The sequence below is a fragment of the Neoarius graeffei genome, chromosome 3 (genome assembly GCF_027579695.1).
Source record: "Neoarius graeffei isolate fNeoGra1 chromosome 3, fNeoGra1.pri, whole genome shotgun sequence".
NCBI classification, from domain to species: domain Eukaryota; kingdom Metazoa; phylum Chordata; class Actinopteri; order Siluriformes; family Ariidae; genus Neoarius; species Neoarius graeffei.
Genome location: NC_083571.1, coordinates 102,919,894 through 102,976,178, shown reverse-complemented (window position 1 = coordinate 102,976,178; position 56,285 = coordinate 102,919,894). Strand labels below are relative to the sequence as shown.

The 56,285-nt window shown below is 45.6% G+C and overlaps 1 protein-coding gene across 1 annotated transcript; it reads left to right on the top strand.

The window, feature by feature from the left end:
• The first annotated feature begins 15,902 nt into the window (after positions 1 to 15,902).
• LOC132883791 (leukocyte elastase inhibitor-like) lies at positions 15,903 to 34,223 on the top strand. The gene is made up of 7 exons (XM_060917804.1): positions 15,903 to 15,991; positions 17,416 to 17,602; positions 18,340 to 18,477; positions 19,743 to 19,860; positions 19,981 to 20,123; positions 20,234 to 20,401; positions 33,719 to 34,223. The coding sequence occupies exons 2-7, from the start codon at positions 17,435 to 17,437 to the stop codon at positions 34,124 to 34,126; spliced, it is 1,143 nt and encodes a 380-aa protein (XP_060773787.1). The 5' UTR covers positions 15,903 to 15,991; positions 17,416 to 17,434; the 3' UTR covers positions 34,127 to 34,223.
• Positions 34,224 to 56,285: the final 22,062 nt, after the last annotated feature.

Here is a 56,285-nt window from a genome sequence, read left to right as displayed (position 1 = left end):
GTTCAGATGCGGCTTCTTCTTTGAACTATAGAGTTTTAGCTGGCAACGGCGGATGGCACGGTGAATTGTGTTCACAGATAATGTTCTCTGGAAATATTCCTGAGCCCATTTTGTGATTTCCAATACAGAAGCATGCCTGTATGTGATGCAGTGCCGTCTAAGGGCCCGAAGATCACGGGCACCCAGTATGGTTTTCCCGCCTTGACCCTTACGCACAGAGATTCTTCCAGATTCTCTGAATCTTTTGATGATATTATGCATTGTAGATGATGATATGTTCAAACTCTGCAATTTTACACTGTCGAACTCCTTTCTGATATTGCTCCACTATTTGTCGGCGCAGAATTAGGGGGATTGGTGATCCTCTTCCCATCTTTACTTCTGAGAGCAGCTGCCACTCCAAGATGCTCTTTTTATACCCAGTCATGTTAATGACCTATTGCCAATTGACCTAATGAGTTGCAATTTGGTCCTCCAGCTGTTCCTTTTTTGTACCTTTAACTTTTCCAGCCTCTTATTGCCCCTGTCCCAACTTTTTTGAGATGTGTTGCTGTCATGAAATTTCAAATGAGCCAATATTTGGCATGAAATTTCAAAATGTCTCACTTTCGACATTTGATATGTTGTCTATGTTCTATTGTGAATACAATATCAGTTTTTGAGATTTGTAAGTTATTGCATTCTGTTCTCGTCTCGTCTTCTTCCGCTTATCCGGGACCGGGTCGCGGAGGCAGCAGTCTAAGCATGGAAGCCCAAACTTCCCTTTCCCCAGACACCTCGGCCAGCTCCTCGGGAAGAACACCGAGGCGTTCCCAGGCCAGCCGAGAGACATAGTCCCTCCAGCGTGTCCTGGGTCTTCCCCAGGGCCTCCTCCTGGGGGGACATGCCTGGAACACCTCCCCAGGGAGGTGTCCAGGTATAGGCATCCGAAAAAGATGCCCGAGCCACCTCAGCTGATTCCTCTCGATGTGGAGGAGCAGCGGCTCTACTCCGAGCTCCTCCCGAGTGTCTGTGCTCCTCACCCTATCTCTAAGGGAGCGCCCAGCCACCCTGCGAAGGAAACTCATTTCGGCCGCTTGTATCCGCGATCTTGTTCTTTCAGTCATTACCCAAAGCTCATGACCATAGGTGAGAGTCGGAATGTAGATCGACCGGTAAATTGAGAGCTTCGCCTTTTGGCTCAGCTCCTTCTTCACCACAACGGACCGGTAAAGCGACCGCATCACTGCGGAGGCTGCACCGATCCACCTGTCGATCTCACACTTCATCCTTCCCTCACTTGTGAACAAGATCCCGAGATACTTAAACTCCTCCACTTGAGGCAGGACTTCTCCACCAACCTGGAGAGGGCAAGCCACCCTTTTCCGGTCGAGAACCATGGCCTCGGACTTGGAGGTGCTGATTCTCATCCCAGCCGCTTCACACTCGACTGCAAACCGCCCCAGTGCATGCTGAAGGTCCTGGTTTGAAGAAGCCAACAGGACAACATCATCCTCAAAAAGCAGAGATGAAATCCTGTGGTTCCCAAACAGGATTCCTTCCGGCCCCTGGCTGCGCCTAGAAATTCTGTCCATAAAAATTATGAACAGAACTGGTGACAAAGGGCAGCCCTGCCAGAGTCCAACATGCACTGGGAACAGGTCTGACTTACTGCCGGCAATGCGAACCAGACTCCTGCTCCATTCGTACAGGGACTGGACAGCCCTTAGCAAAGATCCCTGAACCCCATACTCCCGAAGCACCCCCCACAGAATACCATGGGGGACACGGTCGAATGCCTTCTCCAGATCCACAAAGGACATGTGGACTGGTTGGGCAAACTCCCATGAACCCTCGAGCACCCTATGAAGGGTATAGAGCTGGTCCAGTGTTCCACGACCAGGACGAAAACCGCATTGTTCCTCCTGGATCCGAGGTTTGACTATTGGTCGAATTCTCCTCTCCAGTACCCTGGAGTAAACCTTCCCTGGGAGGCTGAGAAGTATGATTCCCCTATAATTGGAGCACACTCTCCAGTCCCCTTTCTTAAAAAGAGGGACCACCACCCCAGTCTGCCACTCCAGAGGCACTGTCCCCGACCGCCACGCGATGTTGCAGAGGCGTGTCAACCAAGACAGCCCCACAACGTCCAGAGACTTGAGATACTCAGGGCGGATCTCATCCACCCCTGGTGCCTTGCCACCGAGGAGCTTGCAAACCACCTCAGTGACTTTGGCTTGGGTAATGGACGAGTCCACCTCTGAGTCATCAGCCTCAGTCTCCTCAGTGGAAGACATGACGGTGGGATTGAGGAGATCCTCAAAGTATTCCTTCCACCGCCCGACAATGTCCCCAGTCGAGGTCAACAGCTCCCCACCCGCACTGTAAACAGTGTTGGCAGAGTACTGCTTCCCCCTCCTGAGGCGCAGGACAGTTTGCCAGAATTTCTTCGAGGCCGACCGATAGTCCTTCTCCATGGCCTCCCCGAACTCCTCCCAGTTCCGAGTTTTTGCCTCCGCAACTGCCCGAGCTGCAGCACGCCTGGCCTGCCGATACCCGTCAGCTGCCTCAGGAGTCCTGGAGGTCAACATGGCCCGATAGGACTCCTTCTTCAGCTTGATGGCATCCCTTACTTCCGGTGTCCACCACCGGGTTCGGGGATTGCCGCCATGACAGGCACCGGAGACCTTGCGGCCACAGCTCTGAACAGCTGCGTCCACAATGGAGGTAGAGAACATGGTCCACTCAGACTCAATGTCCCCCGCCTCCCTCGGAAGCTGGGAAAAGCTCTCCCAGAGGTGGGAGTTAAAGACCTCCCCAACAGAGTGCTCGGCCAGACGTTCCCAGCAGACCCTCACCATACGTTTGGGCCTGCCAGGTCTGTCCAGCTTCCTCCTCCGCCAGCGGATCCAACTCACCACCAGGTGGTGATCAGTTGAAAGCTCAGCCCCTCTCTTCACCTGAGTGTCCAAGACATAGGGCCAGAGATCAGATGAAATGACTACAAAGTCGATCATCGACCTCCGACCTAAGGTGTCCTGGTGCCACGTGCACTTATGGACACCCCTATGCTCGAACATGGTGTTCGTTATGGACAAACCGTGACTAGCACAGAAGTCCAATAACAAAACACCACTCGGGTTCAGATCGGGGAGGCCGTTCCTCCCAACCACGCCCCTCCAGGTGTCACTGTCATCGCCCACATGAGCATTGAAGTCCCCCAGTAGTACAATGGAGTCCCCAGTCTGAGCACCCCTCAGTACCTCTCCCAGGGACTCCAAGAAGGCCGGATACTCTATACTGCTATTTGGCCCGTAGGCACAAACAACAGCAAGAGCCCTCTCCCCAATCCGAAGGCGCAGAGAGGCGACCCTCTCATTCACTGGGGTAAACTCCAACACATGGCGGCTGAGCTGGGGAGCTATAAGCAAGCCCACACCAGCCCGCCGCCGCTCACCACGGGCAACTCCAGAGAAGTGGAGAGTCCAGCCCCTCTCGAGGAGCTGGGTTCCAGAGCCCAAGCTGTGTTCTGTTTTTATTTATAATTTGTCCCAACTTTTTTGGAATCGGGGTTGTAGTAAACATAAGAATAAATAAGATGTAAATAAAACATCTGATTTCTTTGTTAATCATTTGACTCGTCATGCTAACTTTATGATCAGTATTTAAAAAAATAATTTGAATGATAAAACAATTATTGAACTCTGTTTTCACAAAATATCATGATTTGTTAGTGTCTGCCTTTGGCATCGGCAAATAATTGCTTGCTCACCACTAACAAATCAAAATATTTTGTTCAACCACGTCCAATAATTGCTTAATCATTATCACCATGATCATTTACGGGTTACATACCCTTAGAATGGCATGAAGTGCATGCATCAGCAAGTCATCCAAATCCATGTGTAATCCTTAGTGTAAGGGCATGTAAGGGGCGACATGGTGGTGTGCTGTTGTCTCACAGCAAGAAGTTTCTGGGTTTGAGCCCAGCAGCTGACGGGGGCCTTTCTGTGTGGAGTTTGCTTGTTCTCCTCGTATCTGTGTGGGTTTCCTCCAGGTGCTCCGGTTTCCCCCACAGTCCAAAGGTTAACATGAGGTGGCCTTGGGCTGAAGTGCCCTTGAGCAAGGCACCTAACCCACAACTACTCCCTGCGTGCTGTAGCATAGCTGCCCACTGCTCTGGGTATGTGTGTGTACTCATTGCTCATGTGTCTTCACTGCTTCAGATGGGTTAAATCCAGAGAGGCATTTCACTGTGCTCAAGTGTACATGTAATAAACTCCTTCTTCTTCTTCATATTTCTTGTGTGGTTTGTACATACAGTATTGTGCTCATATTATCTGTGAGGTACAATTTGTTGCTGAGCCGCACTGAAGGATCTTTTTTTTTAAGGCCTTTATTCGTCACATGTACAGTCATGGCCAAAAGTTTTGAGACTGACATAAATTTTGGTTTTCACAAAGTTTGCTGCTTCATTGGTTTTAGATCTTTTTGTCAGATGTTTCTATGGTATGCTGAAGTACAATTATAAGCATTTCATAAGTTTCAAAGGCTTTTATTGACAAATACATCAAGTTTATTCAGAGTCAATATTTACAGTGTTGACCCTTCTTTTTCAAGACTCCTGCAATTCACCCTGTCATTCTGGATATCAGTTTCTAGGCCAAATCCTGACTGATGGCAACCCATTTTTGCATAATCAGTGTTTGGAGTTTATAACAATTTTTGGGTTTTTGTTTGTCCACCTGCTTTTTGAGGATTGACCACAGGTTCTCAATGGGATTAAGATCTGGGGAGTTTCCTGGCCATGGACCCAAAATTTCAATGTTTTGTTCCCTAAGCCACTTAGTTATCACTTTTGCCTTGTGACATGGTGCTCCATCATGCTGGAAAAAAAGCACTGTTCATCACCAAATTGCTCCTGGATTGTTGGGAGAAGTTGCTCTTGGAGGATGTTTTGATACCATTCTTTATTCATGGCAGTGTTCTTGGGCAAAATTGTGAAGGAGCTCACTCCCTTGGATGAGAAGCAACCCCATGCATGAATAGTCTCAGGATGCTTTACTGTTGGCATGGCACAGGACTCATGGTAGCGCTCACCTTTTCAAGTCTTTGCCTCACTGTGCCTGCTGCCATTCCTGAGCAAGCTCTGCACTGGTGGTGATCCGATCCCGTAGCTGAATCCTCTTTAGGAGATGGTCCTGGCACTTGCTGGACTTTCTTGGGCACCCTCAAGCCTTCTTCACTGCAATTGAACCTCTCTCTCCTTGAAGTTCCTGATCATCTGATAAATGGTTGATTTACATATGCAAGATTGGGTTGCCATCAGTCAGGATTTGGCCTAGAAGCTGAAGCATGCCAGGGCAAAATGCAGGAGTCTTGAAAAAGAAGGATCAACAATGTAAATATTGAGTCTTTGCATAAACTTGATGTATTTGTCAATAAAAGCCTTTGAAACTTATGACATGCTTATAATTGTACTTCAGTATACCATAGAAACATCTGACAAAACACTGAAGCAGCAAACTTTGTAAAAACCAAAATTTGTGTCAGTCTCAAAACTTTTGATCACGACTGTACATTAGAGCATAGTGACATACTTCCTCTGCATTTAACCCACACCAGTGGTGGCTGGTAGTCTTTCAAACAGGGGAGGCTGGTCGGTTACGATATTTCCAGATTTTAAAAGAAAAAAGAAAAAACACATCAATTTTGCCCATACTCTTGCCTCTGATCTGGCTGATTGTTGGCAGGGTCACAAACTGTGAAATAACAGGTTCTTTTGGCCCATTAGCCTACTGTCCAATATACATGATGGTGGTGTTGGGGGGAGTATATTTTAACACTTTATATTTTTAAATTGTGGCATGTTGTTTAAAAATTGATCATTATTGAAAGCAGCTCTTTGTCAGGAACCTCAGCAGTAACAGCAGAGTGTTCTGGAATAGGCACAAGCACTGACCTTGGGGAGCCAAACATAGAGCTGGGTGCCACACATTTCATTCAATGACACTTTCCCTATATTTTACTTATTTTGACTGAGAAATGTTTTATTGACAATTTTGATAACCCTTCACTTTTAATCCAGGTCTGTAGTGTGAAATGTTCTCGGCTGTGTTTTTGTTTAAAAATGTTTTCCAAATTGTAGCTGTGTTTAATTCATATCCAGAGAAATATATATTCCAATATAATATACTCAGCATAAACATTTTAAATAGATTCTATATTTTTGGTCCATCCATGACATATTACTAAAGTAGCCTATTTACTGTTGTTGATGTGGGTCACTTGCTGTTAGCCAATTCACTTTCTCGTACCAGGAGAGCTGAAAGGAACGAGTATTATTCCCTACCTTTGTCACCAAGTCAATTTGAGGCATTGGTCTACCCTGCTCTTTAATTTTAATTTTTTCCTCGAAAGGAAGACTGGCAAATGGCTTCGCCAAAATTAAATCAGCAATGCTTGGCATCCGTGCGCAGCTTTCTTGCTAGCTGACTAGCCCCCTCAAGTTCAAGTTCAGTCACTCAAATAAACGAAATTCCTGGAACTAAGATAGCAAACTTGACAACACTATATTTACACTTTATTTACAATGAAAATATATACAAACTAAAAAAGCTGGTAGAAACTGTATGTAATGAATGAAATCGAAATGTAAGCTGATCTCTTACAATACACCACAGCACTTGCGAATCCGCATGGGACTGAACTGAAATTCACCGCTGCCTGTCTATATTTGAAACGAGCTGTCAATCAAAGAAAATATCTGGCTGCTTTCACCAATCACCAGTCTCCTCGCGGAAACTGCCATGTCCCTCCCACTGTGAGGCTCGGAGTCCGTGGGCGGGCATTTTTGCAGTATTTGTCCAATAACCGTCTTGCATTTTGATATTGACAAGCGCATAGCTCCCAAATGCCATTGAAGTCCACTGAGGCTGGGAGTCCGTGGGGCGGGCATTTTCGCAGTATTTGTTCAATAACCGTCTTGCATTTTGAGATTGACAAGCGCAGAGCTCCCAAATGCCATTGAAGTCCAGTGAGGCTGGGAGTCTGTGGGCGGGCATTTTCACAGTATTTGTCCAATAACCGTCTTGCATTTTGAGATTGACAAGCGCATAGCTCCCAAATGCCATTGAAGTCCAGTGAGGCTGGGAGTCCGTGGGGCGGGCATTTTCACAGTATTTGTCCAATAACCGTCTTGCATTTTGAGATTGACAAGCGCAAAGCTCCCAAATGCCATTGAAGTCCAGTGAGGCTGGGAGTCCGTGTGGTGGGCATTTTTGCAGTATTTGTCCAATAACCGTCTTGCATTTTGAGATTGACAAGCGCATAGCTCCCAAATGCCATTGAAGTCCACTGAGGCTGGGAGTCCGTGGGGCAGGCATTTTCACAGTATTTGTCCAATAACCGTCTTGCATTTTGATATTGAAAAGCGCATAGCTCCCAAATGCCATTGAAGTCCAGTGAGGCTGGGCTGCATCGCACTGTCACGAGGGGGAAAAACTCATGCACACATTAGGCGAACTGGGGAAAGTTATAACGGAATGATTTTGCACTGTAGTTGGGTTGAGCACATATATTTATATGATTCTGGATCTGAAATAGTAATGTTATAAGGTCAGCTATAACATAAGCCTAGTGCAATTCATCCTACACAATGTTCGTCATTTTTAGAGGAGGCTGAGTCTCCCTCGTTGTCTTAGAGCAATCGCCCATGACCCACACGTACCCAAAGCAGCGCTCGGGGAGCAGTTGGGGGATTAGGTGTTTACTCAAAGGTACTTCAGCCATGGATATAGTGGGATGGGAAAGTGTTGTCCCCTAATTATTAGTTTATTATACTAAAGAGAGAAAAAAAACCCTTTCATTTAAAATACTTATGTAACACAATGCACAACTGCTTGTACACAATGTGTTTCCATGAAAACTGACTAAAAGCTTGCTCATCAAGTTCATGCTGACGCTGTAATGCTTCTGTTGAATTTTGCTCACCATGTAGGTTCAGATGATCCCATTGAAAGAGATTAAACCAGTACCGATGGTTTAAACACCTCTTTCAATAAGTTGACAACTGCACAATGTAACAAAATTAATTGATCAAGAATCATTGATTTTATTTACTCAGGCTGCAATGAACATTTTAACAGCTATTTGGTTTTCAAAGCGTCCCTGCTGGTGAGTCAACATGAAACCATGCTTTTATCTCCAGTAAGCACTTTAACCTGGTCAGGGCCGGTGGATCTGGAACCTATTCTGGGAACACTGCCTGCAAGCCAGGAATGCACTCTGAATGGGATTCCAGTCCTTTACAGGCCTTTCAACACTGGATCAACATGCCTAAATAAATAAACATTCATTCAATGTCATTTTACTATGCTGTGCGTTATTGTTCTCTGAAGGGTGTACAAGGAAGCAAGAAAAAAGAAAAATGCCAATCCTCAGGTTATGCAGGTCCACTAATCAATCATTCTTCATGAAGTGTGAACAGACTTGGAATGACTACCCATTGACCAGCCCTATCAATAGAAACTGTTTATGCTGATATTTCTTAAAATGTTTACATGAGAAATGATTCTTGCACAAACATACTGATATAAAATATTATTTGTAATATTTTCTAATATTTTTAAGAATATTTCAGGAAACTCAACCACTACCTGTTACTCTGGATATAATGGCAGAAATAATATATGATTTATTTTACTTCATTAATCATGATTAGTCATGATGAAAAGTGTACTATGCACCAAGAATGCACTATTGTGCATTATTATACATACAGGACACTGTTTCCATGGAATAAAAACATGTATTCGATTCCCTTCTAGTGAGTTTATTGATAGCATGCAATATTATCATATCGCTTATCCTCCAGTATTACGCCACTCTACCCAATGGAGAATGAACATGCAATATTGTTACAATATTGCACGTTGTCAAGCCAACACAACGTCGCATATTGTAGATGTAAAACTTCCTCACTAGTGAGCGACAGTGACAATTTGTAAACAAACATGGCCGCCAGGTTTGCTTTGTTAAAAACAGAAGATTTTGAGAGAATTTTGGCTGCCAGGTCGCTCTGTTGTGTGTAGCTGTCGATGTTGATTTTAAAAGTAACTAAGTAAATTACACAGGGAAAAAAAAAAAATAATAATAATAAATCAGTTTAATTTATAGAGCACCTTTCTCACACCCAAGGTTGCTTTACAATTAGGAAAAAAAATCCACCAAAAGAAGGTCAGGATGTCATTCCAATGCTGTAGCTGCCACAGTCCTCCAAAAGGCTAACGAAGATAAGTCCCACACCTCCTGCACAGCCGCTGCAACGCCACCAGGCAACATCACTTGGAACACCACGCCATGGATCCACAAAGCAAGCACAGAAGCACCGCCACACAGAGTGCTGGTATGTCCCAAACCACCTGCACAGCCACCGCAATGCCACCGAGCAGCATCGCTCAGAACACCACACCAAGCACAAAAGCACTGTTGCACAGAGTGCTGGACAACCCCAATGTTAAAAGAGCAACAAGCTCACTGCAGTCCATAGCGAGGAGCACAGGCATCACCCAAGGTGCACCAAGGCCTGAAGGGAACTGACACCCAAAACTGGATCCGGAGCCACACCACAACTGGCGGACAAAATGCTCAAACAAAAAACAAACAAACAAACACTGAACTACACAAACACAAAAAAAGAAAAATAAAAGATAAAATAAAATAAAAAGTTCCGGTGAGAAGCAGCAGTCATAATAATCGGCTTGACTGTACTAGCATTGGTCTTTGCTAAAGCTACACCAGCTGGAAGGTAACCGGACCGCCACGCTAACCGAACCAAGTTGAGGGTAAGCTTGCATTGGCCTTCAATAACACTACTGCTATGCCAGCTAGAAGGTAACCAGATTGCCGCGTTAACAGCACCGAGTCACAGACAAGCTAGCATTGGACTTTGAGAATGCTGATATGAAGAGTGTACATATAATAATAATAATAGGGCGGCACGGTGGTGTAGTGGTTAGCGCTGTCGCCTCACAGCAAGAAGGTCCTGGGTTCGAGCCCCGGGGCCGGCGAGGGCCTTTCTGTGCGGAGTTTGCATGTTCTCCCCGTGTCCGCGTGGGTTTCCTCCGGGTGCTCCGGTTTCCCCCACAGTCCAAAGACATGCAGGTTAGGTTAACTGGTGACTCTAAATTGACCGTAGGTGTGAATGTGAGTGTGAATGGTTGTCTGTGTCTATGTGTCAGCCCTGTGATGACCTGGCGACTTGTCCAGGGTGTACCCCGCCTTTCGCCCATAGTCAGCTGGGATAGGCTCCAGCTTGCCTGCGACCCTGTAGAAGGATAAAGCGGCTAGAGATAATGAGATGAGATAATAATAATAATATTGGCTAGCTTTTTTGTGGTCTATCACATATATTCCATTCAGCTACTCATCTTCGACTCATTCAATATCATGCTAGATGAATGGAACATATCTGATATACTATGAAAAAAGCCAGCCAATATTATTTAAATATTGTGATGGTTAAGCCATACTAGTCAAGTCAAGTTTATTTGTATAGCACTTTGAACAATATACTTTGTCGCAAAGCAGCTTTACAGAAAATTAAAGACTTTAAAAAAGAGCTAATTTTATCCTGAATAAATTTCTTTATCCCTGATGAGCAAGTCTGTGGCGACGGTTACGACATAATCATACGAGTCAAGAGAAGGGTGAAATTGGAACAGAGTACAACACGTAATCATGAGCAATGCAGGTAATCAGTCACACTGTCAGAAAAAAAGAGAACACACCCAGATACACACACACACAAGCAAAGTCCAATGGGTGTTTCTTGAGTGAAACCAGGATTTCTCACACAAGCCTTTTAGATAGAAATCACGATCCAGTTCTACACTGATCAGATTAAACAACTTTAATCATTTGAAACACTGGTCATTGAATAGCAGAAAATCACTGAGAGTCTGATCAATAGGCAAAGAATTGTAAACAATTTTTGAAATCACCACAAAAGATCACTCTTTTTTTCTGTACACAATAATACTTTAACAGTATGAGTTTTGGTTTATTTGGGTATCTGAACATTACATTACAGGCATAACGAAACTGTCTTCATGTTAAAACTGTTAATGTTATAGTCATGCTGTCTGTTGTTGCCCAAATGAGGATGGGTTCCCTTTTGAGTCTGGTTTCTCTCGAGGTTTCTTCCTCATGTCGTCTGAGGGAGTTTTTCCTTGCCACTGTCGCCACAGGCTTGCTCACTGGGGATAGATTAGGGATAAAATTAGCTCATGTTTTAAGTTGTTCAAATTCTGTAAAGCTGCTTTGTGACAATGTTTATTGTTAAAAGCGCTATACAAATAAACTTGACATTTATCCAGAGCAACATACAACACACCCAGTGCAGTTGGGGGTTAGGTGCCTCGCTCAAGGGCACTTCAGCCATTCCTGCTGGTCCAGGAAATTGAACCAGTGACCTTTTGGTCCCAAAACTGCTTCTCTAACCTTTAGGCCATGGCTTCCCCAACATAAAGAAAATATGTGTTTTCACCCATCCCAAACAATAACCAAACCCATAAGGTACATATGAGCCAGGCCACACCTGCTCTTCTGCATTTCTTCACATAATATTTTACATGTCTCTATGGAAATATTTCACCGGCTATATTTATATTCAAGATTTTCATCAACCTGAATGAATTCATTCTGTATATCCTAAACTGGACACTCTGTGGACAAACTTCATTTATAAAAGTAACCTTAGCCAAAGTTATGTGCATGCAAGGAGTGTTTCACATAGCATTCAGGCCTCACACCTCCAGGGTCCCAAGTTCAATCTTAAGCTTGGGTTACAGTCTGCCTGGAGTTTCTGTGCATATTAAGTGGTGTATTGTCAAAAATAAATTGCCCGTGTGTGTGTGTGTGTGTTGCTTGGTGCCATGCAGTAGACTGGTGTCCCATCCAAAATGTATTCCAGCCTGGCGTAGGTTCCCTGGATTGGCTCCAGATTGACCGCGACCTTGGCCAGGCTATGTGGAAAGTGTATGAGTTTCCTCAAGCAGTTTATTCAATTCCTGTATAAAATATTCTATTCAAAAGGGTTACAAGATAAAGGATGATTTTTCTCTTAATACTGAGGTATTAGCTGGATTATTAACAGATTATTAGGATGAATGTAATTGGCTAAAATTTCATTTCAAACTTTGCAAAAGAAAATGCCAATCGTGGGAGCAGCACAATGCATAAAATCAGATACAGCTCAAGAGCTTCATTTAATGTTCACATCAAAAATTAAAACGAGGGAAAAAAATGTGATCTCAGTGACTTTGATCATAGCATGGTTGTTTTTGCGAGACAGACTGGTTCAAGTATTTCAAAAGCTGCTGATCTCCAGGCATCACAACAGCCTCTTGAGGTCACAGATAATGGTGCAAAAACAAAGCAAAACAAAAATGACACAAACAAACAAACAAACCATAGTTCTTCAACCAGAAATGCCTTGTTGATGACAGAGATTGGAGGAGAATGGCCAGACTAGTCCCAACTGGATACAATCATCCAATTATGTGGGAACCAGTGGGAGCTGAACTCCCACAGAGTGAGGACTGCCTCTCATGAAAGCAGTAAAATCATATACTGTCTCTGTGGGGGTCTCTAAAAACGCAGCATCATTATATTATAACACAAATAAAGCTCATTTTCCTTCAACATACTAAGTAATATTTACGTTAAAGATAGACAAATAGCCTTAAATAATAAGAATAAATATGCTTTCCAAAAGGGCAGTATGATGGTGTAGTGGTTAGCACTGCCACCTCACAGCAAGAAGGTTCTGGGTTTGAGGCCAGTGGCTGATAGGGGCCTTTCTGTGCAGAGTTTGCATGCTGTGCATGTTTCCTCTGGGTGCTCTGGTTTCCCCCAAAGACATGCAGGTTAGGCTAACTGGTGGCTCTAAATTGACCATACAGTGGTGCTTGAAAGTTTGTGAACCCTTTAGAATTTTCTATATTTCTGCATAAATATGACCTAAAACAACATCAGATTTTCACACAAGTCCTAAACGTAGATAAAGAGAACCCAGTTAAACAAATGAGACAAAAATATGATACTTGGTCATTTATTTATTGAGGAAAATGATCCAATATTACATATCTGTGAGTGGCAAAAGTATGTGAACCTTTGCTTTCAGTATCTGGTGTGACCCCCTTGTGCAGCAATAACTGCAACTAAATGTTTCCGGTAACTGTTGAGTCCTGCACACCGGCTTGGAGGAATTTTAGCCCATTCCTCCGTACAGAACCGCTTCAATTCTGGGATGTTGGTGGGTTTCCTCACATGAACTGTCGTTGTCTTGCTGCATGACCCACCTTCTCTTAAGATTCAGTTCATGGACAGATGTCCTGACATTTTCCTTTAGAATTCGCTGGTATAATTCAGAATTCATTGTTCCATCAATGATGGGAAGCCGTCCTGGCCCAGATGCAGCAAGACAGACCCAAACCATGATACTACCACCACCATGTTTCACAGATGGGATAAGGTTCTTATGCTGGAATGCAGTGTTTTCCTTTCTCCAAACATAACGCTTCTCATTTAAACCAAAAAGTTCTATTTTGGTCTCATCCATCCACAAAATGTTTTTCCAATAGCCTTCTGGCTTGTCCACATGATCATTAGCAAACTGCAGACGAGCAGAAATGTTCTTTTTGGAGAGCAGTGGCTTTCTCCTTGCAACCCTGCCATGCACACCATTGTTGTTCAGTGTTCTCCTGATGGTGGACTCATGAACATTGCTGCCAATGTGAGAGAGGCCTTCAGTTGCTTAGAAGTTACCCTGGGGTCCTTTGTGACCTTGCTGACTATTACATGCCTTGCTCTTGGAGTGATCTTTGTTGGTCGACAACTCCTGGGGAGGGTAACAATGGTCTTGAATTTTCTCCATTTCTCCAATCTGTCTGACTGTGGATTGGTGGAGTCCAAACTCTTTAGAGATGGTTTTGTGACCTTTACCAGCCTGATGAGCATCAACAACGCTTTTTCTGAGGTCCTCAGAAATCTCCTTTGTTCGTGCCATGATACACTTCCACAAACATGTGTTGTGAAGATCAGACCTTGATAGATCCCTGTTCTTTAAATAAAACAGGGTGCCCACTCACACCTGATTTCAATCAGTGGGATGACAAACACCTGACTCTAATTTCACCTTCAAATTAACTGCTAATCTTAGAGGTTCACATACTTTTGCCACTCACAGATATGCAATATTGGATCATTTTCCTCAATAAATAAATGACCAAGTATAATATTTTTATCTCATTTGTTTAACTGGGTTCTCTTTATCTACTTTCAGGACTTGTGTGAAAATCTGATGATGTTTTAGGTCATATTTATGCAGAAATGTAGAAAATTCTAAAGGGTTCACAAACTTTCAAGCACCACTGTATCGGCGGTCAGCAAGCACCTCGGTGTGATCAGCTTTTCGTTTAGTGACAGAATGATGTAACTGTCAGTGCATGGCCAAGGTAAACCTGTAGATGGTAGTAATGCAACACTGTGGATGCCAGCTGCTGTAAAACCCAAAAGAAGAAAAAGAAGAAGCTGAAAGGTAAACCTGCACATGCGGACACCGGATTTCCTCTGTCTGCTTCCCTGCATGAAGCGAGCGATTTCATGCACATTATTTGCTCGGGAATCCCTTCAAATTAAATAACTTCCCAGCCACAGAATGGCCTGTCTTTTTTTTCAAGATATTACAGAAATAAACATATAACACAATGACCAAATTTCACCGGTTTTATGAACTCAATAGGCTGTCTACTTTTAAACTATCCACCATGGGTTCCAGGGCATTTAGGGTGGTTGACTGATTTAATCTAATAAAATAAAGAACAAAATACATAAATATAGTGTACATTAAGATACACTGATAACACAAGAAAGTGTATAACACTTATTTCCATTGTGGTCCGAAGGGTCGCAGCCCCCAAGCTGGGGAATTCTCTCCTTCAGTGTCTTTGTTATAGTACATCTCTTCCCAAATCCATCTTTTCTCTCTCTGCTATTGCTCCTCTCCTGATCACTGATTATTCTGTGTTTTCCATGATTTGAGCTAATTTGTTATCTTTATACTCATGTAAATTGTCATTTTGCTTTCCTTTACTGTGTCTCCTATCTGTTATATTTTCTTTTGGTTGATTTGTTTCTCTTTCTTTCGTGCTATTACTCTGTAAAGCATGCTTGGGTTGGTGAAAGGCACTGTGTTTAAACTTGTTTTTGTTGTTGTTGTTGTTGAGGAGAACATCCATCCATCCATCCATCCATTCCTTTGTAGCCGCTTATCCTGTTCTACAGGGTCGCAGGCAAGCTGGAGACTATCCCAGCTGACTACGGGCAAAAGGCGGGGTACACCCTGGACAAGTCGCCAGGTCATCACAGGTCTGACACAGAGACAAACAACCATTCACACTCACATTCACACCTACGGTCAATTTAGAGTCACCAGTTAACCTAACCTGCATGTCTTTGGACTGTGGGGGAAACCGGAGCACCCGGAGGAAACCCACACAGACACAGGGAGAACATGCAAACTCCACACAGAAAGGCCCTCATCGGCTGCTGGGCTCGAACCCAGGACCTTCTTGTTGTGAGGCGACAGTGCTAACCGCTACACCACTGTGCCGCCCCATTGAGGAGAACAAAATAGGAAAAAAACCCATGGCCTAGTCTTATTTCCTTCTCTGCTCCAAGTTTAAATTTGATAATAACCTATTGTGTAAGCTATGAAAAGCATTTCCCTATGACTGTTTTCTTTGTGTGAGGAACATAAACATGCTCCACTTCAGCAATTCATTTTTCTTCTTTCCTGCTTTTCCCCTCCACTATTGCTCCTCCCTTATAGCATCTGGAGCCTCCTCTCTTTCACTTCCATATCACTGTATGGCTTTCGGGTGTACTGCATTACAACAGCTGCTTGTGTGTCTGCTGCATTCTGACTATTCATCCCGAGTTTCCATATGTGAGTACTACAAAATTCAGATCTCTCCAGATTTCTAGGTTGCATTTGATTAGAGCAGATCCGACATTTCTAGCAGTTGCATGTGACAGGATTTGCATAGTGTAAACTTCCATTGTTCTGCATTCAGCTTACATAAGCTATGACTTAGTGTGTGCTTTCTGTAAATACATTTAATATCTAAAAACTGTTTTATAAGTGGTGAGACTTGGGACAGTTTATATTCCCATCAATTAATTTCAACCAGTCAGGTTTGAGATTACATCAGAAGTTAGATGTTGCCCCTTCCAGTAACTGACTGCTGAAGCTGGACACTGCAGTAAGATTTGTGCAGTTCAATATTTTTGTCAACCAAAACTTGCATTTTCTACTTCAGTCCACCTCTATTCTGTGGTATAATGTATGCTGTGAATTCAGGATTTATTAGGAATTAAAATATGTAGCATAGAGTTGCCATATTATTTATTAAACCTAAATTCTGGAGGAAAAACATTTAAGGATTTTTTTTGTTCTAAATTGCCAGATGGGGAGAGTTGTTTAAAAATGCTTGTTAAAAATGTGGGCGTGTCCCTGCATGAGGCTTGAGCTTATTTCATTCTGTCTTGAGAATGGAATTGTTTTGTCTCATCCGGTTTTGTGTAAACTGACATTTGTCTATTGCTGCACCAGCAGTGTGTGTTTATACAGTTCATATATTACAAGTTTTGAAAATAAATAAAAATCAAACATGTCGGCATAGGTAAGTTATTTTTGCTCCATATCTCCCTTCAATGTCCCCCCCCCCCAAAAAAAAAAAAAAAAAGACAGAAAACAAAGCCAGTAGGTCAGTATTTGTGGCAAGCTGAGAAACTAATGTTGTGGTCATTGGGTATAGTTAATCCTCTCTAATGCAATATGAATGTGACACAACCTGCAAAGAATTTCACACAATCTACAAAAGCTGAAAACCTGTCCCAAGTCTCCCTGCTCTCTCATCATCATAATAAAAGCACAGTGGTGCAGTGGTTAGCACTGTCACCTCACAGCAAGAAGGTTCTGGGTTCGAGCCCAATGGCCTTTCTGTGTGGAGTTTGCATGTTCTCCCTGTGTCTGCGTGGGTTTCCCCCACAGTCCAGAGACATGCAGGTTTGGCTAATTGGTGGCTCTAAATTGAGTGTGAATGATTGTTTGTCTCGATGTGTCAGCCCTGTGATGATTTGACAACTTGCCCAGGGTGTACCCCGCCTCTTGCCCATAGTCAGCTGGGATAGGCTCCAGCTTCCCCGCGACCCTGCACAGGATAAACAGTAACGGATAATGGATGGATGGATAATAATAATAATAATAATAATAATAATGTTTCGTGAGTTTTCAGCCATAACATGCACGGATTTTGGTGTTGTGCACCACATTGCACAATTCACATAACTGTGTGTGTTATGCATTAGATTCATCAAGACATCAAAGATGGAGAATTTGAGCCACGCTAATAGTGCCTTTGCCCTGGACCTGTATCGGGCCATAAGCGGCAATAATCCGGATGGAAACTTGTTCTTTTCCCCACTGAGTATCAGTGCTGCACTCAGTATGGTCTACTTAGGAGCCCGAGGAGCTACTGCTGAGGAAATGGCTAAGGTATGAGAGCTTATCTTAAAAACAGAGGCAACATAAAACCAGGACTGGAACGTGTGAACAAAACGTCCAAATTGTAATGATATTGTGACATAATGTGGTTTCTAAATACCTTGTATTAAGTCACAATGCTGAAAAGTTTATGTGATGGTGAAAGCTTGTTATTCTTGGTCAAATCACAAAATGATGTTTGTTTGCTGGATCATATGAATGATGTGATACTTCAAACCCCCATTAAATCCCTAGCCAGCCTATCTGAGATTGGTCAGTATAATAAAGTGTACATAAGATTTCTGTAACACCACAGTTACTATATACTCAATATTGTGATAAGAACTGATGAATTATAGAATATACAGCCCGAGATAAAACTTGGTGTATGTGCAAACCCCCATAAAGTTTATAGCTTGACAATGAACTTTATACTCAAGCAAATTTGCGTTCCCGTATCCAGGGAGTTTCACAGTGAAATGAAACCACACCTTTTCAGACATGCAATAAACCACGTGTTGTTACTCAATCTGTTTTTCATTTAATATTAAATTTTCTTGAGGGATGTTAAACATTTCAAATGTAATCTTTAAGCACCTTTGATTATCATAGCATTGTAATTTCTTCACTTTTTTTTTTTAGATTAATGCCTGAGGTGTATTTAAGGACTGTTAAGAAATTTTCACACATACACATAATGGAACTCTGTCCTGTTTCTGGAGATTTCCTGATTCTGTTACTCATTGCAGGTTTTGTCCTTCAGTTCAATCCCTGATGTTCACACCCACTTCAAGACCCTCACCTCTGCAATTAACAGCCCCAAAGCCTCCTACATCCTCCGACTGGCCAACAGGCTTTATGGAGAGAAGACTTTCCATTTCTTGTCTGTAAGATTTCCAAAACTGTTTGTTTATTTTGGTTTGGTTTTGTTACAAAAATATGGTTTGGATCACTGATCTGTCAGTAAAGGATAAAATAGGTTCTAGAGGTTCACCGATTGGTAACACCAATTCTTAACATACTGTGAGGTGACAAAAAATAAAAATGCAGTGCTACATTGTTCAGCAACCCAAAACTATTTAAGCAGTTTTCAAAGCCATAACTCTAGCTACTACTAGAGGTTCTGAGAGTAGTTTTGTTTTGTTTTATCCCCACTTTGCAAATCCAGAAAACACCTAGTGCCATTTAACTGGCATTGCAAGCAACTATCCACACCTGAAGTTGGTGAAAATACAGTATGTGTAGCTTCTTTTGCGACACCAAATTCTGAATTTCAACTCCTGAACACTGCTTTTGGGGCCATATGTAAATGCACCCCTGGCCAGACTGCCTTGACCTGTGGGATTTGCCCCTGGGGTGGTGGGCAACTTAATGACTGTCACAGGAGTCCAGGAAATGAGTTCTAGAGCCCATAGTATGGGGGCCTTGTTCACTCACACACACAGTGCTGGCCTTTTTGCAGGGGCTACTGAATAGTATCTGACCCCATCTACCTCCTCAGATTATACAAGGGCGGCGGCTGTCCATTGCTAGCACATCAATAGGAGGCATAGAAATGCAGATGGGCTGCAATTTCCTAATGAAGCACCTTGCACAGTAAGGTAAGACAAACGATGACGTGTCCCCATCGTGTTGTCTCTCTGGACCTCCAGACCTGATGCCAAGTGGTGCGCAAAAGTGCCACAGACCTGATGGGCATGGGAGTTACCCTGCAGTTACAACTGACTTGCCAAGTGATGCCATCCATTAGCCATTTGAGTGGCTCTTCTGCATGCCATCTGGTGGTGTGCCATTGACCCTGTTGGGTTCATCTGCCACACTGCACCAAAAAGCGCCCTGCTGCCAGAGCCTTAGTGGTGATGTACTGTTTAACCCATAGCTGGAACCCAGGCAGGTCCAGGTCAGAGCGGATCTGGGAGCAATGGTGATTAAGGGGTAACTCCAATTTCCCCAATACTCAAGACTTCCTGGACCTGAGAATCACCACCGGTTGCAATTTAAAGTCATACCCAAGACTATCAAGGTCAATACCTAAACTAAAATGCAATTTTTTGTATCGTGGTATCTGGAGCAAATCTGAAACAAGACAGATTTTACTCAGGTGTTTGTGCGGGGGAAATGTGTCCTGAGTATGTTGTACTTTTTGTTGCAGGAATTTTTGGACTCTACTCAGAAGTTGTATCAAGCTGATATGCAGGCAGTAGACTTCATTGGATCATCAGAAGAGTCACGGAAGCTCATCAACCACTGGGTGGAAGAGAAGACTGAGGGTAAGAGCCAAATCCATTTAGAGATATAAATATTCTCTCAAAATCTACACCATAATGCACATCATGCAACAGCTGTGTTTAAGACCATGTTCAGGTCTTCAATGTTGTCTTTGATTTTAGGTAAAATCAAAGATGTTCTGCAGCCAGGGATGGTCACAGCAATGACTCGACTTGCCTTGGTGAACGCTATTTATTTCAAAGGAAAATGGAAAGATGTGTTTAATACTGAAGACACTAAAGAGATGCCCTTTAAGATAAATAAGGTGGAAGTCACATAATTCACGTTTGCTTTATAATACTTCAGTCTTCATAATCCAGTTTCTCTGTATAGTTAAATGTTGCTCATGACTGTTTGTGTTTGTATGTTTGTTAGAATGAGACAAAACCAGTGCAAATGATGTACAAGAAGAAGAAATTCCTCTTCAACTACATTGATGAGTACAAGCTGCAGGTGCTGGATTTACCCTATGTAGAGGAAGAACTTAGCATGGTGGTGCTTTTGCCTGAGGAGTCTCAGGATGGCTCAGACTCCCTTCAGAAGGTCCGCACAAACATCCTCAAGATTTTGTCTTTTTTTCCTTCTAATTATTAACGACCTGCAGATAAACAAAATCGACTTATAAAAGGCCATTTTACATCTAATTGAAATTCAAACTGCCTATAGATAGTTTTCACTGATGTCACGGCATTCCGGGGAACGCCCCCCAGCCGCCATCCTGGGGGGCAAACAAAACGGACCATTGCCACTACTGGCTATTTTATTTCGGACGAATTTATGAAGTTATATAGTCAGTTTTCTAAAATAAAGATCAATGTCGGCAAAATCAAGCAAACAGAAGTATATACCGGTAGATACATTAGACGACATCTCACAACAATGGTATGCAGCCAAACTGGCCTTGATTGGGGGAACTGACCCTACGAAGTGGACAAAGATGCATTTTCAAGTGACTATGCAGGGCTGCCAAAGCCTGAAACTGCCAAAGCCTGCTCCAAAGCCTGAAACTGATTTCATCAAACTTTAAAGGCTGTCTGATATATACAACTTTATATATTCACAGCGCACCTTTTGGCGGATGCCACCTGAATCGCGCAGAACAACAACAAAAAAAAAACAGTTTAAATCGGGAAGCTGCGCACATTTGCGCAGTCCTGCACACCGCTCAGGTTGCACAAATGTGCGCAGCTTCCCGATTTAAACTGTTTTTTTCTCATCCTTATACTTCCTGTTTCATGGACTGTAACAGATTTGCTTATTTAGTAATTTTAATACAGAATTTACTTTGAAATTATAATCAGACACTCCAACGCCCCCCCTAAAAAAAAAGATCGGATCTGCGCGATTCAGGCGGCATCCGCCAAAAGGCGCGCTGTTTGCATCCCAAACGCAAATCAAATCATACAGAATAGACCTAAAATGTTTTTCAAAAATGACCCTTGCGTGAGTGAAGTGACAAGTTTCAAATAGAAACGTGACAAATGAGCGATATTAAGTGTACATTACAATGTAAAAGTACACTCAGCAGTTCCAGTTAGGCATTCTCCAGAGAGTGTTCACATGATGTTTTGGTTTCCAAAAACAAACTTAAACACAATTGATTGTTTATTTAAACAACTTACCACTTATACTGTAAAATGATCGGAGCAGACTTTGCTGTGTTTGGAAGGCTGATAATCCTTGCGGTTGATTCTCGCAAGCCATAGATTTCTCCTTTGTATGCTGAGTTTGTTTGCTGCCTTAGTGCTCCCGTACAGTGGGAATTCCATAAAAGCTCCGCTTGACTTCATCATCTGACCTATTACGACAGCCGTGAATACAACAGGTGTGCACCATTGCTAGCTTTAAATAGTAGTAATGTAACTATAAATGTAAATAATATATAAATGAATGTAACTCGCGCGCTACAATGTGTGCTCAGTGACCCATACGGTAAGCTGGCCCTCCAAGATGGCCGCCACCAGGGTATCCCCGACTCTGTGACGTCATGTGAAAACTATCTATCGACCTCTTAAGGTGGCACGGTTGTGTAGTGGTTAGCACTTTCACCTCACAGCAAGATGGTTCTGGGTTCGAGCCCAGTGGCCGCCTGGGACCGTTCTGTGTGAAGTCTGCATGTTCTCCCTGTGCCTGCATGGGTTTCCTCCAGTTTCCCCCACAGTCCAAAGACATGCAGGTTAGGTTAATTGGTGTCTCTAAATTGTCCGTGGGTGTGAATGTGAGTGTGAATGGTTGAGTGGAGAAAACCTCTATAATAATCCAGTAGAAGGCAATGTGAAACCACTGCTGTAATGTTCCCGAGGAAAAAAGCTCTACTTTGATGGCTGAAGCCGTCAGAGCGGCCATGTTACTGGAGTGATATACCAAAATGGATGGATAGACCCCTTGCACTGATGTCACATTTAAGTTAGCAGCCATTGCTACCCTAGACCTGGGGGACAAGCGAACTTTGTTTTCATACTGTGGGCAAGCGAAGATGTTCGATGTCTGTTGCTGTTGTCTGAAGAAAACTACAGCTAAAAAAGCTCTACTACTGGATTACATAATCTTAGTTCGAAAGAAGCGAAGGACATACATATATGGAAATTAGATTTTATTTGTGATTCTGAGCCGTACAAAATTCCTCAAAATGATTGGAGTGATGGTGCAGATTTGTGGCCTAGCATTAGCTATGGTACATGTTGGAATATACCTTCTTTTTCCCAAAGAGTCCTGACATGGGGGCGGCACGGTGGTGTAGTGGTTAGCGCTGTCGCCTCACAGCAAGAAGGTCCTGGGTTCGAGCCCCGGGACCGGCGAGGGCCTTTCTGTGCGGAGTTTGCATGTTCTCCCCGTGTCCGCGTGGGTTTCCTCCGGGTGCTCCGGTTTCCCCCACAGTCCAAAGACATGCAGGTTAGGTTGACTGGTGACTCTAAATTGACCGTAGGTGTGAATGTGAGTGTGAATGGTTGTCTGTGTCTATGTGTCAGCCCTGTGATGACCTGGCGACTTGTCCAGGGTGTACCCCGCCTTTCGCCCGTAGTCAGCTGGGATAGGCTCCAGCTTGCCTGCGACCCTGTAGAAGGATAAAGCGGCTAGAGATAATGAGATGAGATGAGTCCTGACATGGGAGAACAGTTAGCCTGAAAAAGAGAGGAGTAGTTCTTAGTTACTTCAATCCCCAAATAATTTTTTTTTTTCTCGGGAAATTTTAAAAGGGAAGTTATCCAGAAGTGTCAGAGCATTCATGTGGATTGGTATTAGGACACTTTTTAGACCAATTAATTCGAGGTCCTGATAATGTCCCAAATAGATTAATTTTATCTAAAAGTGTTGAAATATGACTTCAGGCTATGTTATATACAGGATAATATGATCTGCATACATTGATATTTTATTATTGGACTCTGTAGTAGTGTATCCATGTATCTGAGGATCTAATCTAATACTTTGGGCTAAAGGATCAATAGCAAGAGCAAAGATCAAGGGGGATAGGGGACACCCCTGTCTTGTCCCTCTATGCAAATTAAATGAAGGCGATATTAAATGATTTGTCAAAATTTGCGCTGATGGACTTCTGTAAATTAGTTTAATCATGGATGTGTTGTAATTGCTAAGATTATACCTATTAAGAACTTCAAATAGATACTTCCACTCAATTTGATCAAACTGGATTCTCTGTATCCAGCCCAAGTATGGCCAAATCTGTAGCTGATTCTTTTTTGGTATATATAATATTAAAGATGCGCCAGAGATTGAAAAATGAGTTTCTATTAGGGATAAAACCTGTCTGATCTATGTGCATTAATTTGCCTCATAATGGACTTAACCTATTGGCCAGCACCTTAGCAAACATTTTTGCTTCGACATTGCGTCATGAGATAGGACGGTAAAAACTTACTTCCTGAAGATCCTTCCCTTTCTTTTTTTAAAATTATAAATTACTGTAATCACAGCCTCAGTAAAAGTAGTGCGTAAGCAACCATTGGTCTGAGCATATCCAAATGTTTTTAGTAAGTAAGGAGATATAATTTTGCTAAACGTTTTGTATAATTCCCCCGGCAGACCATCTGGACCAGGTCTTTTATTATTCTTTAGTGAGGCAATAGCGCTCTGCACTTCTGCAATTGTAAGTTCCGAATTTAAAGTACCACAATCATCTTTGTTTAGTCTAGGAAGGTCACATTTGTCCTGGAATGTATTAATAGTTGCCAGTTCTGGAGAGGTTTTTGAGGTGTATAGATCAGTCTAGAATTCAAGAAATCTTTTGTTTATATCTTTATAATTTGTGAGTATTGTATTATTGCTAGCTTTCATCATATGAATTGTTCTATCATTTTCAATTTTCCTAAGCTGCCTGGCTAATAATTTGTGGGGCTTTTCACCAAATTCAAAGTACTTTTGTCTGACATAAAGGAATGCTTTATTTATTTTTGCAGATGTAATTTTGTTGTAGTTGTGTTTTAATGTTGCCATTCTTCTATGTAAGACAATGGAGGGGGATTGGGCATTTTGTTTATCAAGTGATTTGATCTGATCCTCTAATTCTTTTAATTTTGACCTGTTTTCTTTCCTCCTCGAGGCTTCAAACAAAATTGTTGGCATCCATCAGCCATATCGACTATGGTATCACGCTTTGGGTGGTACACTGTCGGCTGTAACTGTAGAGGCCGATTCTTGAGGTACAGTCTCACCCACAGGTTGGGCAGACATGATTGTTGGTTGTTGTTAGACTGCTCCTTCTGGACTGCTGCTGCTGTATCCTTCTCCTCTGTCTACTTTCAGCAGACTGATGTGCCAGGGTTTCTTCATGCTCTCGAAGGCCTTGTCTGACGTGGTGCTTACAAAGCAGTTCTGTCGAAGGTGAGGGTCTCCAATGACTAGAGGTTAAACCTGAGGGCTTTGAGATCACGCTTGCAGATGTCCTTGTAATGCAACTTTGGTCTGCCTGTTGGGCGTTTGCTGCTTATCAGTTCTCCATAGAGGAGGTCCTTTGGGATGCACCCATCGTCCATGCGAACCAGATGACCAAGCCATCTCATCCTTCGCTGCTTCTAGAAGCAGTACATGCTGGAGATTCCTGCCCTCTCAAGAACCGCTTGGTTGCTGACTTTGTCCCTCCAGGTGATCTTGAGGATCCTTCAAAGGCAGCGCACGTGGAAGGTGTTTAGTCGCTTTTTCTTGGGCTGCTTTTAGGGTCCACGTCTCACTTGCGTATAGGAGAGTACTCACCACGCATGCCCTGTAGATCTGCACCTTGGTCTTCTCCATCAGCTTTCTGTTTGTCCAGGCTCTCTTGTTCAGGCGAGACATGGTGGTAGCTGCTTTGCCAATTCAACGGTTCAGTTCATTCTCCAGGGATAGGTTGTCAGCTATCATTGACCCCAGGTAAGTGAACTCATGGACTACTTCAAGTGCATGGTCTCCAATGCTGATGTTCAGTGTTGCATCTGCACCTTGTCCCATGACTTGTGTTTTCTTGGTGGTAATGGTGAGTCCATATTGCTCACAGGCTTCGCTGAAGAAGTGCATCATCCTCTGGAGTTTGAGGGCTGAGTGAGTGGTTATGGCAGCACTGTCGGCAAAGAGAAAGTCTCGGAGGCACCTCTGCTTGACTCTAGGTCTTCAGATGGGAAAAAGGCCTTGGTAAGATCGATGAAGGCAATAAAGAGTGGTTTTTGTTGCTCTCTACACTTCTCCTGTAGTTGTCGGATAGAGAAGACCATGTTGATGGTGGACCTCTTGGCTCTGAATCTGCACTGCGACTCAGGGTACACTCTCTCTGCGATCACTCGGAGTCTTCTCAGTACCACTCTAGCGAAGAGCTTGCCAACAATGCTGAGCAGAGAAATCCCACGATAGTTATTGCATTCACTATGGTCACTTTTGTTTTTGTAGAGAGTCACAATGTTGCAGTATCTCATGTCCAGAGGTACCCGACCTTCGTTCCAGCAGAGGCGCAGTATCTCCAGGAGCTCTAGGCGAGCAGTGTTGCTGAGGCACTTCAAGATCTCTGCAGGGATGCTGTCTTCTCTGGGAGTTTTTCCAGATGAAATGGCCTTCAATGCTTCGTTCAGTTCATCAAGATCTGGTTCTCTATCCAAGTTGTCCAGGACAGGAAGGCTTTCTATGGCATTCATGGCTTCAGCTGAGATGGAGTTTTCTATGGAGTAGAGTTCAGAGTAGTGCTCAACCCAGCGATGCACAGGACCGAGATTGCTCTCGGACCAATGCAAAAGAAGTGGGGCACGCTTCTTTTGCATTGGTCCGATAGCGGTCTTGATCCCATTGTACATTTCTCTGATGTTGCCCGTGTCCGCAGCATCTTGGACCCTCTTGCATAGGTCGAGCCAATATCGATTACCGCATTGCCTGGCTGTTGACTGCATTCTGCTTCGGGCAGATCTCAAACTTTCCAGATTCTTCTGGATTGGGTTGCTTTTGTAGGTGATCAGGGCTTCCCTCTTCTCTTCAATAAGGGGCATCAGGATTTTTGAGGAGGGGGCAGCACGGTGGTGTAGTGGTTAGCGCTGTCGCCTCACAGCAAGAAGGTCCTGGGTTCGAGCCCCGGGGCCGGCGAGGGCCCTTCTGTGTGGAGTTTGCATATTCCCCCGTGTCCGCGTGGGTTTCCTCTGGGTGCTCCGGTTTCCCCCACAGTCCAAAGACATGCAGGTTAGGTTAACTGGTGACTCTAAATTGACCATAGGTGTGAATGGTGGTCTGTATCTATGTGTCAGCCCTGTGATGACCTGGCGACTTGTCCAGGGTGTACCCCGCCTTTCGCCTGTAGTCAGCTGGGATAGGCTCCAGCTTGCCTGCGACCCTGTAGAAGGATAAAGCGGCTAGAGATAATGAGATGAGGATTTCTGAGGAGGCTTCAAACCAATCAGCAGTTCTGGCTGTCTTTTTTCCAAAAACTGACATGGCTACTTGGTAGATGGAGTCTCAAAAGTGAGCCCATCTCTGTGGTGTGTTGCCCAAGCATGGGTTTTCTAGGCTGTTAAGTAGGGCTTGATTGAATTCCTCTACTCTTTCCTGGATGCGAGTCTTCCCTGTGTCAATATGGGGTCTTCTGGGTTCCTTGGACTGGTGGATCTTCTTTGCCCAGAGCTTGACCATGCTTCCTACAAGCAAGTGATCTGTGTCACACTCTGCACTCTGGTATCTGTGAGTCACTCTGATATTTGAGAAGCTGCTAGGTCTGGTGATAATCAAGTCGAGCTGATGCCAGTGTTTGGAGTGGGGGTGACACCAGGAGACCCAGTGTTGTGGCTTGGTGTTGAAGAAGGTGTTTTATTATACAGCGGCTTTGGTGACAGCAGAATTCCAACAGGCACTAGCCGTTTTCATTTGCCTTACCGACTCAAAAATGGCCCAGGCAAGATGGCCAGGAATCATGGTCCGCACCATCTCTGGTGTTGAAGTCACCAAGGATAAACAGGGCCTCGTTTCTGGGGATTCTTTCAACCACAGTGCTGAGGTCGTCATAAAACCGATCCTTTATTTTGCCACCAGAGATAAGTGTTGGTGCATATGCACTAATGAGGTGCGCAGGTCCAGCTGAGGTGTGGAGCTGTAGAAAGAGGATCCTCTCTGATCCTTCAGTAGGTGGTATGATGGAATTCAACAAGATGTTGTGGATGGCAAAGCCAACTCCGTGTTCTCTTGTCTCTTCTATTGCTTTCCCTGTTAGGGTTTTGCTGGGATTTGAACCTGGTTCGCTGGTGTGATAATCCAGCAAACCCCCACTAGGCCACCAGGGGGATGACTCAAATGCAGAGGCATGAGGCGGAAGTAGAAAAGTATCAAAAAGTTTATTTACAATATGTACAATCCACGGCAAAAAACAAAAGTAATCCAAATGCTCAGAAGATAAAGGGAAAATAAAAAATATCCAAAAGTTCAAAGTCTAAAAATAAGAAAAGAAAAGGCAAAAATGCAAACGCTCAGAAGATCTCAAAAATGGTCCAAACAAAATTCAAAAAGGTCCAAAAAGAAAGCAAAGTACAAAAACCACAAAGACACAGGCAAGGAACATGGAACAGAGGGAACTATCACTAACAGGCATAGCATAGGAAAAAGACTCCGTGACAAGGGAACAAACAGAGGGGTATTTATACACACATTAATTAAGGAACAGGGCGGGGCAGGAAACAGGCAATGAAGACAAACACAAAAACACAGTGGCGGCCTCTAGAGGCCAAAACAAACATGACAAGATGGAAATAACAGCGGCCTCTAGAGGCCAAAACAGTCCCAGTCCTAACAGGATCCCCCCCCCCCCCCCCCCCCCAGGAGCGTCTCCTGACATTCCCAGGACGATCCGGATGGGCCGAATGGAAGTCCCGGCATAGTCCTTTATCTAGAATGTCCTGGGCAGGGACCCAAAAGCGTTCCTCAGAGCCATAGCCCTCCCAATCTACTAGATATTGAAGCCCGCCGTTGACCCGGCGGGAGTCAAGCAGGCGATGCACAGTGAACACAGTCTGACCCTGGAAGATGTGGGGGGGTGGGGGGTTCCTAGGGGCAGGGGCATATGTGGATGTCAGTACGGGCCGCAACAGGGAAACATGGAATGTGGGGTTGATCCTCAGAGTCCGGGGCAACTGGAGCCGGTAGGCGACAGGGTTCACCCTGCGCACCACCTTGAAGGGGCCAATGTACCGAGGAGCAAGCTTGCGGTTCTCCACCCACAGCGGAAGGTCCTTAGTGGACAGCCAAACCCGCTGCCCAGGGCGGAAAGCGTGGGCAGGTCTTCTATGGCGGTTGCCCTGAGTCTGGTTGGTTCTGGAGGTCTGGATGAGGGTCCTCCTGACCTTGCTCCAGGTCTTGCGACACCGTCTCATATATTGGTTGACCGAGGGCACCCCCGCGTCCTCCTCCTGGTCCGGGAACAGAGGTGGCTGGAACCCGAATTGGCACTGGAATGGCAACAGCTTGGTGGCCGATGACTGCAGGGTGTTGTGGGCGTACTCTGCCCATGGCAGCCAGGTGCTCCACGATGTCGGGTTATCCATAGCCAGGCCTCGCAGGGTGGTTTCCAGGTCCTGGTTGAGCCTCTCCGTCTGGCCATTGGACTGTGGGTGAAACCCAGAGGAGAGGCTGGCAGTGGCTCTGATGACCTTGCAGAACCCGTGCCACACTCGGGAGGAGAACTGGGGCCCTCGGTCTGAGATGATGTCCTGCAGGAGACCAAAGACTCGGAAGACATGAGTGAATAATAGCTTAGCAGTTTCAAGAGCAGAAGGGAGCTTGCACAGTGGTAAAAAGCGGCAGGCCTTGGAGAATCTGTCAACTATGACCAATATGACAGTGTTACCTTGTGACTCGGGGAGACCCGTGATGAAGTCGACTGCCACGTGGGACCAGGGACGCCGGGGAATGGTCAGAGGATGCAGGAGACCCTGGGGGTGCTGTCGTGGGTTCTTGCTTCTGGTGCACACTTCGCAGGAAAGGACGAATGACCTCACTTCCTTCTCCATGCTAGGCCACCAGAAGTACCTTCTCAAAAAGTCCAGGGTCCTTCGAGCTCCTGGGTGGGCGGTGAGAGGGGAAGAGTGACCCCACTGGAGAACCTTGGCCTGGGCTTGATGTGGGACGTACAAGAGGCCTGGTGGCCCCGTCCCAGGACCGGGGTCCTGGCGTTGGGCTCGTCGGACGGCCTCCTCAACACCCCAGCAGACAGGGGCCACAATCCGGAACACAGGGATAATAGGCCCGACTTCACTCTCCCTGTTAGTGGCAGAGAACAGCCTGGACAGTGCGTCAGGTTTGGTGTTCTTGGAGCCGGGGTGGTACGATAGGGTGAAGTCAAACCGACTGAAAAACAGGGCCCACCTAGCCTGTCGTGGGTTCAGTCTCTTGGCTTGCTGGAGGTACTCCAGGTTCTTGTGGTCCGTCCAAACCAGGAATGGATGTTGCGCTCCCTCCAGCCAGTGCCTCCACTCCTCAAGGGCCAGTTTGACCGCTAGCAGTTCTCGATCCCCCACATCGTACCGGGACTCCGCAGGACTCAGGTGGTGGGAGAAGTATGCGCAGGGGCGCAGCTTTCCTTCAGAATGTTGAGAGAGCACCGCGCCGACACCACTGTCCGAGGCGTCCACCTCCACGATGAATGGTTGGGAGGTGTCCGGGAGGACCAGAATGGGTGCCGTGCAGAAGCGGTGCTTGAGGTCTTTGAATGCCTTTTCCGCCTGAGGAGACCAGACATAAGATCCACCTGTCCCTTTGGTGAGGTCCGACATGGGTGCTGCTACAGAACTAAAGTGCCTGATAAACTTGCGGTAGAAGTTAGCAAATCCTAAGAACCGCTGAACCTCTTTGACGGACTTGGGAGTGGGCCAGTCCCGGATGGCCAGGGTCTTGGCTGGGTCCATTTGGAGTTGGCCTGTCTCAGGCTTTTGTCTAAATGGGGGAACAGGGGCGCTGCGCCCTCTTACTCTCGGCGTGCGCCCCCTTACCAACTCTGTGAAAACATCCCAGCAACACTACGTGACAATGTGTCTGATCATCAAATACGTTATAATTGCTCCAAAAATATTCCAATCATAGTAGATACACCGCCAGATGGTGCAAAAACAATCCGAATTGGCGTTTTCCAGACTGAGGCGCCATGTTGTTTAGTTGTTTACTTGTTGCGGCTGCTCTCGCAAGATTTGACATGGGTTACATACAAGGTCAGCTGACTTGTAGAGCGAGATTTCTCGAGACTGAATGACCTTTCACCCACCGGCGCGGGAGCTTTTGACAGAAGTAGTTCGCGAGTTGTTTTTGTTGACACTTGGACATTTAAAGATGTCATCCCATGGCACGAAGTGGAAGAAAGCCAAAGACTGTCTGGGGCAGAGGAAGATTACTTCTTTCTTTTTCAATGTTGACAGACAATTTGTTACAATTTCCCTCTCAGATAGCCTCAGAATATCCCATTGGAGCATTTTTCAAAGACTTTGCACGGCGGGGGGGGGACAACCGGCACCATCTCCCCCCCCCGCTTCGCTCCCTCGCCATGGTGAGCGCCCTCATACTAAATTTTTCTAGAAAAAACCCTGTGTCTGTACAATAAAACCCAGAAAGGAGACCTTGGGGACATGAAATTCGCATTTCTGGGCCTTGGCGAACAGATTGTTCTGTAGCATCCTCTGGAGAACCTGGCAGACATGGTGGCGGTGCTCCTGCATGGTCTTGGAAAAGATAAGGATGTCGTCGAGGTAGACAAAAACGTTTAGGTTAATCATGTCCCTCAAGACGTCGTTGATTAGGGCCTGAAAAACAGCTGGTGCATTGGTGAGTCCGAAGGGCATCACCTGGTATTCGTAGTGCCCAGACGGGGTGTTAAAGGCAGTCTTCCACTCGTCTCCCTGTCGGATACGGATGAGGTGGTATGCGTTCCGTAGGTCCAACTTGGTGAAGACGGTGGCGTCTTGGAGCAGGTCGAATGCTGTGGACATCAGCGGAAGGGGATATCGGTTGCGCACAGTGATCTTGTTCAGGCCCCTGTAGTCAGTACATGGTCAGAGCCCCCCATCCTTCTTGCCAACAAAGAAGAAGCCGGCACCAGCAGGTGAGGTGGAGGGTCGAATAAACCCAGAGACCAGGGCGTCTTTGAGATATTCCTCCATGGCCTTGCATTCTGGCTGAGAGAGGGAAAACAGTCTGCCACGAGGAGGGGTAGTCCCAGGGAGCAAGTCGATGGCACAGTCGTAGGCCCGGTGCGGAGGAAGAACGGCGGCCCTGCTTTTGCTGAATACCTCCTTCAAATCCCAGTACTCTGTGGGAACTTGGATAGCTCGGTGAGATCAGGGGGCTCGCAGGAGACACAGGAGAGCTAGAGAGCAGACAAGAGGCATGGCACACAGGGCCCCATTCCACAACCTGGCTTGTTACCCAGTCTATGCGAGGGTTGTGGCTGGTAAGCCAAGGAAGGCCTAGAATCACTGGGAACTCTGGTGAAGGAATCAGGTGCAGGGATATTTCTTCCTTGTGACCTTGAGACTGGAGGAAGACTGGAGAAGTTACTTGGGTGACTCTTCCGTCACCTAAGGCTTGGCCATCCAGGGCAGACACAGACAGTGGGACTTCAAGAGGTGCAGTCAGGACATTGATACTTTGGGCGAAGTGAACATCCATAAAGTTTCCAGCCGCCCCGGAGTCTAACAAGGCTTGACAAGAGTGGACAGACTCACCCCAGGAGATGGAGACCGGGATGTAAACTCCTTGGCCAGGAAGTTCAGGAGAGAGGGTAGGCCCTGTCACAACCCTCCCTCAGCTGGACGGGGCGGTCCTTTTCCCGAGAGTTCGGGACATGATGCTCGGAAGTGACCAGGCTTGCCACAGTAGATGCAGCACTTATCTCTCCTTCTGCGCTCCCTCTCAGATGCGGAGAGGCAAGTACAACCCACTTGCATGGGTTCTGGACAGTCACTGGAGGAGGTAGACGGGCTCCAGGTAGAGGCAGGGAGGCCGGGGAGGCTCAGGACTTGGCGGCATTCTCTCATCCTGTTGTCCAGACGAGTAGAATGTAAGATCAGTGTTTCGAGGTCACTAGGGCATCCGATAGAAGCCAGACCGTCTTTGATGGGGTCAGACAGACCATGGTGGAAGGCTGACACCAGGGCAGTCTCGTTCCATCCACTTACTGCTGCGAGCGTCCGGAACGAGATGGCGTAGTCTGCGACGCTTCCCCCTTGCTGGATGGACATGAGCTTTCTGGCTGCGTCTTTATTGATGTCTGCTTGATCGAAGACACGAAGCATCTCCTCAGTAAACAGCTGGAAATCAGAGCATTCGGGTCCCTGTCTCTGCCAGATAGCAGTGGCCCAGGCCCACGCCTTACCAGCTAACAAGGTTATCACAAAGGCAATCTTGCGGCGATCCGTAGTGTAGGTGGTAGGCTGAAGCTCAAAGGTGAGCTGGCACTGGGTAAGGAACTCTCGACACTCACTGTGCTTGCCGTCATACCTCTGTGGTGCAGGAAGGCTGAGTTCGCGAGGTGAAGAAGGCAGCATGGCAGGAGGCACTGGAGCAGGAGCGGATGGTGGAGCAGGAGCAGAATCAGGCGGAGGAGATGGGGGCAGAGAAGTCAGCTGTGCCAGGGTTTTCCCAATCTGCTGAAGCAGTACCTCGTGGTGAGCAAGGGTCTCACGTTGGCTTGCGAGAGTCCGTCCATGAGTGTCCATGGTGGAGCCGAGGCGTGTTAACGCAGCCAACATTCCCTGAAGGTTGGCCGGGTAGACAGATGAAGAAGCCTCTACTGAGTCGGTCATGACGGAGTCTTTCTGTTAGGGTTTTGCTGGGATTCGAACCTGGTTCGCTGGTGTGATAATCCAGCAAACCCCCACTAGGCCACCAGGGGGATGACTCAAGTGCAGAGGCGTGAGGCGGAAGTAGAAAAGTATCAAAAAGTTTATTTACAATATGTATAATCCAGGTGGCATGGTGGTGTAGTGGTTAGCGCTGTCGCCTCACAGCAAGAGGGTCCGGGTTCGAGCCCCGTGGCCGGCGAGGGCCTTTCTGTGCAGAGTTTGCATGTTCTCCCCGTGTCCGCGTGGGTTTCCTCCGGGTGCTCCGGTTTCCCCCACAGTCCAAAGACATGCAGGTTAGGTTAACTGGTGACTCTAAATTGATCGTAGGTGTGAATGTGAGTGTGAATGGTTGTCTGTGTCTATGTGTCAGCCCTGTGATGACCTGGCGACTTGTCCAGGGTGTACCCCGCCTTTCGCCCGTAGTCAGCTGGGATAGGCTCCAGCTTGCCTGCGACCTTGTAGAACAGGATAAAGCGGCTAGAGATAATGAGATGAGATGAGTAAATGATTCCTCTACCAAAACTGTTCCACCATAGTCTCACTAACACCTGACAGTGTCTGTGTGTTTCTTGCTTCACAGTTGGAGACTGAAATAACAGTGGACAAACTGCTTGACTGGACAAATCCAGAAAAGATGACCAGGTGGAATGACATCAACGTCCATCTGCCAAAATTCAAGCTGGAAGAGCAGTACTCTTTGACGGATACACTGAATAAGATGGGCATGAGCTCTTTGTTTCAGGCCAGTGTTGCAGATCTTACAGGCATGAGCAGCCAAGGAGGACTTTTTGTGTCGTCGGTGGCCCACAAAGCTTTTGTGGAGGTTAATGAGGAAGGCACGGAGGCAGCAGCGGCCACAGTTGTAATGATTGCATTATGCCTGGCACAAGAGGAGAACTTCATGGCAGACCACCCCTTCCTATTCTTCATCAGACACAACCCCACAAAAAGCATCCTGTTCTTTGGGAGGTTCAGAGGCCCACAGTAGATACTGCATATACTGTACAATGCCAAGAAAAATAATGCTTGTTTGAAAGTCTGTTTTTGTATCAATAAAAATAGATGATATGCACAAAAAATGTGTTAAATGTGTTTTGAAATGCAGAGAGATTGCTTGTAAGTAAAGTGCATTGATTTTATATACTGACTATATTCCATCAGCACAGAAACAGAAAGAATAAAAGAAACCTGTTGAAATGCAAACATGTACAGTTCCATGATAGAATTGTTGTAGTACAACTACTACAAACTTCCTGAAGGGCTAAAGGAATGAGCTTAATGCAAGTTTATCTTATTTCTTTAGCAATTTAGATTTTTAAGCATATATTTGTTTAGGCTTACAAATATGGCATTTTTTGTTCCTGTCCCAAGTCTCCCTGCTCTTCAATAATAATAATAATAATAATAATAATAATAATGTTCTGGGTTCAAATCCAGTGACCGACAGTGGCTTTTCTGTGTGGAGTTTGCATGTTCTCCCCATGTCTGTGTGGGTTTCCTCCGGGTGCTCCGGTTTCCCCCACAGTCCAAAGACATGCAGGTTAGGCTAATTGGTCGCTCTAATTTGACTGTAGGTATGAATTTGAGTGTGAATGGTTGTTTGTCTTTATGTGCCTGCCCTGTGATGATCTGGTGACTTGTTCAGGGTGTACCCCGCCTCTCGCCCGTAGTCAGCTGGGATAGGCTCCAGCTTGCCCGTGACCCTGTGCAGGATAAGCAGTTACGGATAATGGATGTATGTTTTCTAAAAGAATGCATTACAGCTAGGTGAATACTCTCGTGAATGCAGCACCACTGTGTGCACAAACTATCCGTTTGAGAGCTTGTGAACATTAACAGAAACACGTTAATCCTTTCAAAAGAACCACTTGAACTTGGTTTCATTCATTAGTTAAGTTTTCAAGAAAAAGATCAATAAGTTAGAGACTACTGGTTACTATTCCACCGAAAAAAAAGGCCACTACTGGTGCTGACACTGTGGTCAGCCCTGACATGTTTCAGTACTAGTCGAATGCATTCTCTCTCTGTTTAAGGTGTAGGCTATACGAAATAGCAAAAACAATATGCTCAACAAAAAATAAAAAATAAATAAAATAAATAAAGACCACTGTGTGTCTGTAAGTATAGTCTAACAAACCACATAGTCTCTCACTGACGGAGAGTGCACCTGTTAGGCTATTTTTATTTATATACTTACTTGCCGCATCCACTACCCATTTCTCTTTTTTTTGGAGACCCCCACAAAGATGAATTCATAATTCAAACCATGCAATCATCAATTCAAATTACCACACTTTTACACCCATGGCGATCCTCAGGGTGAATGAGCATACCAAAGCTGAAAACGCCATCGGCTTCTATTCCTGTCAGCCGAGAATAGTAATGAAAGGCTATGGTGGGGGCAAGTTCACCCAGACTGGGCATCTAAAAGATTTAAAATTTATGCCCGGGAGCATGCTACAGCCTAAAGGTTAGAGAAGCAGCTTTGGGACCAAAAGGTTCTAGTTTGATTTTCAGGACCAGCAACAGGAATAAATGAACAGCACTTTAATCTACTACATCCATGGCTGTGGTGCCCTTGAGCAAGACACCAAACCCCTAACTGCTCCCTGAGTGCTGTAGCACAGCTGCTCACTACACTGGGTATGTATTGGGGCTTTTCCACTACCAACGCGGCTGAGTTGGGCTGAGCCGTGCGGTGCTGAGTTGGGCTGAGTCGAGCTGAGTGGGGCTGTTGGGGTTGCATTTCAACTACAACCGCGCTGAACCGTGCTGGCTGGAAGTGGGTGGACACATTGGGTGGAGTTAGCGAGAGTGGGTGGACGTCACGTGATGTCGTTAGGTGGCGCAAACAGTGACATCAGTGACCTTTTAAGCGGTAGTCTCACGACCCGGATAGTAAACAGTAAACATGGAGGACATGGAGTCATTAGCATTGCTGGTCTTGGTGCTGTGGCTTGTTGTCACCGACAACGCCAACAGATACTGGCAAGAGCATATAGATGAGGCGAGGCGCATAAGGCGCCTTCTTCTTCTTCTTCTTCTTCTTCTTCCGGGTTTACAGATCCCAGCGTGCTCGCGGGGCGTGTGTGGGCATGTGAGGACAGTCCTCCTCACCAATCAGTGCACAGGGGAGTGTCTCCTCACGCCCCTAGCCCCACTCGGCTCTGTTGGGCTCACTTCAGCCCCACTCCAAAACCGTGCGAGTTTTGGGTGCTGAGTAAGGCTGAAGTGAGCTCAGTCGTGCTGCTCTGAGGTAGTCGAAACACGAGCCGTGTTGGGCTGAAGTGAGCTGAAAAAGGGTAGTGGAAAAGGCCCTTCAGTGTTCACTGCTTCAAATGGGTTAAACGGAGAGAAAGAATTAATGTATATGTGACAAATAAAGGCTCCTTCTTCTTCAAAAATTATTCTGTTTACATTTAAAGCACTCCATGGCAGCACTCCTCAATATCTAATGGAATTAATTCAACCCTACTCTCCCATTCACAGGCTCAGATCTTTATCTTTTAGTGTGTTGTCCATTCCAAAATTTAAAGCTAGACTGACTTTCAGATTTTTCAGGTTCAGGTCATAAAAAGAATTCTCCCTGACACCCAGTTATTTTTGTTTAGTGGCCTGAAAGCTACTGAATTCGAATCACAGACTTCCAATTTATTTTATTTATTTTTATTTTTTAAATAAAACAATTAATGAATTTAGGACCATGTGGCCCTAAATTCTTCACTATTATTTCTTGTGTCACCATGACCCAATTCAAGATAACTACATCATGCATCACGTGATGGGCGTTCCCCGTTCGCGCAAAGCACTGTGGGATACAAATTTGAAACAGGAAAGAAAAATGGAGGATGCAAATGAAATGTGGAAGACCGACTACAGTAATGGAAAGTGAGAAGAAAAGACGTTACATTGTGAAGGAAAGGAAACGTAGGACCAAACATAAATATCGGCGGTCAGCGAGCACTTTGGTGTGATCAGCTGTTCGTTTCGCGACGGAATGATGTAACTGTCAGTACATGGTCAAAGGTAAACCTGTAGATGGCAGTAATGCAATACTGGATGCCAGCTGACATAAAACCCAAGAGAAGAAGAAGAAGACGATGCTGAAAGGTAAACCTGCACATGCGTATATGGACTTCTTCTGTCTGCTTGACTGTGCGAAGCGAGCGATTTCATGCACATTTTCTAGGGCAGTGGTTCTCAACCTTTTTGGGGTCCTGGACCCCCTGCATATTTTTGATCGACCCTGACCCCCCCCCCTAGTCTGGCTAACGCGACTTCAAAGCTCTGCGAGGCCCTCGTGTTGCGTCACACTTAGGATGGGCGGGCCCAGGCTACTCCCACCCGATCTGGAGGCTAGGGTGCAATTTGATAGAAACAGCAGAAACTGCATTTTAAATTGCATTATGGCATTTATTCACTCTATTCACAACACAACAGCATAGTTTCCAGAAATATGTAACAAAACAGGATATTTATGGCATAAATATCCTATCTGCATAAATTTTATGCAGCATCTTCTGAACATTATGTAACAAAACAGAACTTTTATATAGTAGCTTTCAGAAATATGAATGTAATGAAACAGATTTCATCTTCTGAACATTATGTAACAAAACAGAACTTTTATATAGTCGCTTTCAGAAATATGAATGTAATGAAACAGATTTTTCATGCACTCTTCAAGATCAAAAACAAACATAAGTATGAAAGCTCAATGAATATAATATATAATTAAGCAATAATATAATATAATAATTATGTAATTAAGTCTTGGTTTTATCTGTAGAGGCAGATGGTGTGTGTGTGTGTGTGTGTGTGTGTGTGTGTGTGTGTTATCAAAGCAAAGCATCCTCACTTCTGTTTTTGTGTCACTTGGGTGTGGTGTAGTGAGGTTTGTAACATTAGCTTAATTTTGAGCGCCAACCGGAACCTTGCAAGTTAATGAGTTTTACCACATCAGCTTCCTGCAAATATTTTATATATCTTATATTTTATATATTAGACAACTCTGTAGTTTAGCTAGATAAAGGTCTCAGTCACATTTGAACAAAATGTTTATTTTTTTTAAAGATATTTTATTTTCACGGACCCCTTGCAATTACACCACGGACCACTAGGGGTCCGCGGACCCCCGGTTGAGAATCACTGATGTAAGACAATGGAGGGTGATTGGGCACTTTGTTTATCAAGTGATTTGATCTGATCCTCTAATTCTTTTAATTTTGACCTGTTTTCTTTCCTCCTCGAGGCTTCAAACAAAATTGTTGGCATCCATCAGTCATGTCGACTATGGTATCGTGCTTTGGGTGGTACAATGTCGGCTGTGACTGTAGAGGCCGATTCTCGAGGTACAGTCTCGCCCACAGGTTGGGCAGACATGATTGTTGGTTGTTGTTAGACTGCTCCTTTTGGGCTGCTGCTGCTGTATCCTTCTCCTCTGTCTACTTTCAGCAGACTGATGTGCCAGGGTTTCTTCATGCTCTCGAAGGCCTTGTCTGACGTGGTGCTTCCAAAGCAGTTCTGTCGAGGGCGAGGGTCTCCCATGACTAGAACTTAAACCTGAGGGCTTTGAGATCACGCTTGCAGATGTCCTTGTAATGCAGCTTTGGTCTGCCTGTTAGGCGTTTGCTGCTTATCAGTTCTCCATAGAGGAGGTCCTTTGGGATGCGCCCATCGTCCATGCGAACCAGATGACCAAGCCATCTCATCCTTCGCTGCTTCTAGAGGCAGTACATGCTGGAGATTCCTGCCCTCTCAAGAACCGCTTGGTTGCTGACTTTGTCCCTCCAGGTGATCTTGAGGATCCTTCGAAGGCAGCGCACGTGGAAGGTGTTTAGTCGCTTTTCTTGGGCTGCTTTTAGGGTCCACATCTCACTTGGGTATAGGAGAGTACTCACCACGCATGCCCTGTAGACCTGCACCTTGGTCTTCTCCATCAGCTTTCTGTTTGTCCAGGCTCTCTTGTTCAGGCGAGACATGGTGGTAGCTGCTTTGCCAATTTGACAGTTCAGTTCGTTCTCCAGGGATAGGTTGTCAGCTATCATTGACCCCAGGTAAGTGAACTCATTGACTACTTCAAGTGCATAGTCTCCAATGCTGATGTTCAGTGTTGCATCTGCACCTTGTCCCATGACTTGTGTTTTCTTGGTGGTAATGGTGAGTCCATATTGCTCACAGGCTTCGCTGAAGAAGTTCATCATCCTCTGGAGTTTGAGGGCTGAGTGAGTGGTTATGGCAGCATCGTCGGCAAAGAGAAAGTCTCGGAGGCACCTTTGCATGACTCTAGGTCTTCAGATGGGAAAGGGAAAACAAGTTCCCATCTGACCGTGTTCTTAAGTACACGCCATCAGTTGAAGAGCCAAAAGCATGCTTGAGAAGCAATGAGAAAAATATGCCAAAGAGAGTTGGAGCCAGCATGCACCCCTGTTTCACGCTGCTACAGATGGTGAAGGGTTCTGAGGTTGAGCCATCAAAGACGACTGTGCCTTTTGTGTTGGTGTGAAATGACTTGATGATGCTGTGGAGTTTGGGTGGGCATCCAATCTTCTCCAGGATCTGGAAAAGACCATCCTGGCTGACAAGGTCGAAGGCCTTGGTAAGATCGATGAAGGCAATAAAGAGCAGTTTTTGTTGCTCTCTACACTTCTTCTGTAGTTGTCGAATGGAGAAGACCATGTCGATGGTGGACCTCTTGGCTCTGAATCTGCAATGCGACTCAGGGTACACTCTCTCTGCGCTCACTCGGAGTCTTCTCAGTACCACTCTAGCGAAGAGCTTGCCAACAATGCTGAGCAGAGAAATCCCACGATAGTTTTTGCAATTGCTACAGTCACTTTTGTTTTTGTAGAGAGTCACAATGTTGCAGTCTCTCATGTCCAGAGGTACCTGACCTTCTTTCCAGCAGAGGCGCAGTATCTCCAGGAGCTCTAGGTGAGCAGTGTTGCTGAGGCACTTCAAGATCTCTGCAGGGATGCTGTCTTCTCTGGGAGTTTTTCCAGACGAAATGGCCTTCAATGCTTCGTTCAGTTCATCAAGATCTGGTTCTCTATCCAAGTTGTCCAGGACAGGAAGGCTTTCTATGGCATTCATGGCTTCAGCTGAGATGAAGTTTTCTATGGAGTAGAGTTCAGAGTAGTGCTCAACCCAGCGATGCACAGGACCGAGATTGCTCTCGGACCAATGCAAAAGAAGTGGGGCGCGTTTCTTTTGCATTGGTCCGATAGCAGTCTTGATCCCATTGTACATTTCTTTGATGTTGCCCATGTCCGCAGCATCTTGGACCCTCTTGCATAGGTTGAGCCAATATCGATTACTGCATTGCCTGGCTGTTGACTGCATTCTGCTTCGGGCAGATCTCAAACTTTCCAGATTCTTCTGGATTGGGTTGCTTTTGTAGGTGATCACGGCTTCCCTCTTCTCTTCAATAAGGGGCATCAGGATTTCTGAGGAGGCTTCAAACCAATCAGCAGTTCTGGCTGTCTTTTTTCCAAAAACTGACATGGCTACTTGGCAGATGGAGTCTCGAAAGTGAGCCCATTTCTGTGGTGTGTTGCCCAAGCTTGGGTTTTCTAGGCTGTTAAGTAGGGCTTGATTGAATTCCTCTACTCTTTCCTGGATGCGAGCCTTCCCTGTGTCAATATGGGGTCTTCCAGGTTCCTTGGACTGGTGGATCTTCTTTGCCCAGAGCTTGACCATGCTTCCTACAAGCGAGTAATCTGTGTCACGCTCTGCACTCTGGTATCTGTGAGTCACTCTGATGTTTGAGAAGCTGCTAGGTCTGGTGATAATCAAGTCAAGCTGATGCCAGTGTTTGGAGCAGGGGTGACACCAGGAGACCCAGTGTTGTGGCTTGGTGTTGAAGAAGGTGTTTTTTTATACAGAGGCTTTGGTGACAGCAGAATTCCAACAGGCACTAGCCGTTTTCATTTGCCTTACTGACTCAAAAATGGCCCAGGCAAGATGGGCAGGAATCATGGTCCGCGCCAACTCTGGTGTTGAAGTCACCAAGGATAAACAGGGCCTCGTTTCTGGGGATTCTTTCAACCACAGTGCTGAGGTCGTCATAAAACCGATCCTTTATTTTGCCACCAGAGATAAGTGTTGGTGCATATGCACTAATGAGGTGCGCAGGTCCAGCTGAGGTGTGGAGCTGTAGAAAGAGGATCCTCTCTGATCCTTCAGTAGGTGGTATGATGGAATTCAACAAGGTGTTGCGGATGGCAAAGCCAACTCCATGTTTTTGTCTCTTCTATTGCTTTCCCTTGCCAGAATAAGGTGAAGTTCTTCTCTCTCAAGGATCCAGATTCCAGCAGCCTGATCTCTTGAAATGAAACGATGTCCATCTTCAGTTGGCTAAGCTCCAAGTCAATGACCGCGGTCTTGCGAGCATCATCTACAAACTCGAGGTCGTCAGTCAGGCCTCAATCAAGTGATTTGATCTGATCCTCTAATTCTTTTAATTTTGACCCGTTTTCTTTCCTCCTCGAGGCTTCAAACAAACTTACACTACCTCTTACATAGACTTTGAATGCCTCCCAAAGGATAGATGGGGAGGTCTCTGGGATATTGTTTGTTTCAAAGTATAAATAAATCTGAGCTCTTAAGTATTCACAAAATTTATTTTCGGTTAGTAATTGTGGATTCGGCGGCACGGTGGTGTAGTGGTTAGCGCTGTCGCCTCACAGCAAGAAGGTCCTGGGTTCGAGCCCCGGGGCCGGCGAGGGCCTTTCTGTGTGGAGTTTGCATGTTCTCCCCGTGTCTGCGTGGGTTTCCTCCGGGTGCTCCGGTTTCCCCCACAGTCCAAAGACATGCAGGTTAGGTTAACTGGTGACTCTAAAATTGACTGTAGGTGTGAGTGTGAATGGTTGTCTGTGTCTATGTGTCAGCCCTGTGATGACCTGGCGACTTGTCCAGGGTGTACCCCGCCTTTCGCCCGTAGTCAGCTGGGATAGGCTCCAGCTTGCCTGCGACCCTGTAGAAGGATAAAGCGGCTAGAGATAATGAGATGAGATGAGAATTGTGGATTCATTCTCCAAAAAGTAGGTGGTTTATCTATATGATCTAAACACAAAGAAAAGGTTAGAGGACTGTGGTCTGATATCACAATGCTGTGATATTTTATATGTACTGTAAAGGGAATGAGCCTGGTATCCACTAAATAATAATCTATCCTGTTTTAAGAATTATGGACCGATGGGGGGGGGGGGGAGTAGTCCCTACATGAGGGGTTCATAATTCTCCATATGTCCAAAAATGTTTGTATTTTTAATGAACGTGTTTAGAAATTCAGATGGGGGATTTCTTGGGAGCTTCTTTATAGAGTACCTATCAAGATATGTGTCCAAGACAGTGTTGAAGTCCCCCTCCCCTATTATCAACTGTGTGTTAGGACTGGGACTGTTTTGGCCTCTAGAGGCCGCTGTTATTTCCTTTTCGTGTCATGTTTGTTTTTGCCTCTAGAGGCTGCCACTGATCCTGTGTTTTGTGTTTGTGTTGATTGCCTGTTTAGTCCTCATTATTTTCACCTGTGTTCAATTTATTTTGTGTATATATACTCCCTCAGTTCAGTCCCTAGTCACGGAGTCTTTATGCTATGCTGTCTAGTGCTAGTTCCTCTGTCCCATGTACCTTGCCTGTGCCCTTGTGTTTTTTGATATTTTTTTCTTTTTTTGGACTTTGTACTTTTGGATCTTCTGAGCGTTTTGCATTTTTGCCTTTTCTTTTTTTTGGACTTTGAATTGTTGGATTTTTAATTTTTTCCCTTTGTCTTCTCAGCGTTGGATTATACTTTTTGTTTTTTTGTCCTGGATTGTATATAGTGTATATAGTGTAAATAAACTGGTTTTTTTATACTCTACTTTCGCCTCACGCCTCTGCCCTTGAGTCATTCCCCTGGTGGCCTAGTGGGGGTTTGCTGGATCACTACACTGGTGACCCGAGTTTGATTCCCAGCAAAACCCTAACAGAAAGACTCCGTCATGACTGACTCAGCAGAGGCATCTTCAACGGTCTACCCAGCTAACCTTCAGGGAGTTATGGCTCCTTTAACACACTTCGGAGCTACCATGGACAAGCCCTTGCAAGCCAACATGAGGCCCTTGCTTGCCATGAGGTACTGCTTCAGCAAATTGGGAAAACCCTGGCACAGCTGACTCCTCTGCCCGCATCTCCGGATCCGGCTCCTGCTCCAGTGCCTTCTGCCATGCTGCCTCCTTCACCTTGCGAACCCAGCCTTCCTGCACCACAGAGGTATGACGGTGAGTGCCGGGAGTTCCTTACCCATTGCCAACTCACCTTTGAGCTCCAGCCTACCACCTACACTACGGCTCGCCGCAAGATCGCCTTTGTGATAACCTTGTTAGCTGGTAAGGCACGAGCTTGGGCCACAGCTATCTGGCAGAGACAGGGACCTGAGTGCTCTGATTTCAAGCTGTTTACAGAAGAGATGCTTCATGTCTCTGATCAGGTGGACATCAGTACAGACGTAGCCAGAAAGCTCATGTCCATCCGGCAAGGAGGAAGGGTCGCAGACTACGCCATCGCGTTCCGGGTGGTCGCAGCAGTCAGCGGATGGAATGAGACTGCCCTGGGTTCAGCCTTTCACCATGGTTTGTCTGACCCCATCAAAGACGGCCTGGCCTCTATTGGATGCCCAAGTGACCTTGAAACCCTGATCTCACATGCTATTCGTCTTGACAACAGGATTAGAGAGCGCCGCCAAGTCCAGAGCTTCCCCGGCCTCACTGCCTTGACCTGGAGCCCGTCTACCTCCTCCAGTGACTGTCTAGAGCCCATGCAAGTTGGCCATACTTGTCTCTCCACAGCTGAAAGGGAGCGCAGAAGGAGGGACAAGTGCTGCATCTACTGTGGCAAGCCTGGCCATTTCTGAGCATCATGTCCCGAGCTCTCGGGAAAAGGACCGCCCCATCCAGCCGAGGGAGGGTTGTGACGGGGCCTACCCTCTCTCCCGAACTCCCTGGCCAAGGAGTCGCCATCTCCTGGAGTGAGTCCGTCCACACTTGTCAGGCCTTGTTAGACTCCGGGGCGGCGGGAAACTTTATGGATGCCAACTTCACCCAAAGTATCAATGTCCCGACTGCACCTCTTGAAGTCCCACTGTCTGTGTCTGCCCTCGATGGCCAAGCGTTAGGTGATGGAAGAGTCACCCAAGTTACTTCTCCAGTCTTTCTCCAGTCTCAAGTTCACAAGGAAGAGATATCCCTGCATCTTATTCATTCACCAGAGTTCCCCGTGATTCTAGGCCTTCCTTGGCTTACCCGCCACAACCCTCGCATAGACTGGGTAACAAGCCAGGTTGTGGAATGGGGCCCTGTGTGCCATGCCTCTTGTCTGCTCTCTAGCTCTCCTGTGTCTCCTGCCGAGCCCCCTGATCTCACCAAGCTATCTCAAGTTCCCACAGAGTACTGGGATTTGAAGGAGGTATTTAGCAAAAGCAGAGCCGCCGTTCTTCCTCCGCACCGTGCCTACGACTGTGCCATCGACTTGCTCCCTGGGACTACCCCTCCTCGGGGCAGACTGTTCTCCCTCTCTCAGCCAGAATGCAAGGCCATGGAGGAATACCTCAAGGACGCCCTGGTCTCTGGGTTCATTCGACCCTCCACCTCACCTGCTGGTGCCGGCTTCTTCTTTGTCGGCAAGAAGGATGGGGGGCTCTGACCATGTATTGACTACAGGGGCCTGAACAAGATCACTGTGCGCAACTGCTATCCCCTTCCGCTGATGTCCACAGCATTCAACCTGCTCCAAGGCGCCACCGTCTTCACCAAGTTGGACCTACAGAACGCATACCACCTCATCCATATCCGACAGGGAGACGAGTGGAAGACTGCCTTTAACACCCCGTCAGGGCACTACGAGTACCAGGTGATGCCCTTCGGACTCACCAACGCACCAGCTGTTTTTCAGGCCCTAATCAACGACGTCTTGAGGGACATGATTAACCAGTACGTTTTTGTCTACCTCGACGATATCTTGGTATTTTCCAAGACCTTACAGGAGCACCGCCACCATGTCCGCCAAGTCCTCCAGAGACTACTACGGAACAATCTGTTTGCCAAGGCCCAGAAATGCGAATTTCATGTCCCCAAGGTCTCCTTCCTGGGATTTATTGTACAGACGGGACAACTCCAAATGGACCCAGCCAAGACCCTGGCCGTCTGGGACTGGCCCACTCCCAAGTCCATTAAGGAGGTTCAGCGGTTCTTAGAATTCGCTAACTTCTACTGCAAGTTCGTCAGGAACTTCAGTTCTGTAGCAGCACCCATGTCAGATCTCACCAAAAGGACTGGTGGATCTTATGTCTGGTCTCCTCAGGCAGAAAAGGTGTTTAAAGACCTCAAACACGGCTTCTGCACGGCACCCATCCTGGTCCTCCCGGACAATTCTCAACCATTCATCGTCGAGGTGGACGCCTCGGACAGCGGTGTCGGCGCGGTTCTGTCCCAACGCTCGGAGGGTAAGCTGCACCCCTGCGCATACTTCTCCCACCGCCTGAGCCCTGCAGAGTCCCAGTATGATGTGGGGGATCGGGAACTGCTTGCGGTGAAACTGGCCCTTGAGGAGTGGAGGCACTGGATGGAAGGAGCGCAACATCCATTCCTGGTTTGGATGGACCACAAGAACCTGGAGTACCTCCAGCAGGCTAAGAGGCTGAACCCATGACAGGCTAGGTGGGCCTTGTTTTTCAGCCGATTCAGTTTCACCCTTTCATACTGCCCGGGCTCTAAGAACACCAAACCAGACGCGCTCTCCAGGCTGTTCTCGCCCAACAACAGGGAGAGTGAAGTTGGGCCTATTATCTCTGTGTCCCGGATTGTGGCCCCTGTCCGCTGGGGTGTTGAGGAGGCCGTCCGACAAGCTCAGCGCCAGGACCCTGGTCCTGGGACGGGGCCACTGGGCCTCCTGTACGTTCCTCATCAAGCCCGGGCCAAGGTTCTCCAGTGGGGTCACTCTTCCCCTCTCACTGCCCACTCGGGAGCTCGGAGGACCCTGGACTTCTTGAAAAGACGCTTCTGGTGGCCGAACATGGAGAAGGAAGTGAGGTCATTTGTCCTGTCCTGTGATATCTGCACCAGAACCAAGAATCCTCGACAGTGTCTCAGGGTCTCCTGCATCCTCTGCCTATTCCCCGGCGTCCCTGGTCCCATGTGGCGGTCGACTTCATCACGGGCCTGCCAGACTCTCAAGGTAACACTGTCATTTTGGTTATAGTCAACAGATTCTCGAAGGCCTGCCGCTTCATACCACTGTGCAAACTCCCTTCTGCTCTGGAAACAGCTAAATTAATATTTAATTATATTATATTTAATAATGTCTTCCGAATCTTTGGTCTCCCACAGGACATCATCTCAGACCGGGGGCCCCAGTTCTCCTCCCGAGTGTGGCACGGGTTTTGCAAGCTCATCGGAGCCACTGCCAGCCTCTCCTCTGGGTTCCACCCCCAGTCCAATGGCCAGACGGAGAGGCTCAACCAGGACCTGGAAACCACCCTGTGAGGCCTGGCTATGGATAACCCGACATCGTGGAGCACCTGGCTGCTATGGGCAGAGTACGCCCACAACACCCTGCAGTCATCGGCCACCAAGCTGTCGCCGTTTCAGTGCCAATTCGGGTTCCAGCCACCTCTGTTCCCGGACCAGGAGGAGGACGCTGGGGTGCCCTCGGTCAACCAATATGTGAGACGGTGTCGCAAGACCTGGAGCAAGGTCAGGAGGACCCTCATCCAGACCTCCAGAACCAACCAGACTCAGGCCAACCGCCATAGAAGGCCTGCCCACATTTTCCGTCCTGGGCAGCAGGTTTGGCTGTCCGCCAAGGACCTTCCACTACGGGTGGAGAACCGCAAGCTTGCTCCTCGCTACACTGGCCCCTTCAAAGTTGTGCGCAGGGTGAACCCTGTCTCCTACCGGCTCCAGTTACCACGAACACTAAGGATCAACCCCACATTCCATGTTTCCCTGTTGCGGCCCATATTGTCATCCACGTATGCCCCTGCCCCTAGGAATCCCCCGCCCCCCTGCATCTTCCAGGGTCAGACTGTGTTCACTGTGCATCGCCTGCTTGACTCCCACTGGGTCTGCAGTGTGCTCCAATATTTAGTGGACTGGGAGGGCTATGGCCCTGAGGAGCACTGCTGGGTCCCAGCTTGGGACATATTAGATAAGGAACTTTGTCGGGACTTCCATTTGGCCCATCCGGATCGCCCTGGGAACGTCAGGAGACACTCCTGGGGGGGGGGTCCTGTTAGGACTGGGACTGTTTTGGCCTCTAGAGGCCGCTGTTCTTTCCTTTTTGTGTCATGTTTGTTTTGGCCTCTAGAGGCCGCCACTGTTCCTGTGTTTTGTGTTTGTATTGAATGCCTGTTTAGTCCTCATTATTTTCACCTGTGTTCAATTTATTTTGTGTATATATACTCCCTCAGTTCAGTCCCTAGTCACGGAGTCTTTATGCTATGCTGTCTAGTGCTAGTTCCTCTGTCCCATGTACCTTGCCTGTGCCCTTGTGTTATTTGATATTTTTTTTCTTTCTTTGTACTTTGTACTTTTGGATCTTCTGAGCGTTTTGCATTTTTGCCTTTTCTTTTTTTTTGGACTTTGAATTGTTGGATTTTTTATTTTTTCCCTTTGTCTTCTCAGCGTTGGATTATACTTTTTGTTTTTTTGCCCTGGATTGTATATAGTGTATATAGTGTAAATAAACTGTTTTTTTTTTTATACTCTACTTTCGCCTCACGCCTCGGCCCTTGAGTCATTCCCCTGGTGGCCTAGTGGGGGTTTGCTGGATCACTATACCAGTGACCTGGGTTCGATTCCCAGCAAAACCCTAACACTGTGTCTGTGAAATATCTGGTATCAAAGGATATCTCCTTTGAAAAAATATGGGACTGCCCATGTTAGGGGCATACACATTAACAAAAGTGAAGGTGTTATGAATCTCCCCAGTTACAATAATGTAGTGGCTTTCTTTATCTGCAATTGTTTTTTTCTGCAAAAAGGGCAGGCCTTTTCTTCATGAATGGCTGTACCTCTTGCTTTAAATGTAAAATTTGAATGATACACCTCTCCTATCCATTTAGCTTTCAACCCATCATGTGAGTTGTTTTTTTAAATGCATTTTCTGCATTTAAAAAAACCTACCTTCTATGCAAGGTCAACCTGTTCCCCATAACCAAAAAAAAAAAAAAAAGAACAGAACTACTCTGGCCAGTTCTAAGTATGGCACAAGCTTTCTTAAGGAAGTATTTAAAACTAAACTGTAAACATACATTACTTCTCTTCACCTTCAGATGGGCTGCTGTAAAAGTGAAGCTAAATTAAATAGCCTGGTAACTCCAAAAGCTGAATATTCTTAGTGGAAAAAGAAAGAAACAAAAAACAGTAAATAAAAACATAAAGACAAGTTTGTTCCCAATTTAAGGGTAGAGCCATTAATTCTTGATGGAGTGGCAAAAGGTGGACATACAAATATACATTTCTACCCATGTATTATTTTTATTACATACACCACGCCACCCCTTTTCTTAGTGTTTAGTTTGGTATTATAATAGTAGAAGTGGATTTTTGAGTCAAGAAGAACCAGATAATGCCTCATAAGGTCACTAACTCAGTAAACGAGGTATATCAAATGAGTGGCATGAACAAGAAACAGAGTTCACCAGGTGTAGCATTCAACTGGGCACAAAACTAATTTTAACGAAGAAATGAACAAGACAGAATTTGGCTCAAAATAAGATATTCACGAGGATTTACCTCTCCCATAACGTTTAACCTGGCAGCTTGTTAACCAGTCATTAACATAAACAGCCTTACAATTAAGTTGTCTTTGCCAACATCGCATCATGTTACTGTGTTAGCATAGTCACTAAGGCCGGCAAGCCAGTAGCCAGGTGTACCGAGTGCTGTGTCTTATTTTCCAACCTCAAGGGTGGTTTACATCTCCTCCTGCCTTGATGTAGTCGCTTCTGATGCAGAAAGATGTGCAGCATACTTCTCAGCTTTGCTGGGGTCTGTGAAGGCGATCTGGGTGTCATCATGGGTTATCAGTAGCCTTGCAGGGTAGAGTATGCCATATTTGATGCCATATATCTTCCGTAGTATTTCCATGGTGGGATTAAACAGTGCTGTCCGTTTTGCCACAGTGGGGGATAGTCCGGGAAAATTTGAAAATGTGTGCCCTCATTGAATACGTGGGGCTGCCTCACCGCTGTAGCCTTACATAGGATGTCCTCGAGCACATGATAATAGTGTAGCCTCAAAATGAATGGCCTAGGTGGCTCATTAGATTCAGGTCGCTTGCGGAGGATCTGATGTGCTCTATCAGTGAGGGGCTTCTCGTTGAGGGAGAGAAGGTCTTGAAGGAGTTTAGCAATAAAATCCCTTGGTGTCAAACCTTCCTTTCCCTCAGGGATCCCGAATTTGCTTCTCTTTAACATTTTTCTTGATAGCAGGGAGACGGTAATACATTTGATCTATTTCTTGATTTGGACAGCCAAAAACAGTGCAAAAATGAACAGATTAAGCCTTGCTTACATGAAAGACGGTGTCTGTTTGACCCCCAGGTTAAACTATCACGTGATGTGTGACATCATATGCAAGGGGTCTATTAGCACGCACAATCCTATAAACACTCACTGGATTATATGTTGGCTGCTGGCAGTCAGGATCTATCTATCTGCTAAAATTGCTGTCTGACCTATTCAATCATTATGTTGTTTCATTTTATGTTTTTGTCTCATCGATGCTTTCACATGAGCTCTTTTGTCTTGTATGACACTACTATGATTTTTATATGGCAGTAAATGATTCCTCTACCAAAACTGTTCCACCATATTCTCACTAACACCTGACAGTGTCTGTGTGTTTCTTGCTTTACAGCTGGAGACTGAAATAACAGTGGACAAACTGCTTGAGTGGACAAATCCAGAAAAGATGACCAGGCAGAATGACATCAACGTCCATCTGCCAAAATTCAAGCTGGAAGAGCAGTACTCTTTGACGGATACATTGAATAAGATGGGCATGAGCTCTTTGTTTCAGGCCAATGTTGCAGATCTTACAGGCATGAGCAGCCAAGGAGGACTTTTTGTGTCGTCGGTGGCCCACAAAGCTTTTGTGGAGGTTAATGAGGAAGGCACGGAGGCAGCAGCGGCCACAGTTGTAAGGTTTGCATTATGCCTCGCAAAAGAGGAGAACTTCATGGCAGACCACCCCTTTCTATTCTTCATCAGACACAACCCCACGAAAAGCATCCTGTTCTTTGGGAGGTTCAGAGGCCCACAGTATATACTGTACAATGCCAAGAAAAATAATGCTTGTTTGAAAGTCTGTTTTTGTATCAATAAAAATAGATGATATGCACAAAAAGTGTGTTAAATGTGTTTTGAAATGCAGAGAGGTTGCTTGTAAGTAAAGTGCATTGATTTTATATACTGACTATATTCCATCAGCACAGAAACAGAAAGAATAAAAGAAACCTGTTGAAATGCAAACATGTACAGTTCCATGATAGAATTGTTGTAGTACAACTACTACAAACTTCCTGAAGGGCTAAAGGAATGAGCTTAATGCAAGTTTATCTTATTTCTTTAGCAATTTAGATTTTTAAGCATATATTTGTTTAGGCTTACAAATATGGCATTTTTTGTTCCTGTCCCAAGTCTCCCTGCTCTTCAATAATAATAAAGTTCTGGGTTCAAATCCAGTGACCGACAGTGGCTTTTCTGTGTGGAGTTTGCATGTTCTCCCCATGTCTGTGTGGGTTTCCTCCGGGTGCTCCGGATTCCCCCACAGTCCAAAGACATGCAGGTTAGGCTAATTGGTCGCTCTAATTTGATTGTAGATGTGAATTTGAGTGTGAATGGTTGTTTGTCTCTATGTCTCTTCCCTGTGATGATCTGGTGACTTGTCCAGGGTGTACCCCGCCTCTCGCCCGTAGTCAGCTGGGATAGGCTCCAGCTTGCCCGTGACCCCATGCAGGATAAGCAGTTACGGATAATGGATGTATGTTTTCTAAAAGAATGCATTACAGCTAGGTGAATACTATCGTGAATGCAGCACCACTATGTGCACAAACTATCTGTTTGAGAGCTTGTGAACATTAACAGACACACGTTAATCCTTTCAGAAGAACCACTTGAACTTGGTTTCATTCATTCGTTAAGTTTTCAAGAAAAAGATCAATAAGTTAGAGACTATTGGTTACTATTCCACCGAAAGGTGTAGGCTATACGAAATAGTAAAAACAATATGCTCAATAAAAAATAAATAAAAATAAAATAAATAAAGACTGTGTGTCTGCAAGTATAGTCTAAGAAACCACATAGTCTCTCACTCACGGAGAGTGCACCTGTTAGGCTATTTTTATTTATATACTTACTTGCCGCATCCCCTACCCATTTCTCTTTTTTTTGAGACCCCCACAAAGATGAATTCATAATTCAAACCATGCAATTATCAATTCAAATTACCACACTTTTACACCCACGGCGATCCTCAGGGTGAATGAGCATACCAAAGCTGAAAACGCCATCGGCTTCTATTCCCGTCAGCCGAGAATAGGAATGAAAGGCTATGGTGGGGGCAAGTTCACCCAGACTAGGCATCTAAAAGATTTAAAATTTATGCCCGGGAGCATGCCATGGCCTAAAGGTTAGAGAAGCAGCTTTGGGACCAAAAGGTTCTAGTTTGATTTTCAGGACCAGCAGCAGGAATGAATGAACAGCACTTTAATCTACTACATCCATGGCTGCAGTGCCCTTGAGCAAGACACCAAACCCCTAACTGCTCCCTGAGCGCTGTAGCACAGCTGCTCACTACATTGGGTATGTATTGGGGCTTTTCCACTACCAACGCGGCTGAGTTGGGCTGAGCCGTGCGGTGCCGAGTTGGGCTGAGTCGAGCTGAGTGGGGCTGTTGGGGTTGCATTTCGACTACAACCGCGCTGAACCGTGCTGGCTGGAAGTGGGTGGACACATTGGGTGGAGTTAGCGAGAGTGGCTGGACGTCACGTGATGTCGTTAGGTGGCGCAAACAGTGACAACAGTGACCTTTTAAGTGGTAGTCTCACGACCCGGATAGTAAACAGTAAACATGGAGGACATGGAGTCGTTAGCGTTGCTGGTCTTGGTGCTGTGGCTTGTTGTCCCTGACAATGCCAACAGATACTGGCAAGAGCATATAGATGAGGCGAGGCGCATAAGGCGCCTTCTTCTTCTTCTTCTTCTTCCGGGTTTACGGTGTTTACAGATCCCAGCATGCTAGCGGGGCGTGTGTGGGCATGTGAGGACACTCCTCCTCACCAATCAGTGCACAGGGGAGTGTCTCCTCATGCCCCTAGCCCCACTCGGCTCGGTTGGGCTCACTTCAGCCCCACTCCAAAACCGTGTGAGTTTTGGGTGCTGAGTAAGGCTGAAGTGAGCTCAGTCGTGCTGCTCTGAGGTAGTCGAAACGCGAGCCGTGTTGGGCTGAAGTGAGCTGAAAAAGGGTAGTGGAAAAGGCCCTTCAGTGTTCACTGCTTCAAATGGGTTAAATGGAGAGAAAGAATTAATGTATATGTGACAAATAAAGGCTCCTTCTTCTTCAAAAATTATTCTGTTTACATTTAAAGCACTCCATGGCAGCACTCCTCAAAATCTAATGGAATTAATTCAACCCTACTCTCCCATTCACAGGCTCAGATCTTTATCTTCTAGTGTGTTGTCCGTTCCCAAATTTAAAGCTAGACTGACTTTCAGATTTTTCAGGTTTAGGTCATAAAAAGAATTCTCCCTGACACCCAGTTATTTTTGTTTAGTGGCCTGAAAGCTACTGAATTCGAATCACAGACTTCCAATTTATTTTATTTATTTTTATTTTTTAAATAAAACAATTAATGAATTTAGGACCATGTGGCCCTAAATTCTTCACTATTATTTCTTGTTTCACCATGACCCAATTCAAGATAACTACATCATGCATCACGTGATGGGCTTTCCCCGTTCGCGCAAAGCATTGTGGGATACAAATTTGAAACAGGAAAGAAAAATGGAGGATGCAAATGAAATGTGGAAGACCGACTACAGTAATGGAAAGTGAGAAGAAAAGACGTTACGTTGTGAAGGAAAGGAAACGTAGGACCAAACATAAATATCGGCAGTCAGCGAGAACTTTGGTGTGATCAGCTGTTCGTTTCGCGACGGAATGATGTAACTGTCAGTGCACGGTCAAAGGTAAACCTGTAGATGGCAGTAATGCAATACTGGATGCCAGCTGACATAAAACCCAAGAGAAGAAGAAGAAGACGATGCTGAAAGGTAAACCTGCACATGCGTATATGGACTTCTTCTGTCTGCTTGACTGTGCGAAGCGAGCGATTTCATGCACATTTTCTAGGGCAGTGGTTCTCAATCTTTTTGGGGTCCTGGACCCCCTGCATATTTTTGATCGACCCTGAGGACCCCCCCCCCCCCCTCCCTTGTTTGGCTAACGCGACTTCAAAGCTCTGCGAGGCCCTCGTGTTGCGTCACACTTAGGATGGGCGGGCCCGGGCAACCCCCACCCGATCTGGAGGCTAGGGTGCAATTTGATAGAAACAGCAGAAACTGCATTTTAAATTGCATTATGGCATTTATTCACTCTATTCACAACACAACAGCATAGTTTCCAGAAATATGTAACAAAACAGGATATTTATGGCATAAATATCCTATCTGCATAAATTTTATGCAGCATCTTCTGAACATTATGTAACAAAACAGAACTTTTATATAGTCGCTTTCAGAAATATGAATGTAATGAAACAGATTTTTCATGCACTCTTCAAGATCAAAAACAAACATAAGTATGAAAGCTCAATGAATATAATATATAATTAAGCAATAATATAATATAATAATTATGTAATTAAGTCTTGGTTTTATCTGTAGAGGCAGATGGTGTGTGTGTGTGTGTGTGTTATCAAAGCAAAGCATCCTCACTTCTGTTTTTGTGTCACTTGGGTGTGGTGTAGTGAGGTTTGTAACATTAGCTTAATTTTGAGCGCCAACCGGAACCTTGCAAGTTAATGAGTTTTACCACATCAGCTTCCTGCAAATATTTTATATATCTTATATTTTATATATTAGACAACTCTGTAGTTTAGCTAGATAAAGGTCTCAGTCACATTTGAACAAAATGTTTATTTTTTTTAAAGATATTTTATTTTCATGGACCCCTTGCAATTACACCACGGACCACTAGGGGTCCGCGGACCCCCGGTTGAGAATCACTGTTCTAGGGAGTCCCCCTCAAATTAAATAACCTTCCCAGCCACAGACTGGTCTGTCTTTTTTTTTTAATATTACAGAAATAAACATATATCATGATGACCAAATTTCAGAGGGAACTAAATTTTACCACTTTTATGAAATCGAAAGGCTGTCAACTTTTAAACTATCCACCATGGGTTCCAGGGCATTTAGGGTCGCAGCCCCCAAGCTGGGGAATTCTCTCTTCCAGTGTCTTTGTTTATAGTACATCTCTTCCCAAATCTATCTCATCTCAAATCTTCTCTCTTCTCTCTCTCCAGTCGCTTCTCTCCTGATCACTGATTGTTCCATCTTTTCCATGCTTTGATCTAATTCTTATCTTTATGCTTCTGTAATTTGTCATTTTCTTTTCTTTTTCTGTGTCTCCTAGCTGTTATATTTTCTTTTGGTTGATTTGTTTCTCTATCTGTAGTGCTATACTTCTGTAGTGCTTGGTGAAAGGCACTCTATAAATTAAAGTTGTTGTTACCTCGCCCAGGACGGAGTCCACCAGGGGGCGAGGTATTGTTTTCGGTCAGGTTTCTTTGTTTTTTGGTTAACGATATTATGGGAAAACAGCTGGATCAATCTTCATGAAACTTTCAGGATAGATGGGTATTGGTCTCAAATACATTTTGAGGGTCATCCAGTCAAGGTCACCAAAAAGGTCAAAATCGTTTTTGTTGTGGCTACTGCCTCATATAGAGGCACTAGCCAATACGTCATTGTGCTGTAAGAATGTAAGAGGGTAACAGTCACGCATTGCGCATGCGTATACACATGTTCCGATTAAAATGGCCGATGAGTGTATGTCAAGTCAAGTTTATTTGTATAGCGCTTTTAACAATAAACATTGTCACAAAGCAGCTTTACAGAATTTGAAGGACCCACAATACGAGCCAATTTCATCCCCAGTGAGCACGCCTGTGGCGACGGCGGCAAGGAACCCCCCCCAGATGACACGAGGAAGAAACCTCGAGAGGAACCAGACCCAAAAGGGGGCCCATCCTCACCTGGGCAAAAACAGACAACATGACCACAACATCAACAGTCCTAACACAAAGCCAGCCTTGTTGATGCCACAAACCCCCCACCGACAGAAACCCGAGTGCAAAACTGCCCATGACAACTGTAGTCCCAAAGTCAGCAAGTCAACTGCAGTCCCCAGCCACAAAAGCACCACTGCAAGAGTCCAGAGCGTCCTCCAGGTGCGACCCCCAACTGTCCACATGGGGCCAGCCTCCACAGGAGCGATGTGATGAGACTCCAACCAGACACAGGGCACCAGGATGGATCAGGCAGGTCTAAGGAGCAGAAGAGGTCAGCATCTCAATCCCAGGACTGACATGTAACTCACAGGGACAGATTTGGGGGGGGAGAAGAGAGAGAAAACACAGGTTGTTAGGTATGCCCAATGTCACGTGAATAAGTAGGAACAGTATACATATTGCACTGAGTACAAGCAGGGACTCCAGCAACTAACTATGACAGCATAACTATGGTCAATTTAGAGTCACCAGTTAACCTAACCTGCATGTCTTTGGACTGTGGGGGAAACCAGAGCACCCGGCGGAAACCCACGCGGACAACATGCAAACTCCACACAGAAAGGCCCTCGCCGGCCACGGGGCTCGAACCCAGACCTTCTTGCTGTGAGGTGACAGCGCTAACCACTACACCACCATGCCGCTTCTTTTTTTTTCTTGTGGTTTACAAATATTCTCGAAGTCGGACATCCGGGTACTTTTGACGTCAGGTAACATGACCTTGGAGCCGCCATATTTAACTAGGGGAAAGCCTGGCTTTATTGTGTTGCACTGTGTTAGCAATAAAATGCCTAAAATAGGGTCACCAGACGTCCCGG

What these genes read in the sequence shown, in the direction of transcription:
- LOC132883791 (XM_060917804.1), top strand. Translation starts at nt 17,435, where the DNA reads ATGGAGAATTTGAGCCACGCTAATAGTGCCTTTGCCCTGGACCTGTAT. An exon ending in CTGCTGAGGAAATGGCTAAG is followed by an intron (nt 17,603 to 18,339) that starts GTATGAGAGCTT and finishes TACTCATTGCAG; the next exon opens with GTTTTGTCCTTCAGTTCAAT. An exon ending in GCTCAGACTCCCTTCAGAAG is followed by an intron (nt 20,402 to 33,718) that starts GTCCGCACAAAC and finishes CTTGCTTCACAG; the next exon opens with TTGGAGACTGAAATAACAGT.